Below are 72089 nucleotides of genomic sequence, written 5' to 3' on the forward strand. Positions count from 1 at the left end.
TCATTCTGATTCTCGCTAGATCTACGCTAGTTTTATTTTATCTTCTCTATTATTTGTGATTATGAATGCTCAAGTTTATTTGTTTTACTTTTATTTTAGAATGTAAATATTTTAGCTAGGGCTATGATGTAGTCATGATTGATTCTTGTTGGATTATGGTTTGTTAATGCTATTTTATTTCCAACTCGAAAATCCTCGGCGCGTTACTCTGTTGGAATCGTTCTTCAAGATCTTTCCAAATATATGCGGCTGAGTCGTTGTAAATCACACTTGATGAGATTTCCTTGGATACTGAATTGAGCATCCACGCAATGATGATGTCATTGTTTCTCTTCCAAGAGTTGAGGCAATTTGGATCGGAGCCACTTGGTTTGGGAATAGATCCATCAACAAAGCCGAATTTATTCTTCACGGAGAGCGCGATCTTCACTGATCTCTTCCATGTCGGATAATTGTCTCCTGTGAGCGCATTCGTAACAAGAATTTGACCAGTTGTATCGGTGTGATGCAAAAAGAAAGGATCTAGGGTTTCTTCATTTGGAAATCGCCGCGATGTGATTCCCATCGCCGGAGATTCATTCTCAGATTCTTGAGTCGCCATGGAGGAAAAGAAGACGAATGAAAGGAAGAAAAGAAAAACCGAAAGTCTACCTTAGACGAAGGTGGAGATGAGCGGAGTGAATTGCTCTGATACCATTTCACAACTGAGCTTCGTCGGACATTTGCAGAGAGATATTCGGAGAAGAAATTTGAAAAAAAGGAATATATCTCATTAAAAATAAAAACAATGATAACATGGGTATTTATAGTTATTGATAACCAAAACAAACGACAAAGAAAATAATAAAAGAAATAAACGACCACTAACTAACTAAAACGATCTAAACCAAAACTCTCTTATTCCAATAATGTTTGTAATTGTTCTAATAGGGTTAGAGACCGGGAGGTGATAATCCGACAGACCGGGAGGTGATAATCCGACAATTTGATAGATTTATCGGCGACTCAGGAGAGATCAATAATTACAATTAAGTGAGTTTGACTAGCAACATAGAGAATAAATTGGGATAAATTGTGTTAGAAATTTCCAACAAGATCAAGATTAGTGAAATCGAAATCTAGTCGTTTTTTTATTAATTTGAATCACATTATTTATTTTATTCTTGCTTATTTTATTTTTAGTTCTTATTTTATTTTAATCTTTCATCAAATTTAATTTATATTTAATATTTATTATTTAATTAGAAAAGATAATTATAATAGTTCATTAATTTTGATATTAGTTATCATGGTTCGACACTCATTCTTATAACTTTATATTACTTCTGCTGACATGTTGTACAGTGAATTTTCGCAACATCTATTTTTATATGTTTAAGCTTAAGAGTGATAAGAGACTTTGGAGTTTTGAAGTCAACACAACTGAAGTCGATCAATTCGGTAAATTACATATGATATGTGCAACTTTTCATGATGTGCTATTAAACATATCAATATAATATCATACATAAATATTTCTGTGCTGTAAATTAAAGCAATATCTACATTATTGATGATCGTACATTCACTAGCCACTAGCCAGTACAATTTTTCAAGTCTTTTAGTCTTTTTCTGGGTTTGAAAATTCAACACAAGCAAGTCTATCTAGACTAACATAGAGTGTCTACACGTATAAAAAAAAAAGAGGATAATGATTGAAGACACACAACAGAATTGACTAGTTCTTTTTTTTGCAGCAACCTCGAAAGAGACATGAGACAGAAGATTCAACATGTATATACCATTCAAATAATAAAATGAGCTTCCTATGAAAAAAAAAAGAAAAAAAAAAAGAGCTTTAACCTTATTATATGTGGCAGCCTTATTATTATTATTATTATATATATATATATATAGCTCTACAGTGGCGTGAGAAAATTCTTAGTGACTGACTAGAAAGGCCAACTTTTAAACTTTAGTTTTACTTAACGAAGTGTCTTAGAATGCGCTTTTTTTTTCTGACCATTAAGGATATTATATTATAATTTATATACTCGGAGTGCGTTTAATTTCTTTTCCAAATCACCAAGAAAAGATCAGTATAGTAATAAAAGAGCAGAAAGCAAATTAGATTGAATAAGAATGTAGCATAGGAATACTAATTTATATGTACATTATTAGTCAATGAACTGTGAGACGGGTCTTCTCTTCTTAAATAGTCTAATAATCAAAGGTCGAAATATTGATATCGACGGATATACCGTGAGTCTAATGTTATAGAGATATCGTTTATTAATAGATATATCGACAGATAAGAGATAATTTTCATTGTTTAGTTTTTACTTGAATTTATCATTTTCAACTCTTCTTTTTCAGTTTTAAAGGTTCATTTCAAATTATTTTAATAAAAATTCTTGTGTTTTCACTTAAAATTACGAAGTAGTAAGTGTTGCGTGGGATTTTTACCCACCCAAAAAACATTAAGGCCCAACTCAACCAAGGGCGCATGGCGACCCCGGCCCAAAGAGTAGAGCCCGGGATTAAGACAAGTCAAGCTCGACCTCCAGGCAGGATCGACCTCCAGACGAGCTCGACCCCCAGGTAGGCTCGACCTCCAGGCGAGCTAGACCTCCAGGCAGCTCGACGTCAGCTCGACCTATGAGCTCGACCTCGGCAGCTCGGCCTCAGCTCGACCTCGTCAGTTCGACCTCGGCAGCTCGGCCTCAGCTCGACCTCGTCAGTTCGACCTCGTCAGCTCGACCTATGAGCTCGACCTCGGCAGCTCGGCCTCAGCTCGACCTCGTCAGTTCGACCTCATCAGTTCGACCTCGTCAGCTCGACCTTGTCAGTTCGACCTCGTCAGTTCGACCTCGTCAGCTCGGCCTCAGCTCGACCTTGTCAGTTCGACCTCAGTTCGACCTCGTCAGCTCGACCTCGTCAGTTCGACCTATGAGCTCGACCTCGGCAGCTCGGCCTCAGTTCGACCTCGTCAGTTCGACCTCGTCAGCTCGACCTTGTCAGTTCGACCTCGTCAGTTCGACCTCGTCAGCTCGGCCTCAGCTCGACCTCGTCAGTTCGACCTCAGTTCGACCTCGTCAGCTCGACCTCGTCAGCTCGACCTATGAGCTCGACCTCGGCAACTCGGCCTCAGTTCGACCTCGTCAGTTCGACCTCGTCAGCTCGACCTTGTCAGTTCGACCTCGTCAGTTCGACCTCGTCAGCTCGGCCTCAGCTCGACCTCGTCAGTTCGACCTCGTCAGCTCGACCTCGTCAGTTCGACCTCGTCAGCTCGACCTATGAGCTCAACCTCGGCAGCTCGGCCTCAGCTCGACGTCAGTTCGACCTCGTCAGCTCGACCTCGTCAGTTCGTCATCGGCAGCTCGGCCTTAGCTCGACCTCGTCAGTTCGACCTCAGCTTGACCTCGTCAGCTCGACCTCGTCAGTTCGACCTCGGCAGCTCGGCCTCAGCTCGACCTCGTCAGTTCGACCTCGGCAGCTCGGCCTCAGCTCGACGTCAGTTCGACCTCGTCAGCTCGACCTCGTCAGTTCGACCTCGTCAGTTCGACCTCGGCAGCTCGGCCTCAGCTCGACCTCGTCAGTTCGACCTCGTCAGCTCGACCTCGGCAGCTCGGCCTCAGCTCGACGTCAGTTCGACCTCGTCAGCTCGACCTCGTTAGTTCGACCTCGGCAGCTCGGCCTCAGCTCGATCTCGTCAGGTCGACCTCGTCACAAAACCTGAGGAACCTTCAGGTAAAGCTCACAAAACCTGAGGAACCTTCAGGTGAGGCTCACAATACCTGAGGAACCTTCCGGTAAAGCTCACAAAACCTGAGGAACCTTCTGGTAAAGCTCTCAAAACCTGAGGATCCTTCCGGCAAAGCTCACAAAACCTTAGGATCCTTCCGGTAAAGCTCATAAAACCGGAGGGTCCCTCCGACCAAGTTTCCATAACTTTTCACATTCAAAATCCTATAAATACCTCCATTTTTCCCATTTGGAGGTAAGTTGGCTCACACTTACAAAAACCTCTGCTTTTCTCTCTCGAACCAAAAGCAAGACACCTAGACTAATGTTGAGCGTCGGAGTGCCCGCCGGAGGAAACCCCTCCGCGGTCCTTTAGTTCACTTCTCTCTCTTTTCCCAGGTGAAGGGGCGCCGGAAAACCCTTTCCGACACGGCGGAGGCAGGTCGGGAATCAAGGACGAAGAACGCGTTCCCGACGAAGAAGAAAGCAAAGCATTGTCTCCCTCTTACGATTCTAAGATCCTCTGAAGCTCCTGTACGCTCTGGGCTTAGTCCCGGACTCCCTTGAGCCCATTGGACTTTCGAAAAGTAATTTGGGCCGACCCCACACTAGGCACGTGACTATTCCAGGCACGCCACGTGTCCTCGAATGTTAAACCAAAAAAACGGCTTAACATTTTGGCGCTAAAAGGAGGGGGTCTCGAGAACAACCACGAGCTCTCCACCGGCAAACTCACTTCCTACACGGAAGACCACAAATCTCAGGTACAACAAATGGCTAGCCACTTAGCCATCTCCGAGGGCGGCGCCCCTCCGGCGGGAAGCATCGCATTCAACACTCGGGCCCGAGCCCGTCAAGCCCAAGAGAACGACGTCCCCCGAGAGGAATCTCTCCCCGCACTCGTTCAAGGCGACCGAGACGCAAGAATGGAGCGAATCGAGACGAGTATTTTTCGTCTCGCCGGCGTTGTTGCGAGACTCGGAGGCCAAGGCACCCTCATCAACGACGTCTTCGATGAACAAGACGTATCGGAGTATATCCCGTTGGGACCGGAAATTGAAGACTCGGAGCAAGTCTCCGACGACATCCCCGATCCGAGCATTCAGGACATCGGCCACAACCACCTCGAAGGAGCACGATGAGTTCATGACCATCACCGACGCCGTCAGGCTGGCCGAGCGGTGGTCGAGCCAAGGCCACGAAACCACCCGGCCGCCTCACAAAGCTCTCGCTCATTCGTTGAGGCTAGAACGGATCGGTCGCGTCCGTCCACCTTCGATCGCCGAGGCCGCGAAGAGGACACGGCGGATAGCGGCGATACTCGAAGGTTCGCGCCACCAAGACGCATCCATAACCCGAGACCCGGGACCCGCCATGACCGAGACCAAAGGCAACAGCTAAACGCTCGATTGGAGATTCCACGGAATCCCCACCCCCCGGCGAACCCCCGAGCGGCAACGGGACCGATCCCGACCGATCCAACTCCACCACACATTGCGCCTCTCGACCAAGCGTCTAACGAGAGAGGACGCACGACAAGACTTGCCCCCGCGGTAACCCCCACTAACAATACGGACGTGATGACACTCTTCCAAAAGTTGAGGGACGAAGTGCAAGACATCAGAGCAACCCAAACATTGACGCCAGACATCCGCAACATGATGGAAGACGCTGCGTCTCCATTCACCACGAATATCCTCGCAGAGGATTTTAAGCACGACTTCGTTCTACCACGCATCCCTGCTTACGATGGAAAGGCTGACCCACTTTGTCACATACATCAGTACCAGATGTGGATGAAAGTGGGGAGACACTCAATGGCGATCATGTGTCAGGCTTTTTGCCTCACCTTGAGCGGCCCTGCCTACCAATGGTTCCTCAAGCTAAGGCCTGGAACCATTCGATCTTTCGAGGAGCTGCAACAAAACTTTCTTGCCCGCTTCAGCGGCTCTAGAGAGAGAAAGCTGGGTAAGAGCCACCTCCGGACAGTCAGGCAGAGGAGAAGCGAATCTCTGCGCGAATACTTGTCACGTTTCACTGAGGAATCAAACAGAGTTGACAAGTTCGAAGATGGCGACGCCATTTCGGCGATTCTCGACGGACTCCTACTTGGCGACTTCCTCAATTCCTTGATCAAGAAAGAGCCAAAGACAATGACCGAGCTCACGGCCCGAGCCGGGAAATACATCGCTCTAGAAGAGTTTGTCCAGATCCGAAGGACAAACGACCAAGGAAATCGCCGAAGGGAGGACGAAGAGTCCGACGACTGGAGAAGGAAAAAGGCGCGTGCCGACAATTCCGGACGACCTCACGCTAATTCAAAGAGTCTGTTGGTGGAAAAATTTCGAGACCACTCGAATTTCACTCCGCTGAACGCCCCGCCCGAGAGGATCCTCGTGTTAGCTCGCGACAAGTTTACCGACCCCGCGCCTCTAAAATGCGATCCTGCTAAACGAGACCGGTCCAAGTACTGCGAGTTTCACCAGTGTTACGGACATGTGACCTCTGGATGCATCGATTTGAAGAGACAAATCGAGTCCTTAATCCGAGGAGGAGAACTAAAAGAGTTCGTTCTTAAAATGGTCAACAACTCTGAAGCCTCGACAAGCCGATACGGCAAAGCAGTCGACAAGGGGAACAATGAGAACGAAGCTCAAAGGGCAAGAGCTCCTCTCAACGTTGTCACCTAAAAGTTAGAAGCCGCCCAGGCAAGAGCAAGACCCGCATAAACGATCAGACTCCACTTAATCTACGTTTCTATCACCATCTGTTTGTGTCTCATCACATGTAATTCCCGCGAAGAGAAACCTTTTGTAATTCACCCAGTGGAAATACTTATATCAATGATAAAATGATCCATTTTGTTACCTCTAACATGAACTTAGCCCCCGTGGCTCCAAAAATCCCGACCCCCGTGGTTTAGGGTCGATTCGATCCCCGTGATCGAGTCGCTTAAGGCCCCCGTGGCTCCGAAAATCCCGACCCCCGTGGTTTAGGGTCGATTCGATCCCCGTGATCGAGTCGCTTAAGGCCCCCGTGGCTCCGAAAATCCCGACCCCCGTGGTTTAGGGTCGATTCGATCCCCGTGATCGAGTCGCTTAAGGCCCCCGTGGCTCCGAAAATCCCGACCCCCGTGGTTTAGGGTCGATTCGATCCCCGTGATCGAGTCGCTTAAGGCCCCCGTGGCTCCGAAAATCCCGACCCCCGTGGTTTAGGGTCGATTCGATCCCCGTGATCGAGTCGCTTAAGGCCCCCGTGGCTCCGAAAATCCCGACCCATGTGGTTTAGGGTCGATTCGATCCCCGTGATCGAGCCGCTTAAGGCCCCCGTGGCTCCGAAAATCCCGACCCCCGTGGTTTAGGGTCGATTCGATCCCCGTTATCGAGTCGCTTAAGGCCCCCGTGGCTCCGAAAATCCCGACCCCCGTGGTTTAGGGTCGATTCGATCCCCGTGATCGAGTCGCTTAAGGCCCCCGTGGCTCCGAAAATCCCGAACCCCGTGGTTTATGGTCGATTCGATCCCCGTGATCGAGTCGCTTAAGGCCCTCGTGGCTCCGAAAATCCCGACCCCCGTGGATTGGGGTCGCTGATTCCCGGGATCAAGTCGCTAATAGCCCCTATGGCTCAGAAATCAACGACGGGCTCAAAGTCCAGACGACCACCCACCAAGGCCATTGCCAAAAAGACAAGGAAAAAACTACCCCCAGACAGTTAAATTTCTCGCACGACAAGTCGCACGAGAAACTGGGGGGTTAATGTTGTGTGGGATTTTTACCCACCCAAAAAACATTAAGGCCCAACTCAACCAAGGGCGCATGGCGACCCCGGCCCAAAGAGTAGAGCCCGGGATTAAGACAAGTCGAGCTCGACCTCCAGGCAGGATCGACCTCCAGACGAGCTCGACCCCCAGGTAGGCTCGACCTCCAGGCGAGCTAGACCTCTAGGCAGCTCGATGTCAGCTCGACCTATGAGCTCGACCTCGGCAGCTCGGCCTCAGCTCGACCTCGTCAGTTCGACCTCGGCAGCTCGGCCTCAGCTCGACCTCGTCAGTTCGACCTCGTCAGCTCGACCTATGAGCTCGACCTCGGCAACTCGGCCTCAGCTCGACCTCGTCAGTTCGACCTCGTCAGCTCGACCTATGAGCTCGACCTCGGCAACTCGGCCTCAGCTCGACCTCGTCAGTTCGACCTCGTCAGCTCGACCTTGTCAGTTCGACCTCGTCAGTTCGACCTCGTCAGCTCGGCCTCAGCTCGACCTCGTCAGTTCGACCTCAGTTCGACCTCGTCAGCTCGACCTCGTCAGTTCGACCTATGAGCTCGACCTCGGCAGCTCGGCCTCAGTTCGACCTCGTCAGTTCGACCTCGTAAGCTCGACCTTGTCAGTTCGACCTCGTCAGTTCGACCTCGTCAGCTCGGCCTCAGCTCGACCTCGTCAGTTCGACCTCAGTTCGACCTCGTCAGCTCGACCTCGTCAGTTCGACCTCGTCAGCTCGACCTATGAGCTCGACCTCGGCAGCTCGGCCTCAGCTCGACGTCAGTTCGACCTCGTCAGATCGACCTCGTCAGTTCGTCATCGGCAGCTCGGCCTCAGCTCGACCTCGTCAGTTCGACCTCAGCTCGACCTCGTCAATTCGACCTCGGCAACTCGGCCTCAGCTCGACCTCGTCAGTTCGACCTCGGCAGCTCGGCCTCAGCTCGACGTCAGTTCGACCTCGTCAGCTCGACCTCGTCAGTTCGACCTCGTCAGTTCGACCTCGGCAGCTCGGCCTCAGCTCGACCTCGTCAGTTCGACCTCGTCAGCTCGACCTATGAGCTCGACCTCGGCAGCTCGGTCTCAGCTCGACGTCAGTTCGACCTCGTCAGCTCGACCTCGTCAGTTCGACCTCGGCAGCTCGGCCTCAGCTCGACCTCGTCAGGTCGACCTCGTCACAAAACCTGAGGAACCTTCAGGTAAAGCTCACAAAACCTGAGGAACCTTCAGGTGAGGCTCACAATACCTGAGGAACCTTCCGGTAAAGCTCACAAAACCTGAGGAACCTTCCGGTAAAGCTCTCAAAACCTGAGGATCCTTCCGGCAAAGCTCACAAAACCTGAGGATCCTTCCGGTAAAGCTCATAAAACCGGAGGGTCCCTCCGACCAAGTTTCCATAACTTTTCACATTCAAAATCCTATAAATACCTCTATTTTTCCCATTTGGAGGTAAGTTGGCTCACACTTACAAAAACCTCTGCTTTTCTCTCTCGAACCAAAAGCAAGACACCTAGACTAATGTTGAGCGTCGGAGTGCCCGCCGGAGGAAACGCCTCCGCGGTCCTTTAGTTCACTTCTCTCTCTTTTCCCAGGTGAAGGGGCGCCGGAAAACCCTTTCCGACACGGCGGAGGCAGGTCGGGAATCAAGGACGAAGAACGCGTTCCCGACGAAGAAGAAAGCAAAGCATTGTCTCCCTCTTACGATTCTAAGATCCTCTGAAGCTCCTGGACGCTCTGGGCTTAGTCCCGGACTCCCTTGAGCCCATTGGACTTTCGAAAAGTAATTTGGGCCGACCCCACACTAGGCACGTGACTATTCCAGGCACGCCACGTGTCCTCGAATGTTAAACCAAAAAAACGGCTTAACAGTAAGATCTAATACTAGCGGTTATAATTTTCGTTACTCTCTGCTTTCATATGATAACTAAATTATCAAAAAAAATTATTTTGATAATGCTAGTTACAAATGTTATTACTTTTTTTTTTTTTTGTGAATAAAAACGTACAGTGAGAGAAGTATGAGGACATATAAGTAAATACATCACAAAAAGAGCCATGTAATTAATGAAAAAACATAAATAAAAAAGATGCACAAAAATCCACTATACCCTTTAAAATTGGACATTTATGTACATTCCCCTTATATTTTAGCTATAACGAGTTAGTTGCCCGAGCATTGCCGCGGGTTGACTATTTTAGTTACTATATTTTTTGAAGAAAAACTGGGTGTTAATTTGATATGAAACATGATTTTATTAATTATTTCGGGGGAAAAAATCCTCATGTTTTTATGACAATCTCATTCTATACATAATTGATATCATTGAATGTCAAATTCAAAATAATCTGATTTTTACATTGAAGAGATATGCGCATGATTTGATGCCTAAAAGATGTAACCCAATATGAGAATAATGGTAAAATTGCAGCAATTTTATATAATCTATCATTTGCGTACATTAAAATTGTAGACGAAATACTGTACTTGGATTATAAACTAAAGCCAGAAGTCACGATAGACATGTGACCCCGGGAAAAATACATGTTTTTCTATGTCTTTACAAATATTCTCAATTGATGAGTAATGGCTATGCATATTAATATTAATGATTAATAGCCGACTTCTTCATCGAATATCCCTGCAATTATCCACAATAAATTTATTCATAATTTACAATTTCTATAAATAAATATTAAAAAGTACTTTTACCTGATGATATCTACTGTTTCCTTGATGTTATTGTATATATTGGGTGAACGATGGTCGTTACTGAAAAAAAATTAACAATACTATTAACAAAAATAAAAGTATTTATATTTACATAAAATAATGATATTTGATATCTAGTATTACATGTCAAAATATTTGTGGAGAGGTCATCATCCGACTTCATTAATGGAGTGATTAAAGTGTCTCTAACACATTAACTATTTGATGCTGGTCAAAAGTCAATAATGATAAGAATAAATTTTACAGTGATGAGCGTCTTTGAAAATTATATAAATATTAAATACTTACCCCCTTACTCGATCGTAACATGATCAAGACTTCTAATCCATAAAAAAATGAGGTCTTTGCTTACCAAACTTTTACAAACCTGTGTTTGACCATATTGTACAGTCGGTTTGGTCTTATCATTAGAGTGATAAGTTTATATGAATTTCTTTCATGGTCTCTTTGCTGATTTTGTAAATCAGAGCCCGGATGGTTGCACAGTCGCATCGGCAGCTGGAGATGAAACGCTGAGGTTCTGGAACGTTTTCGGAGTCCCAAAGGTGGCTAAACCGGCTCCAAAGGCAAACCCAGAGCCTTTTGCTCATTTGAATCGCATTCGATGAAGCTCCAACACATGAAGATTTCAAAAAAAATACTAGACAACCTTTGTTTTTGGAAATAGGACGACACATTGTGTAAAAAGATTTTTTTTTTTTTTTTTGGTATATCTATCTTCTTCAACATATATCAGTGATTGTATACTTAATCCGTATTAAAACAACGGTTTGTTGTGCTTCCAACAAGTCTCCGCAGTCTGTAGAATTCCATCATAATATAAAGATTTTATCATGCATTTTTGGGATACAAGATTTTATCTTGGAAGGCAAGATATTGTGCTCTGAAACAGATGTAACTCTTCAACCTTGGATCTTAAACACCTTAGGGGCTGTTTGGTAACATTTTTGTTTTTTGTTTTTAAAAATAAAAAAGTGACTTTAAGTAAAAAAAAACGTGTTTGATAAAGTCGTTTTTGTTTTTTGTTTTTAAAAATAGGGAAGAGAATAAAACAAAAACTGGAGAATAAAAAAAACTAGTTTTCAAAATTTTTAAAAACAAAAACTATTCTTCTTCTCTTCTTCTTCTTGTCCCGCGCGAGAAACACCTGCAACAAGAAAATTCGAAGCTCCGCCGTGAGCCTCATCATCACCACCCGACCCCGCCTCTCTTCTTCTTCCTTTCTTCTTGTCGCGCGCCATCTCCGCTGTGAGCCTCCATCACCGCGCGCTCCGAGCTGAGGAGAACGAGACTCGCCGAGAGCCGCCGTGACGCCGGAGCAAGAGAAACCACTGGGAAAGAAGTGAGAACCCTCCAAAGAAGCTTGAATTCGTTGATTGAGGTAAGAATTCCTCTCCTTGGATTGAAATTCGAAGCTAGGGGTTCATGAGATAGGATTTGTGGGTTTTTGATCCGGGTTGAAATCAGCAGAATTGGTTGGTTTTATATGTTTATTGAGCTCGGTTATTGATGATTATAGCTTGATTTTGAAGTTTGAGCATGGATTTCTTGTTACGGTTTGAATTTTGGCCGAATTTGGATATCTAGGGTTTGGGAACCCGAATTTTTGGGGCTTTTGGATTTTCTGAGGAATGATTAGTGATTCTGAAACGTGTTATGACTCTTTAGTGTTTGAGTTTTGATTGACAAGCCTCGTTTTGAATTGTTATGGTTTTGGACGAATTTTTGAGTAATATGTTATCTTGAATTTCCCGACAGCCTGACCCACTAGCGCTTAAGCCATCATAACTCGAGCTACAAAACTTGAAATTGATTGATTCTAGAGGAAAATGAAAGTAGACTCATGTAGCTTTCTAACGAGATATTACAAGCATACATACGACAAGAATAGCTATCTCAAAAACAGCCGTAGCTTTCTATCTTTGTTAGTCAAGATAGGCTTGCTTGTGTTTACTTTTCAAACCCAGAAAAGACTCAAGACTTGATGAAAAAATGTATTGGCTGGCTAGTGAATGTACTATATCAGCAATTATGTAAAAATGTCGTTACTTGATATTGGGTGTCATATCAATTTAACAACTTGATAAATTTATGTTGGTCACAGACTTGCTTGTGTTTACTTTTCAAATCCGAAAACTTCATGGAAAATTGTTTTGGCTGGTTACGGACCATTCAATTAGGATTAATATCACTTGGACCACATCTTTAACGTGTTGAATACATGGTGATTAAAACCTTCATTCAGAACTAGACGTTCCAATACTTGCTTGTGTTGATTTTTTGGCCAGCTCAGCTAAGACCAACAACTTCATGGAAAATTATATTGTCATGTCAGTTTCACAAGTTGATATAAAGATGAAAAAAAAACATCGTTATTGTGTAAACATGACAGGATCTATAAGACTATAACCACAATTAATAAGGAAGTATTTCATATTGTTTTTATTTTTATTTACAAAATAAAGATATTATGTGTGTTTTAAACTTTAATATTATCATTAATACCACAACACAAAAGGTTGCACGCGTCAAATATAATTTAGAACTGAGCCCAGCTCTAAAAATTTTGAGGCTAAAGAAAATTTATTTTTATAAGTTTTTAAATTTTTATTTACACTATTTAATATATTCGGGCCTAAATAATATATATTTTAAACTTAAAATATATTAAATTTAGATATTTTTCTATATAATTTAAACCTAACCAGAAGGTGATAGACTCAGTAAAGACCTATCTACAGTCCAAATTCAAGCTTAAGGACTTAGGGCCCTTAAAGTTTTTCCTTGGGCTGGAGATAGCCAGATCATCTGCTGGGATTGTGGTGAATCAAATGCAATATGCCTTACAAATCCTTGAAGACTATGGGTTCCTAGATTCTAAACCTGTCGCTTCGCCTATGAGTCCACATGCGGGTTTAAACTCCAAAGATGGTGTTCTATTAAATGATGTTACTCACTTTAGGAGTTTAATTGGTCGTTTATTATATCTAACTATAACTCGTCCAGATACATCATATGCTGTGAATTCATTAAGTCAGTTTTTACAGGCCCCACGTGACATTCACTTGCAGGCTGCACATAGGCTCATGAGATATATCAAAGGCTCACCTGGACAAGGGTTGTTCTTCTCTTCTTCCTCATCAACACAGCTGAAGGGTTTCACTGATGCAGACTGGGGAACCTGCACAGACACACGGAGGTCCATTACCGGAATTTGCGAGTTCATTGGAGACGGTTTAGTGGCATGAAAGTCGAAGAAGCAGAGCACCGTGGCCAGGTCATCTGCAGAAGCTGAATACAGGGCATTGGCCTTTGCTACCAGTGAAATACTCTGGTTACAGCAGTTGTTGCGTGATTTCCAAGTAACGCAAGGAAGTCCCACAGTACTGTATTGTGATAACCAAGCAGCGGTTTACATTGCCACTAATCCAGTGTTCCATGAACGCACAAAACATATAGAGATCGATCTCTACTTTGTGTGTGATCATGTGCAACGTGGAGATGTGAAGTTGTTGCCGATTCGTTCTCAGCATCAGCTTACAGATGCGTTCACGAAGCCTTTATCTGCCCCAGCACTGCGTTCTATTTTGTCCAAGCTTGGCCTCAAAGACATTTTTCGTCCAGCTTGAGGGGGAGTATTAGAATTCAGCTCGCTCAACTCATCAGTTCGCAGCTCGCTCAACTCATCAGTTCGCAGCTCGCTCAACTCATCAGCTCGGCATCTCGCTCAACTCCTCAGTTCGCTCAATAGCGTTTTATAAGTTTCTTTTTGGTTTTATCAGTTTACTATTTTCCCTTTCTTATTTGTTGTAAGTGAGGGGCACTTTAGTCTTTTCTCGTGGAACGTTGTTTTGTTCCTATATATGTTTGTACGCTTATGTATTTCAGATCAATTCAATCAATTCATTTTTTCAGCCATTCAAAATTTTCTCAAAAAACTTTTCCCAATTTTCTTCGTTCTCGATTCAGTTCTTGAAACAAGTCAAATAAAATTAGAAATAGACAAATCTTTTCATTGCCCGAATCTTCTCTGATTTTGGTCAAAGTTCATTAGTAAAAATATATTAAATACTTAGAAATTCGTAACTTAACCATGAAGTTTTGTGAAATATCATCAAGTTAAGGATTTTCTTTTTCATTCACAAAAAATTGTAGTTTAGTCGTAATTTATGCTTTTTGCGAGGTAAAATAAAATGAAAAAATTGCATGGTTCATGGGATAGATATGAATCACTCAGAGTCGATGGTTAATTATATTTTTGACACTGAAAAATGCGAGCACATAAAGTGGTTATACTCATCTAGATAATTACTTTCAACTTGAATACACTTAAGCAAAATGAAAAAAAAAAAGTTACATATTGATCTTCAAACAAACGTAGAACTGAAAACACCACTTCTCGTGCTCATTCCTGGGTAGGAAAGAAAAGAGTTAAAAATTTGAACAACCATACATATATATATATATAAATATCAAAGAGGAAATTACCGAAAATCGCACCTTATTTCCTTTGCTTTATTATGTCCGCTAGACATTTGCAGTATGGTTGTCTAGCAATCCTTTTTTGAAGCCAAAAATCGAATCTTCTGGTGAACAACAGAGCGTACCCAATGGATACTCCGATTCCGAGACCTGCACCGTATCCGATAATTGCAAAGAGCTTCCACGTCAGTGTTTCATCGTCAACCTCTTCATTGTCATCCTCTTCATTGTCATCCTCTTCGTCGCTACACGGCTTCGTCAATGGAAATCCACACAACCCCGAATTTCCACCATATGAATTGTTGTTGAACGTATTAAATTGTGTTCCTCGAGGTATTTCACCATCCAAGTTGTTGTGGGTGAGATTTAGAAAATTGAGTTGATGTAGATTTGAGGCCAGTTGTTGCGGGATCTCTCCGGCGAGCTCGTTGAATGAGAGGTCTAACCATTCGAGATTACTCAAATCTCCCAACGAGGGTGGGATCGGACCGACGAGATTGTTGCGAGCGAAATTGAGGCCTTTGAGCGAATCCAGCTTCCCGATCGCTTTCGGAATCGCACCCGTGAATCCATTTCTTGAAAAATCAATCGTTGTGAACAAGGTTTGGATTTTCTCCAGCTCCATGTAGTTTCCTTTCATTGACACCGCCACAGAGTCTTCATAATAGGCAGACCGGCTTTGCCTATTATGCAAGTACTCCAACTTATTTGCATGCGCACCGATCATTGCCTTGAAATTCTCAAAATATTTTGCTGGCAAGACACCCACAAACATGTTGTCGGAGAGATCCATGATTCTCAAAGTCTGAAAAGGAAAGCTACTCTTGGGATTCTTTATTGCACCGTGAAATCTGTTAGACCTCAATACAAGAACTTGTAGCTCTGGAAGAGACTCCAAGAACTGAGGAAAAACGCCATTGAGTTCGTTGTTTCCGACATCTAGAACTTCCAAACGCTTGGAGTTAAGCAAGGATCGCGGCAGCGGGCCTTCCAATTTGTTTCCGTTGAGGTTTAGCGTTCTCAAAGAGCTTCCATTTGAAAACGCTGAAGGAATAATGCCATCAAACTTGTTCATTCTCAAATCCAAAACTGACAAAGAGTTACTGAAATTTCCAAGGCACGGAAGGATATTGCCGTTGAAGCTGTTGTTTGACAGGTCGAGAACTTCGAGAAAATTTTGGTTGCAAATCAGAGATGATATTCCTCCACTCAATTGATTGTTGGATGCAAAAAATGCAACTGTAGACTGAGGCAGAATCGGAAGATGGCCTTGAAGCCGATTAGATCGGAGGTCAATGTATGCGAAGCTATGATTCAGTGGAGGAACTGGGCTTATGTGTGTCAATGAGTTGTAAGAAAGATTCAGACCACTATATGAATCATTGGTGAGATTCCACAACCATGAGGGAATACTACCTTCAATTTTGTTTTGGGAAAGGTCTAAATTTCGTAATCGTTCTAAGCTTTTCAGACCGTTTGGGAACTGAGAAATATTGCAAGAAGACAAAAACAAAGCCCAAAAAGTGTTTGATTTCAAGACAGTGTAGTTGGAATGGGGGATGGAAATAACAGATAATAAGCTATTAAAAGAAAGGTCTAGATAATCAAGTGTTCTAAGCTCTAAAAAATGTTCCAATATGACGACACCACTCAATTTATTGTTCCCTAGATCCAAGACCGTTAGATTTGGAAGGGAATATAACCAAGTGGGTATTGTCCCATAAAGAAGGTTGTTGTTTAAACTTAAGGATCGTAAATTCAATGGAAGAGGTCCCAAGATTTGATGATTTGAAGAGTCACATAGAAAAGCTTTTTTAGTTGATGAGTTGCTACAAAGATAGGGTAGCTGGCCTTCAAATTTGTTGTATGAAAGATCTAAATCAGTGATTTCACTGCTGAAAAATGGAAAAGGAGGAGGAGGTGGTAGTGTGACATAACTACAATTTACTACAGAAAGATATACTATTTTTTTTAAAGCTTGAGATAAATAGGTGGTATCTATCTCTAATAATCTTATGTTGGAAAGCTTCAAATCAGTGAGTTGACTGGTCCAATTTTGTTTAGGGAATGAAACATTGAGACTTGGGCTATCTACTAAATAGAGATCTGTAAGGTTTGGCCGCCGAAAAATATGTTCTGGAAATTCCCCTTTGAGTTTGTTGGAATAAAGAACCAGAGATGTAAGAGAAGTTGAGAGGTTCATGAAAGAATTGGGTAAGACGTCAAACATGTTGACATACTCTAATCTCAAGTGTGTGAGAGAAGTTAGGTTCGTCAGGATTCGATTCAAGCTACTTGTCTCGGCTCTTAACTCATAATATTGACTGAAACCAGAATCAATCTCAAGTGAGAGCAAGTTAGACAAGTAAGCAAGTTCTGGAGGAATATGGCCACTGAAATTGGATTCTAAAAGGGAAAGAGAAAGCAAGCTGGGAAACCTACCAAAGTTGGGAGAGATTGAAGATCCTTTGAAATCATTAAATGAGAGATCGAGAGATTGGAGATGAGTGAGAGAGAAGAGGCTGCTGTTGGAGTCGATGACACCTTGTAGCCCACCGAAGTAGAGGTCGAGACCAACGACGTGACCGGTCACATCGTCGCACGTGACTCCACTCCAATTGCAACAATCCTTGTAAATGTTCCAACTGATATAATCATTTGTGATAACATGAAAAGAGTTTTTGAAAGTGAGCAAAGAAGTGTTATCATGAGGATGACAGAGTATTGGCGAAGAATTTGTTGAAAAAGGATTGAGGAAGAAGAGAAACAGAGGAATCACACACAAAACCCAACCCATTATCTGATCTGAGTAGTGATGAGTTATTATTGTACGAGGTTTTATTTTATCACATTCGAAGATACAGCTTATATATAAGTTCGCCCAATAAATATCGATTATTTGGGGGCATATTCGTAATTCTCAGATACACTCGTACCAAATTACATCCACAATAAATTAAATGAACTGGGACCAGCGACAAAATAACTTTGTTCTAACGGATTACATCCACAATAAATTAAATAAACTGGGACCAGGGACAAAATAACTTTGGTCTGGACTATAGAAATAAATTTATAATTGCAATTAATCCGGAGTTTTACAAAAGTGGACTTAATTACAAGTTTTGTGCATTTCACTTCGTCCCCCCTTCTTGCTTGTGTTTACTTTTCAAATCTAGAAGAAAAAAAAAAGATTAGACTGGCTAGTGAATGTTCTATCAGCATTGAATAAATATGTTGGACCACATCGCTAAGTATCCCCAAAGACTTCTATGCAACGATGCATTTGTCGATAATAAACAGAGTGACATCTCTAATTTAATTATTTCTTTGTTAGTCAAGATAGGCTTGTTTGTGTTTACTTTTCAAACCCAGAAAAGACTCAAGACTTGATGAAAAAATGTATTGGCTGGCTAGTGAATGTACTATATCAGCAATTATGTAAAAATGTCGTTACTTGATATTGGGTGTCATATCAGTTTAACAACTTGCTAAATTTATGTTGGTCACAGACTTGCTTGTGTTTACTTTTCAAATCCGAAAACTTCATGGAAAATTGTTTTTGTTGGTTACTAACCATTCAATTAGGATTAATATCACTTGGACCACATCTTTAACGTGTTGAATACATGGTGATTAAAACCTTCATTCAGAACTAGACGTTCCAATACTTGCTTGTGTTGATTTTTTGGCCAGCTCAGCTAAGACCAACAACTTCATGGAAAATTGTATTGTCATGTCAGTTTCACAAGTTGATAGAAGAAAGATGAAAAAAAAACATCGTTATTGTGTAAACATGACTGGGTCTATAAGACTATAACCACAATTAATAAGGAAGTATTTCATATTGTTTTTATTTTTATTTACAAAATAAAGATATTATATGTGTTTTAAACTTTAATATTATCATTAATACCACAACACAAAAGGTTGCACGCGTCAAATATAATTTAGAACTGAGCCCAGCTCTAAAAATTTTGAGGCTAAAGAAAATTTATTTTTATAAGTTTTTAAATTTTTATTTACACTATTTAATATATTCGGGCCTAAATAATATATATTTTAAACTTAAAATATATTAAATTTAGATATTTTTCTATATAATTTAAACCTAAAATATATTAAATTTCGATAAAAACGTTTATTTAGAGGAGACCTAAAGCAATTGCTTGACTTCCCTAGAGATCAAGTTGGACTTAAGTAGAGCAAAGACCAACTTTAGATTCTGAGTAAAAACAAAAGACTAACTTTATTAGTTCTTTCATTTCTTATTATTGTTATATTGTAAATACTACCGTTTTCGTTTATTTTTTACAAAAAAAAATTATTTTAACTCCCCAAAATACCATTAATAGAATATATATTTATTTACTATTATATTAAAAAAAAAATCAAAACTTCTCTTTAAAAAAATCCTTAACTTTTTGTAAAGAAAGTTTTTTATTTAATTTTTTTTTATATATGAATAGAAATTAAAGAGTTCTTTCATTAAGGGTATTTTAGAGAGTTCAATTTTTTTTTTTTTTTGTAAAAAATAAACGAAAAAGTGGTATATTTGCAATATAACATATTTATGAGGGAGATATATGTCATTTATATTAAGCTGAAAGAATATATTTGAAAAATTGAGAGTATAAATTGCGCACTTCGATTCAACACAATATCAATGAAATTTTCCCTATAAATAAGTAGAGCAAAGACGAAGTTTAGATTCCTAGCAAAACAAAAGACTAACTTTATCAGTTCCTTCATTTCTTATTATTTCGATAAATAATGTTAATAAATACATGCCGACTTTAAACTATCAATCTTGAATTCGCTAAGAAACGTGTTTATAATTCCCTTGAATTTAATATACAAACCTCAGGAAGTGTTTCCCCCAATTCGCTATCTTTGTATTGACTCTTCTAATATTTCTCCAACTTCTTCCGTTTCTCTTCACCTAGCTAAACAAACCAAAAAACAAATGGAAGTCACAAACTTCCTAGCAAGCCTACCACCACTCCACAACAAAACCGCCACCATCACTTCTCAAATAATGCTATTTTAGTTCTTTTTTATTATCCTTTAGTTTTTTTTTTTCTTAAACCTATTGGTAAGTGTGTATTTTACACACTTATTTACATTCTTAAGGCTTGTTTTGATAAGTTTTAATCAAATTTTGTTGTGCTTTTAATGTGTTTTTGTGTTTAATGTGCATAAAAAATATTGTAAACAAGTTTTGAAGCTTAAATGATCAATTGGGAACAAAACAAATGATTTCGGGAGCCAAACGTATTGATTTGAAAATTTTCAAAATTTTGAATCAGAAGTTGCCAAACGATCGGCAACCCTTGCCAGACCAGGATTGAAGTTGGCGATTGATCGCCAGTTACGTGCAAAAATCCAAAAATTGAGTTTGTTGATGTAATCTCGACCGTTGATCAAAAGAACTTCGGTTTTCACACCAAAAAAGCTTAGAAGAGGAGGAGTGTCACCATTGACGTTCAAGTTTCATTCTGATTCTCGCTAGATCTACGCTAGTTTTATTTTATCTTCTCTATTATTTGTGATTATGAATGCTCAAGTTTATTTGTTTTACTTTTATTTTAGAATGTAAATATGTTAGCTAGGGCTATGATGTAGTCATGATTGATTCTTGTTGGATTATGGTTTGTTAATGCTATTTTATTTCCAACTCGAAAATCCTCGGCGCGTTACTCTGTTGGAATCGTTCTTCAAGATCTTTCCAAATATATGCGGCTGAGTCGTTGTAAATCACACTTGATGAGATTTCCTTGGATACTGAATTGAGCATCCACGCAATGATGATGTCATTGTTTCTCTTCCAAGAGTTGAGGCAATTTGGATCGGAGCCACTTGGTTTGGGAATAGATCCATCAACAAAGCCGAATTTATTCTTCACGGAGAGCGCGATCTTCACTGATCTCTTCCATGTCGGATAATTGTCTCCTGTGAGCGCATTCGTAACAAGAATTTGACCAGTTGTATCGGTGTGATGCAGAAAGAAAGGATCTAGGGTTTCTTCATTTGGAAATCGCCGCGATGTGATTCCCATCGCCGGAGATTCATTCTCAGATTCTTGAGTCGCCATGGAGGAAAAGAAGACGAATGAGAGGAAGAAAAGAAAAACCGAAAGTCTACCTTAGACGAAGGTGGAGATGAGCGGAGCGAATTGCTCTGATACCATTTCACAACTGAGCTTCGTCGGACATTTGCAGAGAGATATTCGGAGAAGAAATTTGAAAAAAAGGAATATATCTCATTAAAAAAAACAATTATAACATGGGTATTTATAGTTATTGATAACCAAAACAAACGACAAAGAAAATAATAAAGGAAATAAACGACCACTAACTAACTAAAACGACCTAAACCAAAACTCTCTTATTCCAATAATGTTTGTAATTGTTCTAATAGGGTTAGAGACCGGGAGGTGATAATCCGACAGACCGGGAGGTGATAATCCGACAATTTGATAGATTTATCGGCGACTCAGGAGAGATCAATAATTACAATTAAGTGAGTTTGACTAGCAACATAGAGAATAAATTGGGATAAATTGTGTTAGAAATTTCCAACAAGATCAAGATTAGTGAAATCGAAATCTAGTCGTTTTTTTTATTAATTTGAATCACATTATTTATTTTATTCTTGCTTATTTTATTTTAATCTTTCATCAAATTTAATTTATATTTAATATTTATTATTTAATTAGAAAAGATAATTATAATAGTTCATTAATTTTGATATTAGTTATCATGGTTCGACACTCATTCTTATAACTTTATATTACTTCTGCTGACATGTTGTACAGTGAATTTTCGCAACATCTATTTTTATATGTTTAAGCTTAAGAGTGATAAATGGGTAGTCATTGGCTTGTTTTGAATACGTGAGAAACGCCTAACTTTTTATTAAACATGCGTTTGATTCTTTGGCGGCTTCTGTTTATATATATTTGTTTACTTTTTTTTATTTTAAGAACATGTGATTTAAACCTCATCATTTTAGGTGATGTAATATGAAGCACGTCATTAATAAAGAAAAGGGTTATGATTTATATCAAGGATTTAAAAACCGGGGGAACCGGACGGGAACCGGTCCGGTTCCCCCTTTTTGGAGCTCCCCGGCACCGGAACCACCAAAACCGGAACTTTCCGGTGGTTCCGGGAAAACCGTCGCGACCCAGACCATTTTTGTCAGCTTTCTGACCGGATCCCGCCGTCCCGCCATTTCCCGACGCGACGAAGGCCAAATCTTCCCAGATCCCGCCGGTAACCCGTTTCCCGGTCCACTTCCCGGCCAAATTTTATTTTTTGATGATTTTGAGTTTAAAACTTGAAATTTCTTGATAATTTTTGAAGATTAAGTATAAATTGATAGTTGTGAACTTAAATGTAGTGTTGATTTAAGGTTTGTGTTCATGATTCTAATTTTTTGTAATTAATCCGAATTATTTGGTAATTTTTTGATTATTTAGTGATGATTAAGGTTTTGATGAAGTGGTTTATTGATTTATGAAGATATTTTGTGACTTGTTTTTAATTTTAGAAATTTTGTGTTGATGTTTGTAATTTTTTTGGATTTAATCCGAATTATTTGATAATTTTGTGATTAGTTAGTGATGATTAAGGTTATGATGAACTTGTTTATTGATTTATGAATAAATTTGTGACTTGTTTTTAATTTTAGAAATTTTGTGTTGATGTTTGTAATTTTTTTGGATTTAATCCAAATTATTTGATAATTTTGTGATTAGTTAGTGATGATTAAGGTTATGATGAACTTGTTTATTGATTTATGAAGAAATTTTGTGACTTGTTTTATCCTACGTACTTTGTATGTTTTTTTTGTATATTTCTTTTCTGAATTCCCCTCGGTAAATACCGGTATTTGACGGTATTCCTCTACGGTAACGGTAAGTTCAACGGTACCGGTTTCCTTTTTTTTTTCTCGCTTCCCCCGGTATTCCTTTACGGTACGGGCGGTTACCAGTAAATTCGAAGGCTCGGAACGGTAACGGTAACGGTATTTCGATCCTTGATTTATATAACTATGTGCTTACGAGTCAATTCCGAACATCTCCTAGCAAAGATAGTTCCTTATCTTAGTTGGTCTTTAATTCAAGACTCATATGTATAAGGTAACTTCTTACACACAACTTTGTTGATCCATCGATCCATTAAAGTCGTCTAGAATAGTTATAGAATCTACTTAATTAATACCTTAAAGACATTTAATTAATACCTTAAAAGACATTTAAAAAAACTATAAAATTACATTTATTTAAAACTAAAAATAAAATATAATTACAATGATAGTATAAATAAAATAAAAATTATATTTAAATATGTTGCTGAGACTTGAGAATTATATATAAAATCTATGTTTTTTTATGAATAAATTATATATATAAATTATGTCGGTTTTTTTTCGGTTTGCCTCTCGGCAAGCGGTAAACCCCTCAAATTACAGTTTGTCCATTGACAGCAGTTTGCCTCTTACCCGTCAGCTTGTCTGTCGGCTTGCCCGTAAAATCGAAACACCGACAAGGTAACGGTAAACGACATTTGATTCCTTGGGTTGTATAGGTAGCTTCAGAATTTCGTCTGCTTCAAAGGACAAGAAGATCAAATTTATGTTCAAGTGATCATGATAAGAGACTTTGGAGTTTTGAAGTCAACACAACTGAAGTCGATCAATTCGGTAAATTACATATGATATGTGCAACTTTTCATGATGTGCTATTAAACATATCAATATAATATCATACATAAATATTTCTGTGCTGTAAATTAAAGCAATATCTACATTATTGATGATCGTACATTCACTAGCCACTAGCCAGTACAATTTTTCAAGTCTTTTAGTCTTTTTCTGGGTTTGAAAATTCAACACAAGCAAGTCTATCTAGAGTAGACTAACATAGAGTGTCTACACGTATAAAAAAAAAAAGAGGATAATGATTGAAGACACACAACAGAATTGACTAGTTCTTTTTTTTGCAGCAACCTCGAAAGAGACATGAGACAGAAGATTCAACATGTATATACCATTCAAATAATAAAATGAGCTTCCTATGAAAAAAAAAAGAAAAGAAAAAGAGCTTTAACCTTATTATATGTGTCAGCCTTATTATTATTATATATATATATATATATATATATATATATAACAGAATTGACTAGTTCTTTTTTTTGCAGCAACCTCGAAAGAGACATGAGACAGAAGATTCAACATGTATATACCATTCAAATAATAAAATGAGCTTCCTATGAAAAAAAAAAGAAAAAAAAAAGAGCTTTAACCTTATTATATGTGGCAGCCTTATTATTATTATTATATATATATATATATATATATATATATATATAGCTCTACAGTGGCGTGAGAAAATTCTTAGTGACTGACTAGAAAGGCCAACTTTTAAACTTTAGTTTTACTTAACGAAGTGTCTTAGAATGCGCTTTTTTTTTTCTGACCATTAAGGATATTATATTATAATTTATATACTCGGAGTGCGTTTAATTTCTTTTCCAAATCACCAAGAAAAGATCAGTATAGTAATAAAAGAGCAGAAAGCAAATTAGATTGAATAAGAATGTATAGAAATTATAGAATCAATGGAGATGAATGGTGAACAGCTCTGATATTCTTTTATTGATGCTTTCCTTATATAAGCAATAATAATAAGGACTGCTAGGGTTACAAGAAAATATATGAAAAGATAATGTAAAAGGTAATTCTATTTTACAGCTGTCTATTTTCCTAGGATTCCTTTTCTACTCTAACGGTATCATTCTGATGCAGATAGGATTGCCACATCATCAAGGAGGCTGTAAGATAAAACGACAATCACTCATGTATGTCGTTTATTTTAACATTCCCCCTTGATTCGAACTCCCCCGAGATGTTACACCTAGCCGACGTCTAAGATCGGAGAAGAAGGACTGAGACAGTGGTTTCGTTAGGATGTCGGCAATTTGATCAGTGGCAGGGATATGGCGTACTTGGAGGGTCTTATCAAGAACTTTCTCCCTCACAAAATAAAGATCCAAGTCCATGTGTTTGGTTCTTGAATTTTGAATCGGATTTGCAGAGAGGAGGACCGCGCTGAGGTTATCGACCCAGATGATGGGGCTTCTGGAAGTGTTGACGCGTAGTTCTCGGAGAAGCGATTTCAGCCACAAGATTTCGGCGGTGGCGCTGGCAAGACTCCGATACTCTGCTTCCGTCGATGACCTAGACACGGTCGGTTGTTTCTTCGAGCTCCAGGTTACCATATTTTTACCCAAATAGACACACATACCACTTGTGGATCGACGGTCGTCTACATCAGTTGCCCAATCCGAGTCGGAGAATCCAATGATGTCGAGGGACTTGGAGTGGTGTAAGGTGAGCCCAAACTCTTGCGTGCCTTGAAGATACCGAAGAATCCGCTTTACTGCTTTCCAGTGTGGCTCACGAGGTAAGTGCATAAACTGACTTACTTTGTTCACGCTGAAGCTGATTTCTGGTCTCGTTATTGTAGCGTATTGCAAGGCTCCCACTACACTACGATATAGAGTAGCGTCAATCACCGGATCTCCATCGTGAGCCGACAATCGCAGACCACTCAGCATTGGTGTAGGAAGAGGATTTGCCTCTACCATTTTTGTTCGTTGAAGAAGTTCTGTTATGTATCTCTGTTGGCACAGGTGAATCCCTTTCTCCGAGTATCGAACTTCAACTCCAAGGAAATAACTCAAAGGTCCTAAATCCTTCAATGAGAATATGCGATTCAACATCGAGATTAGGTATTGAATTTCCTTAGTGTTACTTCCTGTGATGATAATATCGTCGACGTAGACGAGCAGGTAAATTGCCGAGGACTTCGTGAACTTTACAAACAACGAAGTGTCTGCTTTTGAGCCAATGAACCCGAGCTGGATGAGAGTTGAGCTGAGCTTATCGAACCACGCACGTGGTGCTTGCTTAAGCCCATAGATGGCTTTGTGGAGCCGACAAACTTGGTGAGAGTTGGTGGAGACCTCAAAGCCTGGTGGCTGCGCCATGTACACTTCTTCGGTAAGCTCTCCATTTAAGAATGCGTTATTTATATCCAGTTGATTTATTTTCCATCCTCTCGCCAGAGCAATTGTCAGAACCACTCTTATCGTGACAGGCTTGACGACCGGTGAGAAAGTGTCGGTATAGTCAAATCCCGCTACTTGGTCAAAGCCTTTTGCGACGAGCCTAGCTTTGTACCGAGCCACTGTCCCACACGAGTGCCTCTTCACTTTGAACACCCATTTTGAGCCCACAATCTTTCTGTTGACGGGTGGCGCTGCCAAAGACCAGGTGTTGTTGATTTTCAAAGCTTCAAGTTCAGCAAGCATGGCTGACCTCCACTGTGGTGCTGATAGGGCAGCTTCTACCGAAGATGGCTCTGTTTCAAACAGGTTAGGCACAACAATATTGTAGATTTTTGGTTTCTTTATTCCTGCTTTCCCTCTTGTCACCATGGGGTGTTGATTTTGGGATTCAGGTTGGTTAATTTGTCTACTTATTTCTGTTACTGGCTGTTCTATTTCATGAAAAGGTGTATTTGACTGAGGTGTTTGTGGTGCATTTTCTGTGTTATCAGGTGTAGTATGAGAGTTTGCAGGGTGAGAGGATGAAGAGGAGACTGGTGCGTGTTCATGAATAGGGAGAGTAGGAATGTTTGTTACCTTCACCGAGGGTTGGAGCTCCATCAAGGGTCGCTGAGCCAGGTTTGTATCCGCTTCTTTATTCACCGAAGATGACCTGTTTTGAGTTAGTTCATAGGGAAAAACTGACTCATTGAACGACACATCCCTAGAAATGTAAATTCTCCCATCCGAGGCCAAGCACTTATACCCTTTGTGTTGTGGTGTGTATCCGATGAAAGTACATGGCTGGGACCTAAATTCCAGTTTATGCTTATTATAAGGCCGTAGGTTAGGAAAGCATTGACATCCAAAAATCTTAAGCATATTGTAGTTTGGTTTTCTAGCCATGAGTTTCTCATAGGGGCTGATGAATTTTAGAACACTCGAGGGTAATCGGTTTATGAGGTAAATGCCCGAAAAAAAAGCATCGTCCCAGAATTTTTGAGGCATGTGAGCTTGTGCAAGAAGGGTAAGCCCAGTTTCTATTATGTGTCGGTGTTTTCGCTCGGCAAGGCCATTTTGTTCGGGTGTGTGTGGACAGGAAAGAAAGTGTTCTATTCCTAGGGTATCAAAAAACTTTGTAAGTGCTCTATATTCTCCCCCCCAATCTGATTGAACTCTCTTGATTTTTTGACCTAATTGAAGCTCAACTTTGGTTTTAAACTTTGAGAAAACTTCATAGACCTCTGATTTTGTTTTCAGGGAGTAGATCCAGGTATACCTAGTGTAGGCATCAATGAAGCTTACATAGTAGCGATAACCATTTCTGGAAGTGATGGGTGAGGGTCCCCACAGGTTGGAGTGGATTATTTCAAGGGGTTTTGAGACAGTGGATTCGCTTTTTGAGTAAGGTAATTTGTGAGATTTTCCCTGTTGGCAAGCTGAGCAGAAATAAGGATTCATTGAAATAGAAGAGTTACATAGAGATGCAATTTTTTTGATAATTTGAGTTGTAGGGTGGCCAAGACGTTTATGCCACTCAATTACATCATGTCTATTGTAACTAGAAACTGACTCAGATTTTTGAACCATGTAAACAGTGGGTTCATTGACATTTAGGGAATTTAAAGACAAACTACTAGACTTGGTGTTGGTGATGGCGTTGCGAAAGCGTTGGAGATGATGAGCTGGTGAAAGGTCGAGCTGATACAAACCCTGACTAACCGTCCCTCGAAGAAGTACCTGCCCCGTTATTGAATCCTTCACAAGACAGTAAGTTGAATGAAACTCAAAGAAAACATTATTTTCTTTAGCAAACTGTGATACACTGATAAGATTTTTAGTAATGGAAGGGACATGAAGCAAGTTTCGAAGGATAAAGAATTTTGGGGTTTTTGAAATTTTTTTTGTTTGTGTAAGAGTAGAACAGCCAATATTAGAAATGAGTAGACCTTTACCGTTCCCGATCTGAACCTTGTTGTTTCCTCTGTACTCAGAACCCATATTCAGGTTGTTGAGATCGCTTGTGACGTGGTTCGTTGCTCCCGAGTCAGGATACCAAGCTTCATCAGCAGCCTGATCATTTGAGGAGAACATGGCAGCCATGGCAGATGGGTTGTGCGCCGAAAAGGTATTGTTGGTGTTGTTGTTATTTCCACTGTTGGTGTAGTTTTCTCCTCCGTTGTTACCCATGTATGAGCTGTTGTAGCGATTGTAGCATCTGTTCGCTGAATGACCTTGCTTACCACAGATCTGACATTGGAGGCGATTGTTTGGATTGAAGCGACCTCTTCCTCTGCTGGTTCCACGTCCGCCACGTCTTGAGGTAAAATTGTTGCCCGAGCCTTGGTTGACAGTGGTTGGCTTCCTCTGATTTGTTGTGAGATGGACACTGGGAAGAGATGAATCTTGAGTTGTTGCAGAGGACCTATCAAGCCGAGCTTCAAAGCTGAGAAGGAGCGAGCCAACATCATTGGTGGTGAACGCCTCGGATCTGGTGGTGATGGAGACTACAACCGGGTCATAGTCACTCCCAAGGCCGGCAAGGATGTGGAGGACTTGATCTTCTTCTTGGAGCTTGTGACCTGCAGATGCCAGAAAATCCATACAAGTCTTCATCTTGGTAAGGTATTCTCTCATCGTCATGGCTCCTTTTTTCATTGTTTGGACCTGCAGTTTGTACTGCAGTATTTTTGCCTTCGATTGACCTGCAAAAGCCTGTTCAAGGGCTGACCATACTTCGTGAGAAGTGTTCAGACCAACAGTGGTGACCAGAACACCTTCACTGATGGAGGCAAGAAGCCAAGAGACTAGGAGTTGATCCTGTCTTTCCCAATGATCAAAAACTGGGTTTGGGAGCCCATTTAGGGTCTCTGGTGGTCGTCTTGCAGAGCCTGTGAGGAAGGCAGTGAGGCCATGACCTCTAACTGCGGCTGAGACTTGCTGACGCCACAACAGGTAATTTGAATCAGAGAGTCTGATTGTGAGGACCTGATGGCCAGGGTTTATGACTGGTTGAGGTATTTCTGGTAGGTTTTCTGGGTTGTTTTGTGGGATAGGGTCCAGGACTTCTTGGTTGATTTCTGGGTTCTGTTCTGCCATTTCTGTTGAGCTGTATTCAGCTCTGATACCATATAGAAATTATAGAATCAATGGAGATGAATGGTGAACAGCTCTGATATTCTTTTATTGATGCTTTCCTTATATAAGCAATAATAATAAGGACTGCTAGGGTTACAAGAAAATATATGAAAAGATAATGTAAAAGGTAATTCTATTTTACAGCTGTCTATTTTCCTAGGATTCCTTTTCTACTCTAACGGTATCATTCTGATGCAGATAGGATTGCCACATCATCAAGGAGGCTGTAAGATAAAACGACAATCACTCATGTATGTCGTTTATTTTAACATAATGTAGCGTAGGAATACTAATTTATATGTACATTATTAGTCAATGAACTGTGAGACGGGTCTTCTCTTCTTAAATAGTCTAATAATCAAAGGTCGAAATATTGATATCGACGGATATACCGTGAGTCTAATGTTATAGAGATATCGTTTATTAATAGATATATCGACAGATAAGAGATAATTTTCATTGTTTAGTTTTTACTTGAATTTATCATTTTCAACTCTTCTTTTTCAGTTTTAAAGGTTGATTTCAAATTATTTTAAAAAAAATTCTTGTGTTTTCACTTAAAATTACGAAGTAGTAAGATCTAATACTAGCGGTTATAATTTTCGTTACTCTCTGCTTTCATATGATAACTAAATTATCAAAAAAAATTATTTTGATAATGCTAGTTACAAATGTTATTACTTTTTTTTTTTGTGAATAAAAACGTACAGTGAGAGAAGTATGAGGACATATAAGTAAATACATCACAAAAAGAGCCATGTAATTAATGAAAAAACATAAATAAAAAAGATGCACAAAAATCCACTATACCCTTTAAAATTGGACATTTATGTACATTCCCCTTATATTTTAGCTATAACGAGTTAGTTGCCCGAGCATTGCCGCGGGTTGACTGTTTTAGTTACTATATTTTTTGAAGAAAAACTGGGTGTTAATTTGATATGAAACATGATTTTATTAATTATTTCGGGGGAAAAAATCCTCATGTTTTTATGACAATCTCATTCTATACATAATTGATATCATTGAATGTCAAATTCAAAATAATCTGATTTTTACATTGAAGAGATATGCGCATGATTTGATGCCTAAAAGATGTAACCCAATATGAGAATAATGGTAAAATTGCAGCAATTTTATATAATCTATCATTTGCGTACATTAAAATTGTAGACGAAATACTGTACTTGGATTATAAACTAAAGCCAGAAGTCACGATAGACATGTGACCCCGGGAAAAATACATGTTTTTCTATGTCTTTACAAATATTCTCAAATGATGAGTAATGGCTATGCATATTAATATTAATGATTAATAGCCGACTTCTTCATCGAATATCCCTGCAATTATCCACAATAAATTTATTCATAATTTACAATTTCTATAAATAAATATTAAAAAGTACTTTTACCTGATGATATCTACTGTTTCCTTGATGTTATTGTATATATTGGGTGAACGATGGTCGTTACTGAAAAAAAATTAACAATACTATTAACAAAAATAAAAGTATTTATATTTACATAAAATAATGATATTTGATATCTAGTATTACATGTCAAAATATATATTTGTGGAGAGGTCATCATCCGACTTCATTAATGGAGTGATTAAAGTGTCTCTAACACATTAACTATTTGATGCTGGTCAAAAGTCAATAATGATAAGAATAAATTTTACAGTGATGAGCGTCTTTGAAAATTATATAAATATTAAATACTTACCTCCTTACTCGATCGTAACATGATAAAGACTTCTAATCCATAAAAAAATGAGGTCTTTGCTTGCCAAACTTTTACAAACCTGTGTTTGACCATATTGTACAGTCGGTTTGTTCTTATCATTAGAGTGATAAGTTTATATGAATTTCTTTCATGGTCTCTTTGCTGATTTTGTAAATCAGAGCCCGGATGGTTGCACAGTCGCATCGGCAGCTGGAGATGACACGCTGAGGTTCTGGAACGTTTTCGGAGTCCCAGAAGTGGCTAAACCGGCTCCAAAGGCAAACCCAGAGCCTTTTGCTCATTTGAATCGCATTCGATGAAGCTCCAACACATGAAGATTTCAAAAAAAATACTAGACAACCTTTGTTTTTGGAAATAGGACGACACATTGTGTAAAAAGATTTTTTTTTTTTTTTGGTATATCTATCTTCTTCAACATATATCAGTGATTGTATACTTAATCCGTATTAAAACAACGGTTTGTTGTGCTTCCAACAAGTCTCCGCAGTCTGTAGAATTCCATCATAATATAAAGATTTTATCATGCATTTTTGGGATACAAGATTTTATCTTGGAAGGCAAGATATTGTGCTCTGAAACAGATGTAACTCTTCAACCTTGGATCTTAAATTACGCGGGACATCAAAACACTAAATACTTGGAACTTGCTCATCAATTATGTCCACAAATTTCCATTTATAACAATTAATCACATTACAATTTATAACAGTGTTGAAAAATCTTCGATATCTTGAGATGACTTGAAAATATTGCACACTTGATAATTATATATTTGGAACCCAAGTATATTATCCAATGCTACTTGGCTTCGTGCTATTAGCTCACACACACACACACACTTAATAGTCTCTGACAAAAGCAATAAACTAAAAGTGATCATTCATTATACATGTTTGTGGTTATTATTGCCCTTCTGATGCAGCGGAGAATTCAAAGATAGGAGATTGACTTAAAAAAACCAAAAATAAAAAGTAACGTAACCGGATAGTCGAACTTGATCGTTGATTCGCGCACAAATAACCGATCGAAGAACCTTTCTTCGCCTATTGATTCGCTCGTGAATGCTAGACTCGGGGCATCCAATCACCGTTGATTCGCGCACGAATGCCGGTTTTCGGGCATCAACTCGGAGCTCGCTCACGACGATCGGATTTGGGAGAAACACTCAAGTTTCAATTTTTCATTTCATAAAAAATCTATCCATTACAAAATAGGTGCTCATGATTTATAGATGCATCAAGAGACTTTTCATAATCCAAAGCTGAATATTAATGCATAAATTAAATCTACTTAATACAATAATAAAAGCTATAATTAAATTAATCGAGAAGAAAACAAAACGTCATTTTAAAAGCCTAAACGTCAGAATTCGGCTTAAATCCCGAGACCCCACTTTGTGGGTCTTGTTTACTAGGTCGATTCCACTCAAAAAACACTACTCTTTTGTCCGTTTCGGTGATCCCAACATTCTTGAAACTGCAGTTTGCCCTGCATCATTCTCCCCGTGTTTGACAGAATTCGTCCTCGAATTCGATGCATCTTTAGGTGGTGTGGAAGGAGGATGATGGTATTCTTGAATTCTGATGATCGAAACACCACTTCAAACAAAAAGGACACATCAACGAAGTCATCATGGGCTCGATCGGCTTGACTACTAATCGTTGGAGCGGTAGCTATCTTCACGACTTCTTGTTTTTCTTCGTCATCTTCTTGTTCTTCATAAAAAGTTGGACTGCTCAATTGCTCACCAATTATTTCTTCTTCATCGTCGCTTTCATCGTAGATAGGATCACCGATTGGATCAAAGAAATATTATTTTTCTTCGACATCAATCTTGAACACGTGTGAGTCGTCGTCAATCAATCCAGCAAAAATCTGCATGATTCACGATCGTCTTCGACTCTGATACCAACTGATGCAGCGGAGAATTCAAAGATAGGAGATTGACTTAAAAAAACCAAAAATAAAAAGTAACGTAACCGGATAGTCGAACTTGATCGTTGATTCGCGCACAAATAACCGATCGAAGAACCTTCCTTCGCCTATTGATTCGCTCGTGAATGCTAGACTCGGGGCATCCAATCACCGTTGATTCGCGCACGAATGCCGGTTTTCGGGCATCAACTCGGAGCTCGCTCACGACGCTCGGATTTGGGAGAAACACTCAAATTTCAATTTTTCATTTCATCAAAAATCTATCCATTACAAAATAGGTGCTCATGATTTATAGATGCATCAAGAGACTTTTCATAATCCAAAGCTGAATATTAATGCATAAATTAAATCTACTTAATACAATAATAAAAGCTATAATTAAATTAATCGAGAAGAAAACAAAACGTCATTTTAAAAGCCTAAACGTCAGAATTCGGCTTAAATCCCGAGACCCCACTTTGTGGGTCTTGTTTACTAGGTCGATTCCACTCAGAAAACACTACTCTTTTGTCCGTTTCGGTGATCCCAACATTCTTGAAACTGCAGTTTGCCCTGCATCACCTTCTGTTGCGGTTGCGGTTTCGGAGTTGGTGTACGGACAAAATGGCTAGGCGTTCCTTGGCGGGCGTTTCAGCGGGAAAGTTAAGCCAATACGTGACGAGGATGCGGTCCAAATCAGCAGCCAGGAGAGCAAATCCCTCGACTTTGGTGTGGGACTTTGCATTGCAAGTGGCGACCGGGATTCCCGTATTGGTCAACGAGCTTACGCTCAGCAGAGATTCAAGAAGCTCGTTCCCGAAGAAATCCCCGGCCTCTATCCTCGCAGGACTAGAATTTGATCCGCTTTCAAACGCCCAAACGATGCCTCGCGTGACAAAGAGCATCATGTCCAGCGGCTCGCCTTGCCGTATTATGTACGTGTTCTCATCGTACACCACCGGCTTCATGTATCTGTACAACATTTTGTACACTTGTTCACCCATATTTTCCAACTTCGGAACCTATAGATATTATATATATATATATATATATATATATATATATATATATATATAACACTTATTAGTGAATTATGAGTGAGACTAGGATGTGATAATAGCAAATATAGGTAGGTACGTACTTTGGTGAGAATGGGTGAGCACAAACACTCCTTGATAGAGAGAGCGAGTTTAGAGGGAAGAAGTGGGAAGAGAGTTTTGAGATCGACGACATCCATATTATTATTATTAGGAACATGCTTCAACCTGTCCGTAACCTCCTTCTTGAGTTTTTGAGGGATGTTTTGGTAATTAGAGAGCCACAACTCAGTTTGCTGTTGTGTTTTTCTGTTATCCTCTCCATTTTCGTTATTATTTGCTTGTATTCTGTTCACCCACTCCACGAATCCCTGTACGTACGTACGTATACATATAGTGTCAATAAAATAATTCAATAACAATAATAATAAATAAGTATAGTACCTCGGGATTGTGTACGTGGCGTTCGAAAATAGAGATGATCAAACGTTGGACATCAACTTGTTTGCCGTGTTTGATGGAGCGTCCCAAGTATCGAGTTATGATTTTCTTTTTAGCAACTGGCACGCCTTGGCTCGTCAGGTATTCCTCTATCTCTTTCTTTTTTATTATCATCTTCTTCATCCGATCATTTGATTTTTGAGTTTCCAATTGAATATACGTCTGCACAAGCACAAGCAAACATATATATAGATAAAAATATAACTTGGGGATATATATATATATACACATATTATTTACGTACCTGGACGTTTCCAATTAGGTATACAAAGAGAAGCAAACCACAAGTAGAAATGAGGATGGCGAACAAGTTTTCCCCAAAATCTGTACTTGTTTCAAGGTTTTGACCAAAAGAACTGCATGCATGAGGTTTTGCCCACATCATTACATTAATACTAAAAATAATAATTGATCATTTTGTTATTATAGTACGTTACCTGAGGTTCTTCATGCCCCACCAGGAGCATTTGGCCCATTTTTGCAAGAATTTATCGGTTATTCTTGTTGTGTTGGAAGCGATAGCGTTGGAAAATACCCCAAAATCGAAAACCTCGGGTTGAAAGGGCCTGATGGGGCAACGCTGGGCTATGAAATTTGAAACGTCAGGATCAGTGGCAGCAATATTGTCACTACACGCGAAAACATTACACGATTCCGCATCCCTGTAATATACACACGCACGTTGCCAGCATGCTGTCTCTCTGTATACAGAATAGAAGTACCAAAGCCCTCCTAGAATCTTTTTTATTTTACAAAAAAAAAAAAAAAAAAGTTTATAAATTTTTTGGGTGATACATTGTCAATTGATTTTGAGATATCCAGAGTAGAAATTAGATCAATATTATTTGTTAGCTTACATGGCCGGATATAAGGTAGAGACAAAAGTAGAAGAAGACTCTTGCCCAAACACGATGGGCGAGGCCGTCCAGAGCTCCGACCAAGTCCTTGCATGACAGGTGCACTCGCATAATTCGAGGCACGTACTGAAGTAGAAGCAACAAGTTCAGCACCTTCCTTGCTTCCCAATTTTTCGACCGCACAATATTGGGAAAGTACGCCACGATTATAAACTGTATATACATATACATGTATGTCAATATAAAATTATACAAAATATATAATAAAAAAAACATTAAATATATATATACCTGTGGGAGAGGAAGAATGGCTAAGACATCAATGAGGAGGGTGAACCAAGGAAAGCCGGTCCAAAGAGACAAGTCTAGTTCTTTAGCCGTTGAGAAGGCGCTTTGGATCCTAACAATGATGTGGACTAAGTACATCAAGTCCGTGAGAGACCTCAAAGTCACAGCCGCCGACTTGATGCTGCCGTCCATGACAACGCATTTCTTGGTGTCGTTAATGGTGTGAATGTAGAGGAACAACGGGTCTATTATCAGTCCCACCACACACGAAAACAGGAATATCTTCGCCCACTTTCGGTAATACGTGTCCCATGCCCCTAACGGCGTCGTTTTCGTCTCCTCCTTCTTCTCACTTTCCGCGATCTCAATCCTCCTATATATATACAATCAACTCTATCTTCATAAGTGGTTTATAAGTTGTACCCGAGCCTTTTGAAACGTACATATACTATAATTATTTAGATATATTAGACTAAAAATTATGTCAACTTTTTCATTTCAATGTAATAACACTAAAATTTATTAGTTTCTTTATCTAAGGTCATCTCCAACCACACTCTAAAACATCAAATATGCCATTTTTTTTCCTCCAACCGCACTGCAAAACCAACACCAAATTTGCAGTGTTGTATAGTGCCGCACCAAATTTGGCGTGGCATTGTTCACACGACAATTTTTTTTTAATACTTATTTATACATATATATAATCTTACAAATATTTATAAAACACCAAAATTCATAAATTGACTACAAAAATACATTAAAACAAAATAACAATACATAAAAATTTAAACATAGATTACAAAGTTTAAATTAAACAAAAAAAATAAAATAAAAACTAAAACAATAACATAATTTTATTTATTTTAGTTTTTGTTAAATATTGGTAAGTAATAAATAATTTTAATCACTTAATTAAAAAATATAAACATTATAATTCTTTACTAAAATATTTATTAATAAAGAGATTGCATAATTTTAATAATATAATAATGATGAATAGTATTTTTGGTGTGAAATTTGGTATTGTGGTTGGAGTTGGAAAAAAATTTGGTGCTAAATCAACACAAAAATTGTGTTGAATTAACAACAAATATATGAAATGAGTGGGAGTTGCCTAAGTGTAAAAATTATACATAAAAACTTATGCAAAAAAAAAAAAAAAAAAAACACTTACCACCCCGACATAATATGATCAGCTTATTTAGTCAAATTTCAAATTAAGTAGCCAATTTTTTTTTTTTTTTTTTTGCTGGATAAGTAGCCAGGTTCTTCCTCTGAATCGTACGTCTAGAGCCAACTGATAAAATAAAAAAATAAAAAAGCTCATTGTAAGCAATATATCATTAGCTTCCGTTTAAGAAAAAAATGGGTCATTAAATTAATAGCTATGAAAGAGATATGAAATTAATCAGAAAGCACAAATAATAATGAGTAACTAAACGAGTTTAGGGACTGAGGTACCTTGAACTGGAAAACGAGGATAAAGATATTGTTGATATAGGACTATTTATAGCCGGCGAAGCGAAACTATTTAATGAAACTAAATATAATACCATAGAATTTTTTAAATATGTGGAAGAAGACCAATTGTTCAACTTCAAATCATTGTTTCAAAAGTTTTAGAATATTATATAGAGTAATTGACTCTTTTGCTCCTAAATTATTAAAGTTGTTAGTTTTGTATCTGTGTGCCAATATGCCTCAAAACCAAACGACTGGACATGGTTTAAGATTTTCCATTAAAAAAAAAAAAAAAAAAAAAAGAAAAAAAAAAAAGACATCTTTGTATTGACTATTCTAATATTTCTCCAACTTCTTCCGTTTCTCTTCACCTAGCTATTCCTAGACCTACGGCGGAATAATGATGGGCATGTAGCTGTAAACAAACCAAAAAACAAATGGAAGTCACAAACTTCCTAGCAAGCCTACCACCACTCCACAACAAAACCGCCACCATCACTTCTCAAATAATGCTATTTTAGTTATTTTTTATTATCCTTTAGTTTTTTTTTTTCTTAAACCTATTGGTAAGTGTGTATTTTACACACTTATTTACATTCTTAAGACTTGTTTTGATAAGTTTTAATCAAATTTTGTTGTGCTTTTAATGTGTTTTTGTGTTTAATGTGCATAAAAAATAGGGAAATTGCCAAATCTACTACCAAAACAATAACTTTTTCCAATTTCCCACCAAAACCATAATTTGACCAAAAATGCCACTAACTCATTTGTACAACTACCATTTTACCCTCAACTACATTTTTTCTTACAATCTCAAACCAACTCGTTTTAATGAGCAAATATTGAAGTCTGAAACATTTTTGCTTCATCTCTCTCTCTCTCCGTCGCTCTCTCTCTCTCTCTCTCTCTCTCTCTCTCTCTCTCTCTCTCTCTCTCTCTCTCTCTCTCTCTCTCTCTCTCTCTCCTGTAAATCTCGTCCAAGGTCGGTCACCCATGAAACCCCCACTCAAGCATTGAAACCCTCTGCTTCTAAAAACTCACACCCAAGCGTTGAAACCCTCACCCAAGCTATGAAATCGTGGCTCTGAAATCCTCGTCCAAGTTCAGTTTGGTCTGGGTATGTTAACCAGGTTTTCTGAAATCGTCAACGAAGTTCATTAATTGTTGACTTTAGATGTCAACAATGGACGTCAACTGTTGACATCTAATGTCAACAACTGATGAGAGAAATTGATGTCTAAACTCTACAGAGTTCATCAGTTGTTGACATCAGATGTCAACAATTGACATCTATTGTTGACATCTAGATGTCAACAATAGACGTCAACTGTTGACATATGAAGTCAACAAATAATGAACTTTGTTGACATCAATGTCAACAATGGAAGGAAAGACTCATTCAGCCCCATCAAGAACTTCATGACGTATTCATCTTGAACAAAATTGACCAAATCCTTTGCTCCTCCACATGAGCAAGGACAATCCGGCCTGAAATCAGCAAGTTCTTCCCACAGACTCTTCAATTTAGTGAAATACATGCCAACGGTCATCTGATCTTGCGTGAGATTCATGATCGCTCTTCTCAACTCGAAAATCCTCGGCACGTTACTCTGTTGGAATCGTTCTTCAAGATCTTTCCAAATAGATGCGGCTGAGTCATTGTAAATCACACTTGATGAGATTTCCTTGGATACTGAATTGAGCATCCACGCAATGATGATGTCATTGTTTCTCTTCCAAGAGTTGAGGCGATTTGGATCGGAGCCACTTGGTTTGGGAATAGATCCATCAACAAAGCCGAATTTATTCTTCACGGAGAGCGCGATCTTCATTGATCTCTTCCATGTCGGATAATTGTCTCCTGTGAGCGCATTCGTAACAAGAATTTGACCAGTTGTATCGGTGTGATGCAGAAAGAAAGGATCTAGGGTTTCTTCATTTGGAAATCGCCGCGATGTGATTCCCGTCGCCGGAGATTCATTCTCAGATTCTTGAGTCGCCATGGAGGAAAAGAAGACGAATGAGAGGAAGAAAAGAAAAACCGAAAGTCTGCCTTAGACGATGGTGGATATGAGCGGAGCGAATTGCTCTGATACCATTTCACGACTGAGCTTCGTCGGACATTTGCAGAGAGATATTCGGAGAAGAAATTTGAAAAAAGGAATATATCTCATTAAAAATAAAAACAATGATAAGATGGGTATTTATAGTTATTGATAACCAAAACAAACGACAAAGAAAATAATAAAGGAAATAAACGACCACTAACTAACTAAAACGACCTAAACCAAAACTCTCTTATTCCAATACGTTCTTAATGTTTGTAATTGTTCTAATAGGGTTAGAGACCGGGAGGTGATAATCCGACAATTTGATATATTTATCGGCGACTCAGGAGAGATCAATAATTACAATTAAGTGAGTTTGACTAGCAACATAGAGAATAAATTGGGATAAATTGTGTTAGAAATTTCCAACAAGATCAAGATTAGTGAAATCGAAATCTAGTCGTTTTTTTTTTATTAATTTGAATCACATTATTTATTTTATTCTTGCTTATTTTATTTTTAGTTCTTATTTTATTTTAATCTTTCATCAAATTTAATTTATATTTAATATTTATTATTTAATTAGAAAAGATAATTATAATAGTTCATTAATTTTGATATTAGTTATCATGGTTCGACACTCATTCTTATAACTTTATATTACTTCTGCTGACATGTTGTACAGTGAATTTTCGCAACATCTATTTTTATATGTTTAAGCTTAAGAGTGATAAATGGGTAGTCATTGGCTTGTTTTGAATACGTGAGAAACGCCTAACTTTTTATTAAACATGCGTTTGATTCTTTGGCGGCTTCTGTTTATATATATTTGTTTACTTTTTTTATTTTAAGAACATGTGATTTAAACCTCATCATTTTAGGTGATGTAATATGAAGCACGTCATTAATAAAGAAAAGGGTTATGATTTATATAACTATGTGCTTACGAGTCAATTCCGAACATCTCCTAGCAAAGATAGTTCCTTATCTTAGTTGGTCTTTAATTCAAGACTCATATGTATAAGGTAACTTCTTACACACAACTTTGTTGATCCATCGATCCATTAAAGTCGTCTAGAATAGTTATAGAATCTACTTAATTAATACCTTAAAGACATTTGATTAATACCTTAAAAGACATTTAAAAAAACTATAAAATTACATTTATTTAAAACTAAAAATAAAATATAATTACAATGATAGTATAAATAAAATAAAAATTATATTTAAATATGTTGCTGAGACTTGAGAATTATATATAAAATCTATGTTTTTTTATGAATAAATTATATACATAAATTATGTCGGTTTTTTTTCGGTTTGCCTATCGGCAAGCGGTAAACCCCTCAAATTACAGTTTGTCCATTGACAGCAGTTTGCCTCTTACCCGTCAGCTTGTCTGTCGGCTTGCCCGTAAAATCGAAACACCGACAAGGTAACGGTAAACGACATTTGATTCCTTGGGTTGTATAGGTAGCTTCAGAATTTCGTCTGCTTCAAAGGACAAGAAGATCAAATTTATGTTCAAGTGATCATGATAAGAGACTTTGGAGTTTTGAAGTCAACACAACTGAAGTCGATCAATTCGGTAAATTACATATGATATGTGCAACTTTTCATGATGTGCTATTAAACATATCAATATAATATCATACATAAATATTTATGTGCTGTAAATTAAAGCAATATCTACATTATTGATGATCGTACATTCACTAGCCTGCCGGCCTTACCCTTTGGCCATTTAGGCCATGGCCTAAGGCACCAAATTTTTAGTGAAAAAATTAACTAAAAAAGCTCTAATTTTTTTTAAAAAAAGCCTTAAAAATAAAAATTATTATGTATAAGACCCACTTTTTTTATATACTTTTAAAATAAAGGCCTCAAAGTACTAGCTGTTCTCTCTCCTGGAGAAACTTCGGAACAGTTGAGGAAAAAACCCTAATCGCCGCCGCCGCCCCTCTGGGTTCTCGGATGCCGTCACTGTCGCGGCTCCGGCCCGGAGGGGAGGGCGATTCTCCACGAGACTCCTTCTCTGTGGTTGCCGTTTCTCCGCTTCTTCGCCGCCGAGCCCGCACGCCACCGCCGCCGAGCCCGTACGCCAACGCCGCCGAGCCCGTACGCCACCACCGCCGAGCCTGCATGCCACCGCCGCCGAGCCCGTACGCCACCGCCGCCGAGCCCGCACGCTACCGCCGCTCCAGATCCGTCGTCCCTGTGAGTTCGTCGACGCTGTTCACCACCGGACTTCGGTGTGACCGCCGTCCGCGTCTGACCCTCGGAGGGTGGCTCTCAGCGTGTCGTCGTTGTGCGCGTCCGCGTCCGAGCTACCGCTCTTCTACCGCTCTCCAATCGTTGTGCGATTGACGAAGGTTCGCAGATCTGGGTTGGTTGGATCTGAGGTGGTAGTAGATCTGAGTTTTTGTGGTTGATTTTCTGTTTTAGCGGCTGGTTTTTGGTTTTTGGTTTTTGATTTTCAGTTTAACTTTAGGGTTCTTGGTTGGAGTATGGATCATTTTAATTTTTATTAGGTTTGTTTTGTTTTGGTTTGTTTTGGACTCGGATTAGCCGTAGTCTCAACTCCCGTAGTGGATTTCCTGTTAGGTTTTTATCTATGCAGGTTGAAGAGCCACCCTATTCGTGGTTTTCGGACCGAGTTTGGTTGGATTTTTTCATCGCCATTCTTTGGGTTTTTTAACGAGCCTCTTGTGTGCTGTATTGGTGCTTGTAATTCTTCCCGTTGTCGGAAGTTTGCACATTTCGTACTTTTACCGGAATTTAGTGTTAGATTCACTTCGACTTAGGTCTTGGTAATCCATGTACTAAGGTGTTATTCTCCTGTATTTATGGGTTTTTTTACCCAATTTTAATGGAAAATCCGTACTATTCAAAAAAAAAAAAAAAATAAAGTCCTCAAATTTTATTTTTGCCTAAGATCTCGTAGTACTTTGGACCGGCCCTGCACTAGCCAGTACAATTTTTCAAGTCTTTTAGTCTTTTTTTGGGTTTGAAAATTCAACAGAAGCAAGTCTATCTAGACTAGCATGGAATGTCTACACGTATAAAAAAAAAAAAAGAGGATAATGATTGAAGACACACAACAGAATTGACTAGTTCTTTTTTTTGCAGCAGCCTCGAAAGAGACATGAGACAGAAGATTCAACATGTATATACCATTCAAATAATAAAATGAGCTTCCTATGAAAAAAAAAAGAAAAAAAAAAGAGCTTTAACCTTATTATATGTGGCAGCCTTATTATTATTATATATATATATATATATATATATATATATATATATATATATATATAACAGAATTGACTAGTTCTTTTTTGGAAAAATGATATGAAATAACCAATTCAAGCTATGATTTTTGTAAAATAGTCATAGTTTCATTAGGTATAGCATAATAACCAATTGAGAGTACTACGACTTTTAATCCTGCATCGATTAATTTTAATCCAGCTTTCATAAAACTTATATTCTGTCTTTATAGGTCGTTGAAATTAAATTTAATCCAGCCTAGATTAATCTTACTTTGGTTAGTTTACTTATAATTGAAAAACTATGACTATTTTGCAAAAGTTTAAGTTCTATTTGGCTATATAGCCGCTTGACCCTTCTTTTTTTTGCAGCAACCTCGAAAGAGACATGAGACAGAAGATTCAACATGTATATACCATTCAAATAATAAAATGAGCTTCCTATGAAAAAAAAAAGAAAAAAAAAGAGCTTTAACCTTATTATATGTGGCAGCCTTATTATTATATATATATTATATATATATATATATATATATATATAGCTCTACAGTGGCGTGAGAAAATTCTTAGTGACTGACTAGAAAGGCCAACTTTTAAACTTTAGTTTTACTTAACGAAGTGTCTTAGAATGCGCTTTATTTTCTGACCATTAAGGATATTATATTATAATTTATATACTCGGAGTGCGTTTAATTTCTTTTCCAAATCACCAAGAAAAGATCAGTATAGTAATAAAAGAGCAGAAAGCAAATTAGATTGAATAAGAATGTAGCGTAGGAATACTAATTTATATGTACATTATTAGTCAATGAACTGTGAGACGGGTCTTCTCTTCTTAAATAGTCTAATAATCAAAGGTCGAAATATTGATATCGACGGATATACCGTGAGTCTAATGTTATAGAGATATCGTTTATTAATAGATATATCGACAGATAAGAGATAATTTTCATTGTTTAGTTTTTACTTGAATTTATCATTTTCAACTCTTCTTTTTCAGTTTTAAAGGTTGATTTCAAATTATTTAAAAAAAAAATTCTTGTGTTTTCACTTAAAATTACGAAGTAGTAAGATCTAATACTAGCGGTTATAATTTTCGTTACTCTCTGCTTTCATATGATAACTAAATTATCAAAAAAAATTATTTTGATAATGCTAGTTACAAATGTTATTACTTTTTTTTTTGTGAATAAAAACGTACAGTGAGAGAAGTATGAGGACATATAAGTAAATACATCACAAAAAGAGCCATATAATTAATGAAAAAACATAAATAAAAAAGATGCACAAAAATCCACTATACCCTTTAAAATTGGACATTTATGTACATTCCCCTTATATTTTAGCTATAATATTAATGTCGTTCTTTCTTTCTTTATTTCTCTTTTTATGCTAGTTTTGGGATTTTATATATATATATATTGACCTTAATCAATTTTTTTTAATCACCTATTTCAGGAGTCGCATGCTAAAAGGATAAAATTGTTAATAATTTTTTTTTTAATTATGAAGATTTAAAAAGAAAAAGAAAGAAGAATAGGAAGAGGTAACTAGCCAGAAGTATGATATTATTGGATATAATTTTGAGACATGATACTTTTCACGTACGCTGGACGTAGCCACCTCGAAGGGGAGTGGGGCTTTGGCCCCCCGAAAAAATTAAAAATTAGCCCATAAATTTAAAAAAATATTTTTATTTTGATCTTTTTTGTAAAATATTTTCAGTTTAGCTCCCCCAAAAATTTCACTTTGGCCCCTTTAAAAGAAATCTTTTATTTGGCCCCCCTCAGTTATATTTTTGGCTACGTTACGCATATATATACCCAATTGAAAATAAACTTGCATATATTATAAACAAGTATTTTATTTTTGGATGATACGTAGATAATTAAATCGCATTTCGTCGCTGATGAGGAAAAGTATATATTCGGAGTTGCAGAAGTGGCTAAACCAGCTCCAAAGGCAAACCCAGAGCCTTTCGCTCATTTGAATCGCATTCGATGAAGCTCCAACAACAGACACGTGAAGATTTAAAAAAAAAAACACCTAGACAACCTTTATTTTTGGAAGTAGAACGACATATTGTGTAAACAAAAACAAAAAAAAAAAATTATCTTTTTCTGTATATCTATCTTCTTCAACATACCAGTGATTGTATGTATACCTTTATTTTTATGTAGATTTCCATCATAATATATAAAAGATTTCTTTCATACCAGTGATGCAAATTATGTTGCATAATTAATATACTGAAAGTTTGCAATTATATTAGTAACTTATAAAGTGCTTTTAAAGTGGGACATATAAATAATTGAACAAAAGTAAGTTGAGGTGTTGTGTGTGTACAAGCACTGGACACTCTTAGTGGGCATACAGTCAGATTTCCATAATATTATAATATTGCGTTGTGTGTGTGTATTTGAGTCAAGGAAAAAAATGTCGTTTTCGTTGCCGTTTTGAGGCTCCTGATTTACGGAAAGTCGTCATGTTGATAGAAAATCGAACGGAAAAAATGTGAAAAATGGCAAGTGAAATGCCGTTTTCAAATGCCCAACGAAAAAAATGTGGTAAAATAGATTTAAAATATATACATGTAATACATACATATATTTTTCAATTTTTAAACATATATAAAGAAAATACATTATGTATACAATCTTTTTCAATAGAAAATTGTATATATATAATATTTTATAAATGTGTGCTATTAATAATATTTAATATATATAATTTATAAATGTGTGATATTATCTATAAGAATTATCTCATAGTATGTGTGATATTATATATAATTTTTAAATGTGTGATATTATATATTAGACTATGTGTGATATTATAATTTATAAATAGAGGTTATTATAAACACATATATTTATAAAAATGTCCACTAAGACTATGAGATAAATATCATAAAAAAACGACAGCAGGAAAAAAAAACGACAGACAACCGCCTTTTAAAAAAACAAAACAAAAAAACAAACGGCAGACAGCAAAAAACGACACAAATTAGAAAAACGACAGCAAAAAAAAACGACAAACGACGAAAAACGACAAAAAACGAAAAACGACGACGAAACGACATTTTTGACTTTCGCCGGCCGTTGACCCTCCGGCAATGAATTTTCAGCCGATTTTCCGGGAAAATCGCCGACATTTTATTCCTTGATTTGAGTTAATGAAAGTGATTCAAATTTGACTGTATGCCCACTTTCAATTTTCAATTTCATTATCTCAGATGATTGTATGCCAACTCATCTTTATAGATTTTAATATTATTTGGTAGTTGATTTCACTTTCATTAACTCATTGTTATTGTTTTTTTTTAATATTATTTTAATGTTTTATTTTCCTTTCAAATATTGAGTTGTATGGTTTGGGCTTGGGGTTTTGACAGCAATAATACCATCTTGTTGTCACTTACCATATTTAGCCCAAAATGAAAAAACTTACACATGTAATACCTAAGCCATTGTGTAAAGACAAGTATACCCTCAGAAATCTTTTAAACGCATGCAAACCCATTCCCGGGTATTCTTCATCTTATTCCCAAAAAAAAACCCCTCATCTTCTCTCTCTCTCTCTCTCTCTCTCTCTCTCTCTCTCTCTCTCTCTCTCTCTCTCTCGCACGATCCCTCCATTCTTTTCAAGCTCAAAAACATCGGCATTTCCCTGGTATTCTTCATCTTTATCCCAAAAAAAAACCCCCTCATCTTCTCTCTCGCACGATCCCTCCATTTTTTTCTCGCTCAAAAAAATCGGCCATTCTCGGGTATTCTTCATCTTTTTCCCAAAAAAAAAAAAAATCCCTAATCTTCTCTCTGTCTCTCTCGCACGATCCCCCCATTTTTTTTCTCGCTCAAAGAAATCGGCCGCACGTTCTCTCTCTCTCCCTCACACGTTCTCTAGCGAAGCAGTGATCCTCTATCGTCGTTCCAGGTCGCAAGGCATAACAAAAAAAGGTATGGGTATTACTTATGCAATTTTGAAAGCTAGAACTCCGATACCCATGGCCGCCGGCTTACTCAAATCTCTATTTCATTTATTTCGGTCTCTTAAAACCCTAGAAATACGGGTGAGTGTTTGTTAAAACCCTATTTCATTTACTCAAAAAGGTATGGGTATCTCTATTTCATTTATTTCGGCCGAGTGTTTGTTGATTTAGGGTTTTTGGCTCAAAATTTTTTTGATTTAGGGTTTTTGGCTCAAAATTTTTTTGGGTGTTTTAGTGTATTTGGTGTTTGGGCGAGTGTTTGTTGTGTTTGGCCGAGAATGTGTTGTATTTGGGCGTTTGATTGTATTTGGGTTTGGGTGTTTGAGTGTATTTGTGTTTGGGTGTTTGAGTGTATTTGTGTTTGGCCGAGAATATGTTGTCTTTGAGTGTTTGTGTGTATTTGTGTTTGGGCGAGTGTGTCACGGAATGACCCGAGTCCGTGACACTTGTGTCACGAAGTGGATTCACTCCGTGACACATATTTCATTTATTTTGGTCTCTTAAAACCCTAGAAATACGGGTGAGTGTTTGTTAAAACCCTATTTCATTTACTCAAAAAGGTATGGGTATCTCTATTTCATTTATTTCGGCCGAGTGTTTGTTGATTTAGGGTTTTTGGCTCAAATTTTTTTTGGGTGTTTTAGTGTATTTGGTGTTTGGGCGAGTGTTTGTTGTGTTTGGCCGAGAATGTGTTGTATTTGGGTGTTTGATTGTATTTGGGTTTGGGTGTTTGAGTGTATTTGTGTTCGGGTGTTTGAGTGTATTTGTGTTTGGCCGAGAATGTGTTGTCTTTGAGTGTTTGTGTGTATTGTGTTTGGCCGAGAATGTGTGTGTTTGTGTGTGTTTCGTGCTCGTGTATATATTTGATTGAACAATGTTAGGGTTTGGCGAGTGTGTGTGTGTGTGTGTGTGTGTGTGTGTGTGTGTGTGTGTGTGTGTGTGTGTGTGTGTGTGTGTGTGCGTGTATTTGGTCTTGAAGTTGTTGAAAATTGGTGACTTGATTTGTTTTAGGTTTTAGATTCAATGACGAAGTCTAAAGGAAGCAAGGTGGAGGAGGCCTCAAAAAGTGTCCGAAGAAGTCCTAGGACGGCTTCGAAAAGGAAAATAATTTCGCCGTCCAAGCGTTCCAACGATGACGACGCGTTCGTCGTCGCACCAACAAAGATAAAGAAGGTATAGAATAAAAATGAAGTGACTTAATTAGATGTATGTGCAGCTATTTGATTTTGTTTTGTGTTTGATATAGCCAAAAAACAAGGCTGAGTCATCGGGCGTTGCGACCGCCTTGGAGAGTCCTACAACTGCTATTCCCCGAAAGGTGAGTGTCAGAAACTCATTTTGATCCTGGTTCGTGATAGATGTGTCACGGACTCGATGACTTCGTGACAGATGTGTCACGAAGTCAGCGAGTCCGTGACACATCCGTCACGAAGTGGGTGAGTCCGTGACACATCTGTCACGAACTCAAGCATAATGGTTTCACTAATAATGTCATTGACTCATATGTGTAGGAGTGGAGACGGTTTATACCGGAGTCCAACGTTGAAGGATTTTCCTTTAACTTCCACGGGGGATTGGAAAATTTCCTCGCTCTCTAACTCGGCCGCAGTGCCGAGACTCAAGCTGGATTCGCCCAATCATGTTTTGGGCAGTTCGTGGGGCAACCCAAAATAGTCCGGTCGTCGGCGATTATAAGCCACATGGTGTTGAGGACCGGGAGCTTCGAGGGCGAAACCACTGACGGGCTTCTGATTGAGATTGGAGGCCAAGTCCGGGAGTTCACGAAGAGAGACTTCCAGGAGATCACATTCCTCAAAGTCGTCGATGACTACGAGGAATTCAAGTTCGAGGGGGTTGTTTCTAATGACAGCCTCTTCAAAAAATTCTTCCCGGGGAAGTATTTGAGTCGGAACTTGGTCAACCAATTCTTGGAGGCGAGCGTAGATTGGCCGACAGAAGTTCAGGTAAATTACCTGAAAATTTACTTCGTCTTGAATGTCCTCCTGGCGGACGATGCGAAGAACAGGACACCATGCGTAGAGCTCATTAAGGCGGTGGAGGACACGGACACATTCGGTCGCCATCCATGGGGCAACGTGGTGTGGAACTACCTTCTCGGCGAAGTCCGGAAGTTTGTGGAGAAGGGTGGCGAGCCAATGGAGCAAGGTAAAAAAAAAAAGGAAGCTCCATCTCCCCAGATTCGTCGAGCCGCTTCAGGTTTGGGGGTACGAGTGTCTTCCTTTCCTGACGAACATGGGGGTTTGTGAGAAAGTCTCCACCACAGCTCGGCCAATAATGCGTCGGTGGAAGTCTATCGGACTTGTTCAGGATGCCGCCATGAGAGGAATCAACTTCAATGAGGTAATAAATTTGTAGGTTAATTCATACTTAATATTGATCACACTCAATTGTTAACTTGTCCCACGTATAGGTTGAATTTCACGGAATCGGCGACACTTCTTCAAGCGTTGCAACCCCTTCTACGACGGCAGCGGGGGTGGACAAACGCTCGGAGAAGAAACCCAAAAAAGACGCCCCACAACCAGAAACACCACCACCACAACCACCACAACAACCGTCCCATTCACAAGCACAAACAGTTGAGGTAACACAATTTTGGGTTTCTATTTTAATTTAAATGAATCCACTCCGTGACAGATGTGTCACGGAGTGGATTCACTCCGTGATAGATGTGTCACGTACTGGATTTACTCGTCAGCCAGCTTACTTTGTTATTTTGGTCATGGACAGTCCCGGCTCGACTCTCTCGAAAACTCAGTTGGAAATCTCGACGAGCGTTTCCGCTATATGCAAGACGACTACAGGAAGTTCAAAAAAGAAATTTTGGACGCGGTGAAGAGCTACATAGTGGCTCTTGATGAACTAGATCAGTACTACAATTGGAGAAACGAGTTACAGTTAGAAAAGAAGCGCCGGGAGAAGAAAGCGGCCAAATTGAAGAAGTGGGAAGAAGAGATGGCGAAGAAGAGAGCGGAAAAAGAAAAGAAAAAAAAAAAGAGGAAGAAGAATATGTTGAGAAGCTGAAGAAAATGCAGGAAGAAGAGAAGAAAATGCGGGAAGAAGAAGAGAAGAAGCAGAGAGAAGAAGAAGAGGATAAGAAGAAAGAAGAAGAGGAGAAGAAGAAGAAAGAGGAAGACGAGGAGAAGAAGAAGAAAGACGAAGAAGAGAAGAAGAAGAAAGACGACGAAGACGAGAAGAAGAAGAAAGACGACGAGGACAAGAAGAAAAAGGACGATGACGGGGACAAGAAAAATAAGCAGGACAAAGACGACAAGAATAAGAAGGACTATGGCGCCAAGAAGAGCAAGAAACAGGAGGAGAAGAAGGATGGCAACCAAAAGAAGAAGAAAAACGAAGTCGAGAAAGGGAAAAAGAAGCAAACCAGTCAACAAGAGGTACAAGATATGCAATAGACATATTATTTTGTTCTTTAAGAGTGGATTCACTCCGTGACAGATGTGTCACGGAGTGTACTTAGTGCGTGACACAGTGTCACGGAGTCGCTGAATTTCGTTATTTTGATTACACTCATGTTGAACTAAATGATTTTGAATGGTCAGGAGGACGAAAGTGACGTCGAAAACACACAAGGTCAACAATCTTGGGGTGATGAAGATTCGCCTCTCAGTCTAGAAGCCCAAATGAATGCAGAGGCTATGGAAGAGTATGAGTTGTTAGGGACACAGGGGGTTCAAGAGGTACCTCCATTAATTTGATGGTTGAACTTAATTCTTGACTTGTTTAGAAGCATATAATTGTTATGGTTGAACTCAACAATAAACTTGAACTCAAATAAGCATATAATTGTTATGAAATATTATTTTATGGTTGAACTCAACAATAAACTTGAACTCTATTTCTCTTGTTGGATAGATATATGACTTGAAGACACCGAATCCCCATATCCTTATTGAAGACTCACCTATCAAGAAACATTTGACCCGGCAACGACGCAGCCCCGATAGGTTTACTCCTTCCAAAAAGGCGTTGCCTTTTCTGAGGTTCACGAATGCTCCGGACGTGCTTCCTGATGAACTGCCGCTGTCGGAGGTAACCAAACGATCGGACCAGGATGACGTTGACGTCATGAAGTTGTGGTTCCAAGTCGGCTTGAAGAGGGGCCACAAGAACATATCTCAGGGCAAACCAAAATATAAGCCGGAGGAAGAAACCATAGCGCCTTCTATGGAACTTGGACAGATGGCTATCAACCAGAAGACCTTCTTCTACAACATGTGGCACGAGGACGGTTGGTTGTCTGATCAGGTATTAATGTGTGTCAGTAATTTTTAAAATATGTCTTGTTTTGCAGCTCACTTCGTGACAGATGTGTCACAGAGTCAATTCACTCCATGACAGATGTGTCACGGAGTGAATTGACTCCGTGACAGATGTGTCACGGAGTGAGTACACTTCATGACAGATGTGTCACGGAGTGAATTGACTCCGTGACAGATGTGTCACGGAGTGAATTGACTCTGTGACACATCTGTCACGGAGTCAATTCACTCCGTGACACATCTGTCACGAAGTGTACTCAGTCCGTGACACATCTGTCACGGAGTCAATTCACTCCGTGACACATCTGTCACGAAGTGAATCCACTCTGTGACACATCTGTCACGAACTAAAGTCACTCCGTGACACTTGTGTCACGGACTGAGGTATTTAGTGCTTATGTTTATCTTTTGTCGTGCAGCATGTGGACGTCGCGATGTACTACCTCCGGAAGAAGAAAAAGGCGGGTTTGTTACGTCACTCCTTCACCATCATGTCCACGGTCTTCTTTAAGTATCTCCGAGATAGTTACACTCAGTTCAATGCTAGTCAAGATCCGGGTGTATTCTTAAAGAATAAACTGAAAAAATGTGTCGTCGACCACATTACCGGAGAGTCTGGAGCGGAGCAACTGGTGGACCCATGGGACGGGGTCGATGATGTCTTCATCCCTGTAATAGATGGAGGACACTGGTATCTTCTTGTTGTCAACGTGCGTTCAAGGTGTATAACGGTGTACGACTCCATGAGTTCCACCGGTGGACACCAAACGCTCGTTAACACTGAAGCGGGAAACTTGGCCACCATTTTGCCATATGTTCTGCATGTCGCCGGCGTTCTACTCTCCAATGAAGACATATTCAAGGTCGTCCACTACGATCAAATGCCACAACAAGACAATGGGTAAATATTTTAATTCTTAATTTTACATTCTTAATGACACATATCAATTACAGCATGCGTTTTTTGTTCCCTCAGAAATGATTGTGGCATGTTTATGATCAAGACTGCCGAGTTTTTGGCGCACGACCTTCTATTGTCTGATTTGAAACAGGAGGACATGATCATGTATCGACAGAAAATGACCACCGAATTATACCGACACGGAGCGCTAAAACTACACACGCGTGGAAATGTCAATGTTGAGGCAACTTGAAATTATGTGTTTATGATTGTACGCATGTGTTTATAACTTTATATATGTATTCTTATAACTTCAATTTCTTAGTTTAGAAGTGTATGTATTGTTTATAACTTTATATATGTATTCTTAGAACTTCAATTTCTTAGTTTAAAAGTGTATGTATTGTTTATAACTTTATATATGTATTCTTAGAACTTCAATTTCTTAGTTTAAAAGTGTATGTATTGTTTATAACTTTATATATGTATTCTTAGAACTTCAATTTCTTAGTTTAAAAGTGTGTATTGTTTCGAAATCAATTTATGTATCACAAACTGACCTCATTTCGTGACAGATGTGTCACGGAATGAGATCACTTCGTGACACATGTGTCACGGACTGTGTTCACGTCTTAACAATAACATTGTTTCATAAACCATTCTTAACAATACACTCAATACCAATAAAGTTCAAAACATTCAAAATGTAATACATAGCAAAACACCAAGGAAGTTCTAGATATTCAATGATAAAACGTGTCGAATTACAAACCAAACCAATGTCCCATCCCCGGAGCCCTCATTTCCGGTGGAATTGGGTTGCGACACGTAGCTCTATTGTGACCTACACCTCCACAACGGGAACATTTACGAAGCGGGGCATCAGATTCTCCAAGAGAGGGAATCCTTCTCTTCTTAGGTCTACCCGCCGGACGACCTAAGAAGTTAGGCGGATTTACTTTGATCTGCTCGATTTCGTCGGGAAAAGTCCATGACGATTCACTTCCTTGAGGATGAATAATCCCTGCATACGCCAATTTCCAATACTCGGTCGTGTAGTACTCTGCACAATAGCTCTCAACTGGTAGGTTGCGTAAGCGACAAGCCGCAATGGCATGGACACATACAAATAGATCAGTTTGAAATTCTCGACACGAGCACGTCTTATCAATCAAGTTCACTGCCCATGGTGTTCCTTCTGTGTCTAAAACCTCAAATTCGTATACTGCAGAAGGCCGGACCTAAAACATAAGCAAAAAAAAGTTTAAACATAACCACTCAGTCCGTGACACATGTGTCACGAAATGACCTGAGTCCGTGACACTTGTGTCACGAAGTGGATTCACTCTGTGACACATGTGTCACGGACTGAAGTCACTCCGTGACATAAGTGTCACGGACTCGGGTCATTTCGTGACAGAATTTAAAAATTAAAAACACACTATAACCTGCATTTGGGCCGAGACAACAAGTTTTTTTTAACATTTCGGTATGATATTCCATTGACAACACACTTTAAGTTGATGCCGCCTTTTCTCGTCGTTGGTAGAACCAAACTTGCATTCTCTCCCTCAACCAAACAAGGCACTTCACTATTGGAAATGATCTTGCTTTAACAGTTAACGCATTCAAAGACTCTGCGTTGTTTGAAGTTACGATCGTATACCTTGATGTCTTGAAAAAACAACGTGCCCACTTCTCATTTCCTACTTCGTTGACAAGGTACGGACGTATCAACGGGTCTTCCTTGTCCAACATGCGCATAAAATTTTGATATTCAAATATAGTATACGCTTTTGCTGCACCGTAGAACTTCCAATTGAATTCCTTGCCAAGTTTTTTGAATTTTGCCTTGACGTTATTCTTCACGTGGTATGCGCAAAAACCATGTTCTGCTCTTGGAAAAACTTTCTTCGTGGCGTTAATGATTCCGGTGTTTCGGTCGGATACGATGACCATGTTATCCCTCTCCCCCAATGCTTCCTTAAGTTTGTTGAAGAAATAAAACCAGGACTTGGAAGTTTCGGACTCACCAATACCATAGGCAAGCGGGAATATTTGCTCATTTGCGTCCATCGCGAAAGCCGTAAACATGCTGCCCTTGTGATAGTTTGTCAAGAAGGTTGCATCAACAATTACAACAGGCCGACAATACTTCCATCCCTCTCTGAACGGAGCCAAAGAAACGAAAAAGTACATGAAATATTTATGACGGTCAGTTTTTAGGTCGATGAGAGAACCTGGATTCTTTTGCTCTAACATGTACTTGTATTTTGCAAGAGAGGCATATGACTCATCATCAGTCCCATACAAGGATTGTATTGCACATTCTTTTGCCCTCCATGCTTTTCTGTATGAAATATTGACTCCAACCTCTGTTCGCATGTAACTCTGAATCTCCTTTGGGGTACAACTATGTACAGTTGGATCAATAAATTTGTGTTTCACCCTCTCTCCAACCAACTCTGCTGTAGCTTGCGGTTGCCCTTTTTGTCTTTCCTCCACAGAACAAGTGTGTTTTGGATCATATCTTGAACCATAAACACATACACACGATCAAAAACAATTTAAAATTAAAAGGGCATACATTTCCTGACATATCTGTCACGAAGTACATCCACTCGTGTCAGGAGTGGATTCACGTCGTGATAGATCTGTCACGGACTGATTCATCTATGAAGAGAAATGAAATTTCAAATAAAATCAGTTTTTAGGTCGTGAAATTTTACCTTCTAATTTCAAAACAATCCGTGTTCTTTAGCTTCACTCCCCGGACCGCCCAATCACAATTTTTACCCGCACAAATGACATGAAGTTTGAGCGGAGATGAGTTCTTCGTTTTGAACCGATAATGATTATTGATTGCATCCATCCGCAAATGCTTCAACAACGCCGCTTTGTTTGCATATAATCCTTTTTTTTTAACACTTACCGGAGATAAAATGTCCAACACCTCAATATCGTTACTCTCGACACATGTATTTGATTCGGGAGCCGTAACCGAACACCCCCCATTCTCTTGGCTCGATACATTCTCTTTTCTTTGTGATCGAGTTGGCGGCTGTGGTGGAAGAGGAGGCTCTTCCTGGTGTTGAGTCTGTGGTGGAGCCTCTATCGACAAAATAACTGGTGGTGGAGACCTTCTGGGTTGGGGTGTTGCCTGGCTAACAGTATTCATGTCATCCAACCCAACAGTATCATTGTCGAAAGCCTCCGGACTTGGTACGTCCCATTCACGTGCCTCGGATATAGGACTCGGCATGTTTGGAATGATCCTGCTTCGATTGCAACCAAATCCACTCTCGCTTGTGTTTGCTGTTGGAGTGGATCCAACCCGTGGAGAAGAAGCGTCATCCGCTTTTTTATCCTGAAATGCCTCCGGACTAATCTCAAGTACAAGATTCAACTTCGTCCGGTTCGGTTCGTTCTTCCTCAAGTACAAATAACATCGCAAACTTTCGTCGTCGTCTATGGTTGGCGGTACGAGCCCGTCAGCTTCATGTTTGACGTTGATTGAATGCGTTGCAGGGGTCACGTTCAACCGAGCATACAATATTTGCATCAAACTTTGGTAATTCAATTTGGTAGGAAGTAAAAGCGTAAGAGTACCACCCTCTTGATATACGCCCGATTTTACCCACTTCCCGCTATGCTTAGCATATAAACATATTTCCGCCATACCTGTATACGTTCACTCAGTATTAGAAATGAGTATTAAAAGACGGTTATTAACATGGAAAAACATCCAGTTCGTGACACTAGTGTCACGAAGTGAATCCAGATTCAGTTCGTGACACTAGTGTCACGAAGTGAATCCAGTTCGTGACACTAGTGTCACGAAGTGAATCCAGTTCGTGACACTAGTGTCACGAAGTGAATCCAGTTCGTGACACCCTGGAAAAACGTAGTGAATCCAGTTCGTGACACCCTGGAAAAACCTGGAAGTGTCACAAACTGGATTCACTTCGTGACAAAATTTGTAGAGTAGATACCCTGATATAGAGTGTCAAAATTTAACTACATTGCTGAATACCTTTTTCTCAAAAGAAATCGAAAAAGTTTATAAAAAGAGGGGAAGCTTCATCTAGAACGAAGCAAAATACAAACTAGATCGCACGCGGACAAAACCCAATGCTCCTCAAAATATTGTCCCACAGATCTTTGAAGTGGAAAGGGACGTCTTCAAAATGGTTAAATTATATCATTTTTTCATTAATTTTATCATTTGATTCTCTATCATAACCTTAAAAAGGTAGAAGAAATTGACTAATATGAACATACCGGCTGTAGAAAAGCATATATGCTCCCTGAGAAAGCACCTCTTCCAATTCAACTTTGGCGACCTAAAACACACACACAAGAGTATATATTCATAAAAAAAAAGATTTTGTCAAAGGCCAATCATAAGATCTGGCAGAGGGATGAGATGACAGTTTGTGGTGGTTACCTTGCAATCGTCAAGTCTATACCAGTTTCCGGAGAAGTCCTTTACATAGCAGATATAGTGGCCGAAGAACGATGCATTAAGCATGTCCACGTGGACAACAACTGCATAGAGCTTGTACACATCATCATCGTCCCAACTCTCTCCTCCCTCGTTCGTATAAGCACTAAGATCCAAACTCTCTGGGAAAGTCATTCTTTTGTTCAGCTTCCCAAACCTCCCACTCTGCAAACATCACTATCTTAGTTATATTATATTTTATGATACAATGCAAGATGTTATGACAGTGAATTAAAAAAAACACACACACACGCACACACACACAAAAAACAGCTTCACATCATTTCAGTCCAAAGCACAATAAACGCTTAACAATTTCAGCCAATACACAACACCAACAGTCTCGAATCATCAACAATTCAACATCACAATTAAATCTATCATCACACGACCAAGACCCAAAAATCAAACTCAAACTCGTCCAAATCAATTTCCAGACTCAAACCTATCACGTGATTCTCAGACATCTTCCAAAGGAATTTCCTTAACCATGATAAACAACCAGAACATCAACAACGTCAAAATGCCGAAATTACACTCGGCCAAAAGAAACAATATCAGAACCAAATAGAATCCGAGCCCAACCAATAAACAAGGCATCAAACACGAACATAAATCAAAAACTTATTTATGTCATCATCGAAATCAAACTCTCAAACTCATACCCACGAAATCAGAAAATCCCAATTCAAAACCCTAATTTCATTTTTCCTCAAATCCGAACCATAGAGGAAGAGAAATTAAAAATCGAGATTACCTTCTCCGTCGCCGTCTCTCTCTCCTTCTTCTCCGGCGAGCTCTTCTCAGCCGGTGTCCTTGAAGACGCGCGATTTTTTTCTTTCCTTTTTTGTTTTCTTTTCTTCTTCTCCTGGGTTATGTTCTCAGCAGAAAAAAAAAACGTAACTAAATGAGGGAGGGTAGGGGTGAGGGTAGATGGGGAAAAATTAATTTCTCTCACCTACCAAAAGTACTACTTGTGTCAATTTTTTCATTTTGTGCTATATTTGGTAAGGGACATTAAATTGGTATTATGTGTGTCAATTTCCCTTTGGGCTTGTCATTTTTTTCTTTTTCTTTTTTTTTTTTGAAAAGTTTTTATATTGTTGGATAAATTATTGGGCTTACTATTTCCTAAAAAATTATTAGGCCTAATATTTGTTTCATACATATCTTTTTCTAATTAATATCAATTCTACTAGTATTTTTTTTTTTAACTAAATAGCCCATTATTAGACATCTATTTAAAAAAATAGCCAAGGTTTATCAAAATTTAAAATATAGCCCGTATTAACCATTAACCATTAACTAGTAGTAGCCTGTATTAACCGTTAATGGTTAATAAACTGAACTCAGAACTCTCTCGCTTACAACACGAAAATCGACGCGAAAGCCGCGGCGGCGAAGGTTCCGGCGACGGAAAAGGTGGTGGAGATGTCGAACTATACAGCTATAGAAGCAAAAGCAAAATAACCATCCGAAATTCAATTTGAAAGAGGCAAATGATCGAACATATGGAGTGCGAGTTTCACCGTCAACGCCGTAGAGGGCTTTGGCGAGCGGTGAGGCCATGGCGGAGTGGGCGTTGGGAAAATCGGCGCTTCCGACTTCCATGACTGGTTTCCCAGGATAGAACATCAACGACGATGGATTCGGTGTCGTTTGCGTTTGTATAAACATCGTCCTCTTCTGCACTGTTCAAATCACACACACGAACAAAATCATTCATTCTCAAACTCGACTGAAACAAAAGAGACACAGTTTGGAATCGAAGCGAGCGAGTGACCGACCCAATCCCCATTTCTGGGACAGCGATGGTGGAGATTTTGAGGAAGCGAAGCTCGGGCTTTTGTGGAGAGAATAGGGTTGCGACGGCGGAGGAATCCATGACCGGCGTCGGAGTCGGAGCTCAGCCAAGGCCCCGTGGAGCGGTTCTACGAAACAATATTAGTTTTGGCTGGTAAAGCCATAACTGAAGAAACAATACGGATGTTCAGGCCCGAGCTGTATTATCCGAGCCTCCCTAATTTCACCTGATCTTCGTCCTATCACTATGATGCTTTTTCGTAACCCCTATGAAACCTCCATGTGATTAGCTCTAGACGCTATGTGTTTGGGATTACTGTATTTCATTCTGAACTACATTGTGTCTGCTTTAATTTGATTGCGTATGTAGATTACTGCTGTCATTTGCTAAAACAACAAAAAAAGACTGAATGTCAAATCCAAAGCCAGAAATTGACCAGATTGTGTGTATGGAAGGAGATTCTTTCATTTGCATTTCTGGTACATTTCTCTCTGTGTTCTGGTGATGAGGAGTTTGGTAGGTTTCTTATCTCTTATGATTCCGTCTACTTTCAGAGTTTTCCTTCCCTCTCTCTGCCATGGCTCTTTTTTTTTTTTCTTTTTTTTGGCTTTGTTGCGATTAATAAATATCGCATATACTTGTTTCGGAAACTATATGTGAAAATGTATTTTTGAAATTAATTGGAGAAATAACCAGCTTTTATTTCAAAAATATCTTTTATATTGTGGACAAATATCTTTCTTGATGTTTACATTTAATTTTTTTTTAAGGTTTTAGTTTCTATTTAACATTTAAACATATTCTCAAATTAACTTCCATAATTTAAAAAACACTTTTTAAAAAAATTGTAAAATATTTACTATTTAAAAATGTTACACTCAATATACACTACTTCCGTAATTTTTCCTACTAATTTTTTTTTTTAACAATAAGTGGCCCGCCCCGGCCCAATTTTTTCAACAAAAACGTATAAAAAGGAAGCTCATCAACGTTTGAATTTTAGCTATTATAGAAAGAAAAAAAAATTATCTTGGGGTTGTGAGTGGAGAATTCAAGGTACTTGTTTGTCCTCTTCCTTGATTTTATTCTATTTTCCAGAACAAGAATTAAGTGATTCGCTGCCAAACATAAGGATGAAGATGACAATTGGGCATTTTAGATTGTTATTAAGTACCGGTTATTATTTGGATTTAATAGATACTTTTGTTGTACCGTCGTTTAGACGGAATTTGATTTCTGTTTTTTATTTGGACAAATTAGGATATTGTTGTTCATTTCAAGACATTGTGTTCAGTTTATCTATTAATTCTAAAGTTGTTGGGACCGGTTCACTTTTTATTTATGACAATCTTTATATGCTTGAAACTATTGCTTCTTATAACGAAACCTTGAATGTGGAATCACGTGGTACTAAGCGCAAATTAAGCAATGAGAATTCAAGTTCTTTATGGCACAAGCGATTAGGTCACATTTCTAGAAATAGAATTGAAAGGCTTGTTTCCGAAGGAATTTTGGATCAAGTTGATTTTTCAGACTTTGATGTATTTCATCCTAACAAATAGAGCATAGAGATATTGAGAGTTTATGAGAGAATGATTGTATGAAATCGATAATGAGAGAACGCAAATAATAAAATGATATTTGACCCAAAATTTGAACCACACGCGATTTGAAGTTAAAATAAAAACAAAGGAGCAAACGTTACCGAGAATAGTTTTTGGGAAACTATTCAAAAAATACGTCGCATCTATTCTAAAAATATCATGTCGATCGCATCTGTTGTTTTTCGTGTTTGAATGTTCATGATGGTTCTTAAGAATTAAAAATAATGTTTTCGTTGAAAATTTTAAAAATATTTTATTTGAAGATGGTGATTATTTTTTTTTAAGGGTAGCTTTGCTACAATTGAGGATTGAACCCGCGACCTCCAAAATGGAGGTGGTGTGGAATTACCAACTAGATAATAATTCAAATTTTTATGAAATTTCATTATATTTATATATATATATATATATATATATATATATATTAATTTCATCATATATATATTTTAATTTCCAGATGATTTTTGTTGTTATAATAGAAACTAACTGCAAACAACTATTAAAAAAACTAAATAAAATCGTTAAATTTTTTTTCAAATAAAACCATAGACAAAAAAAAAACAATAAGAAGGAATATATTCTCGAAATAAAAAATAATATCAATGAGAATAAGAAGTGGTATGTTGTCGGAAAAAGTTTTTAAAAGAAGTTTGATCAGGTAATTCCACTTTATTTTCTAATTTACAAAATTTGGAGCCCGGCCCATTTTCAACCAAAACCTATAAAAGGAAGCTCAGCAACGTGTCTGTAATCATAATCAATTTCGTTATTAATATTATAGAGAAAGAAACAAAAGATCTCTCCGAGTTGGAATGGCGAATTCAAGGTAGAACAAGAATTAAGCGATTCCCAGCCAAAGCTCAGGTGAAATAATTTAGGGATTTAAGTTGATTCGTGATCGTCTGTTTTGCGTGTAATTTTGTTAGCTTAGTTCGATGTATATATTTAATCTAGAATTCATTTTTCTGTAAGACCAAATTTTAGGGTTATTATATTAATTCATAATCGAACTTTGTTTTCCAGAGCTTTTTTGCGTGTTTTTTCCTTCTTTGTAGGTTATTATTCTCCTGATTTCTTTGTTCTGTTCGATTCTGAATTTCATTTATATTGAATTTTAGGGTTTGAGGGATATATCGATCGAAAATCGATCTTTGTTTCCAGAGCTTTTTTTTTTTTTTTTTTTCTTTTTCTTTGTATCTTAAAATTCTCCTGATTACTTCGTTCAGTTCGATCCTGAAATTCATTTATCTGCAAGATCGAATTTTAGGGTCTGAGGTATATAATGATCGGAAAAATTGAACTAACAATTTGTTTCAGAATGGGAGAAGAAGAGAGAAGAAACGAACCAACAATTCTCAGAATTGGGGATTCAAGGTATGAGAATCTATGTCAAAGTTTAGGGCTAAATAATGAACTGTGGTTCGTCATGCAATCATGGCTCGTATTTAGGGTTTAGGTCTTCTGAGATACGAATTTGATCTGCAATACGAAATTTTTTATGTACCGATTGTACATCCAAGTTAGGGTTTGTTTTTGGGAGCTTTTTTGTGATTCGGCTAACTAGTTGTTCGTGTTTTTGGAATCACCAAAGCGATGTCATGAAATTCGACCTTTGGAAGTTAAAGTCTACCAATAGAGCCGTACGGGGCGAGGGAATGTTGGAGGCAGTGAGATACGAGGTGGCGCTTCTCGATGCACAAGAGAAATGCTTTTGTTCTTCATTCGGCGATGTCGATCATGGCGATGATGATCATGGCGATGTCGATGATGATGATGATGATGATGATGATGATAGTTTTTATGGTGTCGATCAAGGTGATCCTAGGTATGAAGATTTCCATGTCGGTGGTTGTAGCAATGTCGATGATGACGATGATGATGATGATGTCGATGTCGATGTCGATGATGAAGCCCCTATTGAGGAAGCCTTGGCTGATTTGAAACTAGACGAACCTGTCCACTGCTCTGAATCTGAAAGACTGTTGGCTTTGGACATGTATAATCAGCAAGTTAAGGAATCTGAGGTAATGCATATCTGTGTGTATGTATGTATGTATGTATGTTGAATTATAAACATACAGAGTTCATTCCTTGGTGGTAGAGATTTGATGGTTTTTTTTGTGAATCACTATTCAGGGGTTTCGTGTTAGTCCGTGGGCTGCGAAGGCTATAAATCGTTTATCCGGATTCAAGCCGATGTCTGAGAAGGATTGGATAGGGCCCGCTAAGTTTGTTCTATCACTTCACAATAAATTTCATGTAGAGGTAATTCTCTGACTTTGCTTTTGCTATGATACAATCATATATATTTGGTGCTCCGTGAATTATAACCTATATTTCAGCATAGTGATGTATATCATTAACTATTGATATATATGTGATCGTATGTGTCAGGATATGGAAAATGATTTGAAGCTGAAGAGAGTTGTGAGAGCGACCAGGCGCGGAGGCCAACACAATTACCAAGCTCTATTGACGTTGGAGACCACGAACGGCGAGTTCTACGAAACAATATTAGATGAGGTTGCTGATGAAGGCATAGGTTATAACAGCATACGGATGTTCAGGCGTGCGCTGTATTATCCGAGCCTCCCTAATTTCACCTGATCCTCGTCATATCACTATGATGCTTTTTATTTTTTTGATGAAAACCACTATGATGCTTTTTCGTAACCCTATGAAACCTCCATGTGATTAGCTCTATGTATTTCATTCTGAACCCCTTTCTTAGCACTCGTCTTCCTTTCTACACCAAGTTTTTCTTTTTATTTTTTATTTTTTCAATTTTAGGCGTTAAAGTGAGCATTTTAAGACTAGAAATAATCTCATGCTAGACCGTTTATTAGGCGCGGTTTAGCTGGATAAACTACTCTTACTTAAACGGCAAAATATATCGTCGTACATATAGATAAATGTTCTGCAACTGATAACTAATGCCAAAACTTGCAGTGAACACAGTTTTAGTTTGGGCTTACAAACCTCACTGCTTGGTGTAGCTATAAGAACACCTCAGATGAAAGGATATACTCGACCACCATGTCATGTTAAATTAAATATTTAGAGTTATTTTTTTAATTTTTATTTTTTAAATAACCACTGGATCTTCCATTCAGTTCAGAGAAATAACTGTATGAAGAGAGCCCCTTTGCACATATGATGGAGCAATCTCCGACCAAACCTCATTACATTGACTCGATGACAATTTTAGCCAAATGATGTGCCAACGTGTTACAAAATCGCGGGATAAAAGAAAACTCAACATTCTCAAAATAAACAAAATGGGAGAGAATGTCCTCGAGCATGCTAAAATCTATGGTTGAGACGATCACTTTACTCCAAGACAATCGGATTGTATTTGGCCAATTGTGGTGAGAAGCCTCGCCAATCAAACCAAATCCAAGACCTCAAAACATTTATGCGGTGGTCGTGAGCCACACTTCCAACATCATAAGCCTTGTCGATCTAAAGCCACGTCGACAATAATAGCCACGGACTCGACAATAAATCTGGTATTCTTCAAGGTAACCTCGAACCGATCCAACAATTCCTTCGGCCGACGACTTTCTCTTACCCATTAGTACCCTATTTCTATAATTCCAAATATGTCACGATAGGGAGATGAACAATTCAGCGTCGCGTACCTTGAGTTTAGTGACAACGGTAGAGATAAGACTTGTGGGGTTGTCAACATTTGCAACCGTTATAAACGCCTTGAGTCCCACACATTTCGGGCAAAACAACACCCCCAAAGAGCATGGAAAGAGGTCTTATCCAACTTGCCTTTCATTGCAATCCATCCTTGGCAAACACGCCAAATCTAATGTTTTACCTTACGAAGGGTAGAGAGTTTTCAAATTGTACTCTACCACGCATTAGCCTCTTCGGATTAGGATGAAGAAGCCCGAGTCTCAACCTCTATTGCCCCCTGATACCCACTTTTCACCTAGTAATACATTCCAGGTAATAAATTTCGATAAATCTAAAAAACATAGCGTGAATACATTAAAGTGACTAATCTCGATAAATCTAAAAAAGTTGGGCATTATCTCGAATTAGTGATAAAACTCAGCATGAGATAGCATTATATCACGATAAGACCACAACGAAACGTATTATAGATCTACACGAGAATGTAAATCTCGCATTTTAGTTAGAATGACTCTACTTAATCAACATCAATTACAAATTTCGAAAAAGATAAGCATTCTATCGAATTTATATAAATATAAAAGATAGCATAATTTTTTTTATTACAATTAAATAGACAAATACTCAAGATTTTATTCATCTTTATTTTATTTATTTACTTTTCGTTGATGAATAAACTGACAGTTAGTGAGACTCCAAACATTAGAGCTTCTCTAGTATCATAAAAAATAAAACATAAAAAAATGGCTTCTCTAGTAACTAGAGAAGCCATTTTTTTATGCATACTCTAGTATGCTTTATTAATGTGTGGAACAAAGTAAAAACATCCCCGTTAGTTGGGGATGCTACGGGAATGTTTGGCCGAGTGCTTAGTCGCTCTCTTAGGTCATCACCACGCTTGTTGCGTTGGGCAGTAAGATGATCCCTAAGATCCGAGCTTGTCGTACGGAGGCGCGGGCTTCGTCTGCGACGGCGCGCTCTCCGCGTGCCCTGACTTTCCGCAACATTCTCCCTTTGACCTAGTCGGTCGAGGGCTGAACGTCGGGGATTTTCCTCTTGAGAAGCAGCCGCCGCGTCGCCTGTCCTGGGTAAGGGGTTCGAAGGACCGGCTTCAAACACGGCGGGGAGTCCCCCGTCCTTCGTGAGAGAAGTCTCGATATCCTCCGAATCGCCAGTTCCTCGTAATCAGGGTCGCGGTCATGACTTTCCTCGTTGAGGTTCTCGGGATCTCCATCGGGAATCACCGCGTTATGTGCGGGTTGCTTCGCAGCCAGTCGGCTGTGGTACCTCGCTTTCTTCGCCTTTAGTTGGCGGATATTCTCCTCCAACTCCATGATGCGGTCGTCCCTGCTATCTGGAGATGGAGATGGTGAGCGGGTCGAGATCTCTTCGTGGAGCGACTCTTCGTCACCAGGCGCTCGGGAGCGCAAGAAATATTCTTTGGTCCCAGTGACGTTATCGGGGTTGTTAACGCCCCCAGAACGTACGAGTGGCTGACTACTCATTTTTTCTCAAGTCCGAGAAAGTAGAGTTTGCAGAAGAAGAGAAGAAGATGAACAGAAGGGATTTCGGGCTGAACAGGTCGGGAAGTCCCCTCCTTCTAGCGCCAAAATATTGTCGCACGAAAATGAGCAACTATTGAAAACCTCGGGCGGTTCGATCCAAGGCTGGACCAAGTGATCGCACCCGGGCCAAGAGTGTGAACTCGAAAGTCTCGAGCTAGGTTTTCTCCGATCAACCCACCTCTCAGAGGAGAGAAGGGGTGAGGAGGGGGAGTGACCGTGCCTTGGGTGTCGGCTGCCTACGTACCCGTGTGTGGGATCAGGTCAGAACGTAGTTCAAGCGTATGTAACGCAGTGTGAGGCGCGGAGTATTGGTGGAGAGGCGTGCTCAACGAAGGAGACGAGGCGCAGAGGAGACCTCGGCGACGACTCAGAACTTCGGAGATCGCGTATGCGAGAGAGAATGTGTGTTTTCTCTCTTTTGGAGACGTGGAAGACTCTAATTCAAGAGTTCCTTGTTGTGGCGGAGATTCCGGACGCGTAGGCGATTCCTAGTTGGAAATGGCGGACGCGTAGGCGATTTCTTCTCAAAAATGGTGGATGCGTCTAGATGCGTCTAGGGTGCTAGACGCGTAGGCGATTTTCAGTCAATTAGAGCACTCGTGGGCTCAAGATTAATCGTTCGATCAAGAGAGGCGGCACTCGGGAGTCCCCGGAAAGCGCTTCAGAATCTCCGAGAATGAGAAATCGAGGAGAATCCGCTTCAGGCCAAGGAATGCATCCAGAGAAGCAGAGAGAAGTCTCAAGTTACTTGAGAATGAATGGGATGGCTTTCCCCTCAATGAGAGGGGGTATTTATAGGTGTTTGAGGGCCTTAGGAGGCTTCTTTTTCGTCCATGTGGGACTAGGGGGCGTTCACCCTTCAAGTGGAAGCGCACGGCACGTGCGGCGCACAAAGCGTGGCGCACAACACGCGGCGCGCGGGTCACCGGGCGCGGCGCGCGGGTCACCGGGCGCGGCGCGGGATGCACGGCGCAGGGGGCGCGCGGCGCGGGCTTGTCTTGGCGCGGCGCGCGGCTGTGTGGCGCGGCGCGCGTCCTGCACGGCGCGGCGCGCGGCTTGCTGTGCATGTTATATTATATATCTCAAAACAAACCAATACACATGTTATATTATATATAATATAATCTTTTTATTAGTGTAAGTAATGTATAATTATAGAACTGTTTTTTTTTCTCCGAATATACAACTTATATGTAAGTATATGCATAGTTTTTTTAGTCCATTGGGCATGTTTATTTATGCTTAGCCCATTAGGTTTAGTATTCTTCTTCTCCAGCCATGCAAGTGCAACTTTTCTAACATTACTTCTCGAGACATTATCAATTAGCTCTTGTATGGACAGTTTCACTCGCATCCTATAGTGGTGGTAGAGTAACGCCTCAATGCATGTCGTCACTGCTGCCGCATAGCATATAGCTACAAATACAAGGAGATTAATTTGATAAGATATCTAGAGAGAAAGAGTGATAAGAGAGTAAAAAGAATTTTTTCATTACTTTGATCAAAGAGATTACAGAGTGTATATCAATGCTCAGTTGAGCGTAACCAAGGTTTGAAATGCCGTTTTCGACGCCGTTTCGAGTCTTCTCATTTAAGGAAAATCGATACGCCGACGGAAAATCGAACGGAAAAAATGTGGAAATGGGCAAATGAAATGCCGTTTTCAAATGCCGTTTTCGATGGAAAACCGACATGTTTATGGAAAACCGAACAGAAATAATGTTGAATAATTATGTTAAATATATATATAGATATATATACGGATATATATATGTTTTCTAAGTTTTTTAACCTTATAAAATATATAGAATTTAAAATATATTAAATATTTACATATATAAATATGTATTTTACAATTTGTAAACTTAAATATGTATCTCAAAATATGTCTAATACTCAATATACATGTTATATAAATATGCATATATATAATTTATTTATGTAAAAATTGTATATATAATGTTCTACCCAACACATATTTATACATTAAAATAAATACAATTACAAAAAAACAATATATATCTCAAAACAAACAAATACACACGTTATATTATATATATATATAATATATAAATATGCATATATATAATTTATATATGGAAGTTTATTTGCCCCCTGATATATGGAAGTTCTAATTCTCCACTTATAACTATCGTCAGAAACCGTCACAGCTGTCTTGTTGATGTTATCGAGTGATGCTAACAGTTGCACTATAGCAAACCCCTCCGCGAAGTCCGTGCTAAGCATCCCAATTCCACCGCAACCAAAATCATGCCCGTGATTGTTTTGATACAATAAAACACATATTGTATATATAATGTATAAATATGCATATATATAATTTATTTATGTAAAAATTGTATATATAATGTTCTACCCAACACATATTTATACATTAAAATAAATACAATTACAAAAAAAACAATATATATCTCAAAACAAACAAATACACACGTTATATTATATATATATATATATATATATAATATATAAATATGCATATATATAATTTATATATGGAAGTTTATTTGCCCCCTGATATATGGAAGTTCTAATTCTCCCCTTATAACTATCGTCAGAAACCGTCACAGCTGTCTTGTTGATGTTATCGAGTGATGCTAACAGTTGCACTATAGCAAACCCCTCCGCGAAGTCCATGCTAAGCATCCCAATTCCACCGCAACCAAAATCAGGCCCGTGATTGTTTTGATACAATAAAACACATATTGTATATATAATGTATAAATATGCATATATATAATTTATTTATGTAAAAATTGTATATATAATGTTCTACCCAACACATATTTATACATTAAAATAAATACAATTACAAAAAAAACAATATATATCTCAAAACAAACAAATACACACGTTATATTATATATATATATATATATATAATATATAAATATGCATATATAATTTATATATGGAAGTTTATTTGCCCTCTGATATATGGAAGTTCTAATTCTCCCCTTATAACTATCGTCAGAAACCGTCACAGCTATCTTGTTGATGTTATCGAGTGATGCTAACAGTTGCACTATAGCAAACTCCTCCGCATAGTCCGTGCTAAGCATCCCAATTCCACCGCAACCAAAATCAGGCCCGTGATTGTTTTGATACAATAAAAATTATTTTTCCTTCCTCACGCCCAAGCCCACGATCACCACCGCATGGTTGCATTTAAGAGGAGGCATAGGAAATGGGGAATGAAAAATATTATGCATGTTAATAGAGCTTATCAATTACTTTGTTTTTCAAATATCAACTAAATGTTTATGAAATAAGAAATACTGGGAATTTATGTAAAACAGGAAGCCCAGAGTTATTACCTTTGATTGATCTAAGAGTAGTTTATTTTTTATTTCCTTGACACGAAACATTTTGTACAATAAAGGTCCTGATCTGAGTGCGACCTTCACATCCTCAAAACAACAAGGATGTGTACAATATTTATACTTTCGCAAAGGAAAGATTCTAGAGCCAACCTGACAATAATGTATATAAAAAAAATAAAAAATAAAAACAAAAACAAAAACAAAAACAGCACAAAGAGATATATATATATATATATATATATATATATATATATATATATATAAGCAGAATAAATCATAAGAGCAACCAATTACGTTTTTATTTGTTATCATATATTGGTCTACATTAGCTCCCGGATTCTCATGGTATAGGGAGCATCCATTAACAGCAATGTAATGTAATGCATCCTCTGTACGGACTCTATTTTCCTTCGTTGCATCCGCATTTCTTCTCGGGACATTATCAATTAGCTCTTGTATGGACAGTTTCACTCGCATCCTATAGTGGTGATAGAGTAACGCCTCAATGCATGTCGTCACTGCTACCGCATAGCATATAGCTACAAATACAGAGAGATTAATTTGATAAGAGATCTAGAGAGAAAGAGTGATAAGAGAGTAAAAAGAATTTTTTCATTACTTTGATCAAAGAGATTACAGAGTGTATATCAATGCTCAGTTGAGCGTAACCAAGGTTTGAAATGCCGTTTTCGATGCCGTTTCGAGTCTCCTCACTTATGGAAAATCAATATGCCGACGGAAAATAGAACGGAAAAAATGTGGAAATGGGCAAATGAAATGCCGTTTTCAAATGCCATTTTTGATGGAAAACCGACATGTTTATGGAAAACCGAACGGAAATAATGTTGAATAATTATGTTAAATATATATATATATACATATATATATATGTTTTCTAATTTTTTTAACCTTATAAAATATATAGAATTTAAAATATATTAAATATTTACATATATAAATATGTATTTTACAATTTGTAAACTTAAATATGTATCTCAAAATATGTCTAATACTCAATACACATATTATATAAATATGCATATATATAATTTATTTATGTAAAAATTGTATATATAATGTTCTACCCAACACATATTTATACATTAAAATAAATACAATTACAAAAAAAAAACAATATATATCTCAAAACAAACCAATACACACGTTATATTATATATAATATAATCTTTTTATTAGTGTATATAATGTATAATAATACAACTGTTTTTTTTTTTGCTCCGAATATACAACTTATATGTAAGTATATGCATAGTTTTTTTTAGTCCATTTGGGCATGTTTATTTAGGCTTAGCCCATTACTTTGATCAAAGAGATTACAGAGTGTATATCAATGCTCAGTTGAGCGTAACCAAGGTTTGAAATGTCGTTTTCGATGCCGTTTCGAGGCTCCTCATTTAAGGAAAATCGATACGCCGACGGAAAATCGAACGGAAAAAATGTGGAAATGGGCAAATGAAATGCCGTTTTCAAATGCCGTTTTCGATGGAAAACAGACATGTTTATGGAAAACCGAACAGAAATAATGTTGAATAATTATGTTAAATATATATATATATATATATACGGATATATATATATGTTTTCTAAGTTTTTTAACCTTATAAAATATATAGAATTTAAAATATATTAAATATTTACATATATAAATATGTATTTTACAATTTGTAAACTTAAATATGTATCTCAAAATATGTCTAATACTCAATATACATGTTATATAAATATGCATATATATAATTTATTTATGTAAAAATTGTATATATAATGTTCTACCCAACACATATTTATACATTAAAATAAATACAATTACAAAAAAAAACAATATATATCTCAAAACAAACAAATACACACGTTATATTATATATATATATAATATATAAATATGCATATATATAATTTATATATGGAAGTTTATTTGCCCCATGATATATGGAAGTTCTAATTCTCCCCTTATAACTATCGTCAGAAACCGTCACAGATGTCTTGTTGATGTTATCGAGTGATGCTAACAGTTGCACTATAGCAAACCCCTCCGCATAGTCCGTGCTAAGCATCCCAATTCCACCGCAACCAAAATCAGGCCCGTGATTGTTTTGATACAATAAAAATTATTTTCCCTTCCTCACGCCCAAGCCCACAATCACCACCGCATGGTTGCATTTAAGAGGAGGCATAGGAAATGGGGAATGAAAAATATCCTGCATGTTAATAGAGCTTATCAATTACTTTGTTTTTCAAATATCAACTAAATGTTTATGAAATAAGAAATACTGAGAATTTATGTAAAACAGGAAGCCCAGAGTTATTACCTTTGATTGATCTAAGAGTAGTTTATTTTTCATTTCCTTGACACGAAACATTTTGTACAATAAAGGTCCTGATCTGAGTGCGACCTTCACATCCTCAAAACAACAAGGATGTGTACAATATTTATACTTTCGCAAAGGAAAGATTCTAGAGCCAACCTGACAATAATGTATATAAAAAAATAAAAAATAAAAACAAAAACAGCACAAAGATATATATATATATATATATATATATAATATATATATATAAGCGGAATAAATCATAAGAGCAACCAATTACATTTTTATTTGTTATCATATATTGGTCTACATTAGCTCCGGGATTCTCATGGTATAGGGAGCATCCATTAACTGCAATGTAATGTAATGCATCCTCTGTACGGACTCTATTTTCCTTCGTTCCATCCGCATTTCTTCTCGGGACATTATCAATTAGCTCTTGTATGGACAGTTTCACTCGCATCCTATAGTGGTGATAGAGTAACGCCTCAATGCATGTCGTCACTGCTGCTGCATAGCATATAGCTACAAATACAAAGAGATTAATTTGATAAGAGATCTAGAGAGAAAGAGTGATAAGAGAGTAAAAAGAATTTTTTCATTACTTTGATCAAAGAGATTACAGAGTGTATATCAATGCTCAGTTGAGCGTAACCAAGGTTTGAAATGCCGTTTTCGATGCCGTTTCGAGTCTCCTCATTTATGGAAAATCAATACGCAGACGGAAAATCGAACGGAAAAAATGTGGAAATGGGCAAATGAAATGCCGTTTTCAAATGCCATTTTCGATGGAAAACCGACATGTTTATGGAAAACTGAACGGAAATAATGTTGAATAATTATGTTAAATATATATATATATATATATACATATATATATGTTTTCTAATTTTTTTAACCTTATAAAATATATTAAATATTTACATACATAAATATGTATTTTACAATTTGTAAACTTAAATATGTATCTCAAAATATGTCTAATACTCAATACACATATTATATTAATATGCATATATATAATTTATTTATGTAAAAATTGTATATATAATGTTCTACCCAACACATATTTATACATTAAAATAAATACAATTACAAAAAAAAAAACAATATATATCTCAAAACAAACCAATACACACGTTATATTATATATAATATAATATTTTTATTAGTGTATATAATGTATAATAATACAACTGTTTTTTTTTTCTCCGAATATACAACTTATATGTAAGTATCTGCATAATTTTTTTTTAATCCATTTGGACATGTTTATTTAGGCTTAGCCCATTAGATTTAGTATTCTTCTTCTCCAACCGTGCAAGAGCAACTTTTCTAACATTTCTTCTCGGGACATTATCAATTAGCTCTTGTATGGACAGTTTCACTCGCATCCTATAGTGGTGATAGAGTAACGCCTCAATGCATGTCGTAACTGCTGCTGCATAGCATATAGCTACAAATACAGAGAGATTAATTTTATAAGAGATCTAGAGAGAAAGACTGATAAGAGAGTAAAAAGAATTTTTTCATTACTTTGATCAAAGAGAATACAGAGTGTCTATCAATGCTCAGTTGAGCGTAACCAAGGTTTGAAATGCCGTTTTCTATGCCGTTTCGAGTCTCCTCATTTATGGAAAATCGATACGCCGACAGAAAATCGAACGGAAAAATGTGGAAATGGACAAATGAAATGCCGTTTTCAAATGCCGTTTTCGATGGAAAACCGACATGTTTATGGAAAACCGAACGGAAATAATGTTGAATAATTATGTTAAATATATATATATATATACATATATATATATATATATATGTTTTCTAATTTTTTTAACCTTATAAAATATATAGAATTTAAAATATATTAAATATTTACATATATAAATATGTATTTTACAATTTGTAAACTTAAATATGTATCTCAAAATATGTCTAATTCTCAATACACATATTATATAAATATGCATATATATAATTTATTTATGTAAAAATTGTATATATAATGTTCTACCCAACACATATTTATACATTAAAATAAA

General features: G+C 38.1%; 5 protein-coding genes across 6 annotated transcripts; 3 read left to right on the top strand and 2 right to left on the bottom strand.

Moving 5' to 3' along the window:
- The first annotated feature begins 5303 nt into the window (after positions 1-5303).
- Positions 5304-6413, top strand: LOC149398609 (uncharacterized). Its single transcript, XM_089614626.1, has one exon. The coding sequence runs from the start codon at positions 5304-5306 to the stop codon at positions 6411-6413; it is 1110 nt and encodes a 369-aa protein (XP_089470752.1).
- An 8132-nt stretch (positions 6414-14545) lies between these two features.
- On the bottom strand, positions 14546-17530 carry LOC149398610 (receptor-like protein 50). Its single transcript, XM_089615426.1, has 2 exons — positions 14704-17530; positions 14546-14614 (listed from the first exon to the last, which is right to left on the bottom strand). The coding sequence occupies exon 1, from the start codon at positions 17480-17482 to the stop codon at positions 14705-14707; it is 2778 nt and encodes a 925-aa protein (XP_089471552.1). The 5' UTR covers positions 17483-17530; the 3' UTR covers positions 14546-14614; position 14704.
- A 15317-nt stretch (positions 17531-32847) lies between these two features.
- On the bottom strand, positions 32848-36907 carry LOC149398611 (cyclic nucleotide-gated ion channel 1-like). Of its 2 annotated transcripts, none has more exons than XM_089615843.1 (9): positions 36748-36907; positions 36461-36583; positions 35287-35656; positions 34996-35208; positions 34576-34877; positions 34383-34494; positions 34082-34300; positions 33742-34008; positions 32848-33622 (listed from the first exon to the last, which is right to left on the bottom strand). In XM_089615843.1, exons 2-9 carry the CDS (start codon positions 36469-36471, stop codon positions 33179-33181), a joined length of 1938 nt encoding a protein of 645 aa, XP_089471969.1. In that variant the 5' UTR covers positions 36472-36583; positions 36748-36907; the 3' UTR covers positions 32848-33178. The 2 variants fall into 2 exon arrangements, with proteins under 2 accessions (XP_089471969.1, XP_089471971.1); XM_089615845.1 differs by having other exon boundaries at positions 33260-33572.
- An 11358-nt stretch (positions 36908-48265) lies between these two features.
- Positions 48266-50124, top strand: LOC149398612 (uncharacterized). Its single transcript, XM_089614628.1, has 6 exons — positions 48266-48410; positions 48481-48654; positions 48801-49465; positions 49631-49768; positions 49944-50071; positions 50121-50124. The coding sequence occupies exons 3-6, from the start codon at positions 49100-49102 to the stop codon at positions 50122-50124; spliced, it is 636 nt and encodes a 211-aa protein (XP_089470754.1). The 5' UTR covers positions 48266-48410; positions 48481-48654; positions 48801-49099.
- A 9633-nt stretch (positions 50125-59757) lies between these two features.
- Positions 59758-61911, top strand: LOC149398613 (uncharacterized). The gene is made up of 5 exons (XM_089616014.1): positions 59758-60027; positions 60481-60537; positions 60755-61187; positions 61300-61428; positions 61558-61911. Exons 2-5 carry the CDS (start codon positions 60482-60484, stop codon positions 61768-61770), a joined length of 831 nt encoding a protein of 276 aa, XP_089472140.1. The 5' UTR covers positions 59758-60027; position 60481; the 3' UTR covers positions 61771-61911.
- Positions 61912-72089: the final 10178 nt, after the last annotated feature.

The sequence above is a fragment of the Urtica dioica genome, chromosome 5, assembly GCF_054948205.1.
Source record: "Urtica dioica subsp. dioica isolate 48M chromosome 5, U.dioica_male_clone48M_v1_H2, whole genome shotgun sequence".
Lineage (NCBI taxonomy): Eukaryota > Viridiplantae > Streptophyta > Magnoliopsida > Rosales > Urticaceae > Urtica > Urtica dioica.

Bases quoted from the DNA above. Each gene is read 5' to 3' on its own strand.
- LOC149398609 (XM_089614626.1), top strand. From the start codon at position 5,304: ATGACACTCTTCCAAAAGTTGAGGGACGAAGTGCAAGACATCAGAGCA.
- LOC149398610 (XM_089615426.1), bottom strand. From the start codon at position 17,482: ATGGGTTGGGTTTTGTGTGTGATTCCTCTGTTTCTCTTCTTCCTCAAT.
- LOC149398611 (XM_089615843.1), bottom strand. The intron at 34,301-34,382 runs GTACGTAAATAA...GTGCTTGTGCAG, and splicing joins ACCTAATTGGAAACGTCCAG to ACGTATATTCAATTGGAAAC. The intron at 33,623-33,741 runs GTACGTACCTAC...TAATATCTATAG, and splicing joins GCTCACCCATTCTCACCAAA to GTTCCGAAGTTGGAAAATAT.
- LOC149398612 (XM_089614628.1), top strand. From the start codon at position 49,100: ATGCAGGAAGAAGAGAAGAAAATGCGGGAAGAAGAAGAGAAGAAGCAG. The intron at 49,466-49,630 runs GTACAAGATATG...TTGAATGGTCAG, and splicing joins AGCAAACCAGTCAACAAGAG to GAGGACGAAAGTGACGTCGA. The intron at 49,769-49,943 runs GTACCTCCATTA...CTTGTTGGATAG, and splicing joins GGACACAGGGGGTTCAAGAG to ATATATGACTTGAAGACACC.
- LOC149398613 (XM_089616014.1), top strand. From the start codon at position 60,482: ATGGGAGAAGAAGAGAGAAGAAACGAACCAACAATTCTCAGAATTGGG. The intron at 61,188-61,299 runs GTAATGCATATC...ATCACTATTCAG, and splicing joins AGCAAGTTAAGGAATCTGAG to GGGTTTCGTGTTAGTCCGTG. The intron at 61,429-61,557 runs GTAATTCTCTGA...CGTATGTGTCAG, and splicing joins ACAATAAATTTCATGTAGAG to GATATGGAAAATGATTTGAA.